The following is a 72089-nucleotide window of genomic DNA, read 5'->3' on the forward strand; positions in this document are numbered from 1 at the left end:
TGCGGTCCACGCACGCCAGTCTCGCTCACCCTCTGATACCCTCAATCCTATCAACAGCACTAGCGATTAAAATAATTATCGAGAATTTCCGATCACTGGAACTAGATGCCGAAAACGAGACGAGGAGGAAAGAAGCACCGTGCGCGACGCCTGCTTCAAAACCTTTCCAAGTTTCTTTACGAAACACCAAGCGCCGATATTTCCTCATATTACGGTGTCGAACCTTGCTATATCGATCCTGAATACGAAGAACTATTTCAGACACGTGTACCGTCCGAAAGCATACAGCCGCGTTGCGATAATAATAATAATCCCGCTGTAGCGCGACCCGCAAAACCGTGAGTGGTTAGTAATTCCGCGTGCACCTACCGAGTGAGTATAATTAGGACCGTAAATAACAGCAAAGGAGAAGAGGACACGTGGTCGACGAGGTTAACCCCGATCTCGCACAAAGTACGATATCCGCTGTGCCAAGACATCCCCGAGGACGACCCTCGACGAAACCATTACAATAGACTGGCGCAAGAAAGCAAGGTGCAGAGCTGGATCGAGAACAATCAGGAGCATTCTAGTAAGTAAAATTACTGTCGCAGCATGATTTCATTCCTACTAGAATTATATATATATTTGTCGTTTTAATACCAAAATATTATTTTTGTTATTCTTTTTACTCCATTTTAGTATTAGAATATTATTAACCGATCATTACAAAGTGAGAAGAATCATAATTACCTATCGTCACAATCAATTTAGTGGATTGTTAATAGAATTGTTTGTCGAAATCCATAAGCGAAAGGGACCATAGGAGAACATCGTGCAATGTGCCGTGGAATTATACGACAAAACGGTTCCACCCAGCTCGTGAACCCAGTTGTCGAATATCAACGTCGAACTGCAGTTGTCTCGTGCGTGAAATACACCGCGTATTTGCTTGATTTCAGTCGAATCCTAATTTGCGAAAGGTGCCTCAATAATTTCAGCGAAATCCCTTACCCTGAGGGACAATATTTCACGCGTATTTCGAAACACGACTTGTACGTCGGATTTAACCGTCACGTCCCTACGTGTGAATTGTGTCGCACGAATCTCGCAACATACGCCCCGTTTTACACTTGCGACAATTGCTCGGACAACTATCTCGAACTCATTGAACAACTACGGGATACCGGTGAGAGCGGGATACCGATTTACGAACTACCTGACCCAACTGTGATTCGTTTTCAAGGTGATTACATGGGTAGGACCTCACCCTCGACCGACCAGTAGACGCGTCTTCCTCGCGAATAACCTTGATCGCGGGTATCCCCGGGTAGAGTTTCGCGACTCCGCGACCCGTAATAGCGATCGTGTCCCGTCTACGGCCAGACTCGCCCTTTCGTGGCACTGACCCGGCGTGACGTAACAACGCAAGTCAGGTGGTCAGTGAACGTTTGGGCGGGTATTCTCGGTGACCACATCATTGGACCTTATTTCATTGACGGTAGGATCGATGGTGACGGATACCAAAGATTTCTCAACAATGAACTTGTTGCCTTGTTGGATAATGTGCCGCTGGAATTACGTGTCAATATGTGGTTCCAGCAAGATGGCCATCCTGCACATACTGCCAAGGCAACGAGGGATTTGTTAAATGAGAACTTCGATAACCGTTGGATCGATCTTCATGGTCCCCGCGAATGGCCACCACGTTCACCTGACTTCCACCATTAGACTTTTTTCTATGGGGTCATCTAAAGCAGCAGGTTTATGCAATGCGACCTGTCAGCGTTGAAGATCTGAAGGACAGAATTGTACATGCTTGCCGTGCAATAAGTCCTTAGATCTTGCGCCGGGTGCGTAGCTCGCTCTTGGATAGGGCCACATTTTGTGAGCAGATGGAAGGGGGCCACTTTGAGCACCTGTGAAAATAACAATGCTACATTGATGACATGTTGCGCACGGCCACACGCTGATGTTTTTCGCCTGCGTGTGCCCTTACGCAATATGACTTTAATATATCTGTTTGAGCTGTACTGGAAAATTGGTCTTAAAACAGTGTGGTATAGTATGGCCCCAGGCGAAGGTCCACGTTAAAAAAACCGAATATGCCATTGGTGGTACTTCAATAGTGGTGCGGAAATCCACCGTTATTATTTTGTACTCTTTAAAATTATTATAATATTTTTATATCTTTAAAGTATATGCAACACACTTATAAACAAATAAATCGTTATTTATAAAAAAAATAACTCATTAGTTATTTAAAAAATCATATAAAAGGATAAAAAGATTCATGCGATAAATGATGTTAGATATACTTGAAAAGTATGCATGCGTAGCACATACATCATTTGACGCCTAATCTTTTACATACCTGAACATTACCACACGCACGATCGGTCCAAGCGGCTGACATCTATGGATCGATCGATTCATTACTGCTGCGGTCGGTAACCCATCTTTCATGGTAAAACGTTGTCGCAGGAATTAAGATTCACCCTGTATAGGTATATATAAAACTATAAAATAAAAAAATAAAAAATGAGCTACAAAACTTTCTATGTCCATGCAATTAGCTGTGGATAACGCCAAAGAAAGTTTTATACATGCATGTAACTGTTATTATTCATTTAGGCTTATTTAAGTTGGCAGCACTGTTCCTATGTAAAATTTCGATAATCTGATCTTAAAATCGTGATTAGCGATATCAAAAACCCTTAGAAACACTAAGATTTAAAATTTGAAAATTTTGAATATTTGCCAAACCGTTCGAGGCCGGACTGGCCCATATATGGGCCAGGTACGAACTTGGGAACTTTACGGAACCTATAGGTTGCATATATGCATAAATTTTACGTTAAAAAATTTCAAATTTCAATGGACAAATCCCGGTCCTCTAAGGGTTAATAAATGCTCGGTTGAGACGATTGAATAACCGTGGACTGCCTATTTCTCCATTGATGCAACTTTTAATAACACTGCGTTTTTATGCAACGAGTAGCTTTCAGATTTGCATATTTTGTTCTAACATTGTCGTAAATAAATATAGATAATTCATTTATATTTTATTTGTATTTTAATTGCAGATTGTTAATGAAGACTTGCGAGGATACAGCCAAGCATCGATATCGAGAATTGTTGCAAGAGTTTCCAAAGTTTTATCATCATACTTGAGTGTATACATTAATTTTTCCACCGAACAACAGCGTCGGATTAATAAAAATACATTTTATGACTTATCCAACTTTCCATCGATAATAGGGTGCATTGATTGTACCAACATACGCATTGCAAATCCCGGAGGGAATAATGGAGTGTTACGTCCCGGACCGTCTCGTTTTTCTTTTGTGGAAATAACGGATATGGCAGGGGCTGGCCGTTATTATCAGATTTTTTACGCCCGATGGATACCCCACGACCTAGGATTGTCTTTCTGGTTGGTCACGCGAAATCGGGAATTCGGTGTGGCGATGCAGCGACATTGCAATTATGGTGTAATTACGACTAGTTATTATATTACGAAGCTCGTTAGTAGTGCGCCCGAGCAAGAAATGTGTTAATGTATCTGAACATATGTCACACGATCCTTCGCGAATTTTCTTATAGAAACCCAACAATTTGGAACACCCGGCGCATTCAAGGTGTGGAGGGGCGCAATTTGGGTTTAATAATATACAATGTCGGCTAACAACATTAAAATCTGTGAAGTTTAATACGGTATCCGATGCAATACAATCGCTGCAAGAAATAGTTCTATTTTATTTCAATTCAAAATAATATTCCTGCAAACACCAAGCCTCGTAACGGAGGGTATTTATAATTAAACTTCGTTCGAATGGATTCATTGAGGAATTATCACCGATATGCCCACCGTACGATCCAGCTGCACGATTTGACCTGACTGGGATTCGTTAACAGATAGCGGTAAAGGAGTCCTGCTACACTCGTAACATTCGTAAACTAGTCGAGTGACGCTAAGTGCACAATTGCAATTTCCACAGATAATATTGCAAGGAAAGGTGCGAATGCTCAATAAATGATTATAAATGAAATAATAAATCTCGTGTTCTCCACTATTAATTATGCAAAGAGCACACAAATAATTACGATTCAAAATATCGCGGTAAGCGTAAACTTCCCGGCAATAAATACCGCTCAATAGTTGGGTTAAAGGTCGTATTCTAATATAATCCATAACTTATCATCATCATTCTAATTTGTAAATGTCAATACAATGTAGTAAGCAACAATCTTTTAAATTCGTCTTTATTCTATTCGATCCACAAAATATATGTGTTTAAATATTTTCGCTTTTCGACTTCTCAATCTCGTTACTTTTAAACTGTAAAAGTGAAAAAGGAAACTCAGAGTGAAAGTGACCCTTTTGATACCCGAGACTTTCCAGACCCACCGGAGGTCATAAACTTTCCAACTCGTAAACCTCCTCGACCCTTGAAGAAAAAGGGTCGAACCCTTACGCAGGTACCAATTTTCTGTTATCTTTCCAACGTTGAAGCAAAGTAGTCACTACGAAATATTCGTGTCGAATAAAACTATTTTATAATTTTACCAAATTGTACTAACTATTATTTACTCTTTATTTTAAATATTTAACTTCCTTAACATAATTTAAATCAAAATGATTATTATCAACTTAACTTTAAATCTGTAATCAATGCTATCAAAATAATTTACCTTCATAAAATAATTTTATTAACATTAAAATTCTTTACTTGACTTTCATAACTAAATATAATCAATAATAATATCGTTCGTTAATGGATGTTATTAAGTTTATTCGTTCACTTTCGTAAATACTGGTAATGAAATTGTTAATTAGTTTTCAATAATAAGTATTGTTAATAATAAAATCATTCACCTACCTTTCTCAGCCACTGGTTGTCCGGTTAGACCCCAGGATTCTCCGGTTGTCAGCAAACAGCTCGTTCGCCTGATGCAATCTTCGGGTGGCTCGTTCCGATACTCACTCGAATAGTTATATTTATATCGCGCACTACTGATTTGTGTAATAATAAATCGAGGGGTTCTAGGATCTCGTGAATAATCACAAAATTATAATTAAAAATAAATATAATTGGTAATTCAAACAGTTATGATGAATACAAAGATTATAGACACTATTGTTGTATTGTTGTTGTATTGTATTTTATTGTTCCCCTTGGGGTTACAACGCTTCCTTACATCTCAATCTCTTAACCTAACTTTCATACTAACTTACATCCACTTACTTCTAACTTATCCACTAACCTAACATTGTCGAGCGCGACTGTGGTAGATCCCAGCCTATGCTCCCACCACACCCGCGCTCCCACACACACACGCTTCGCCTCGCTGGACTTCCGCTTCCTCTTGCTTTCTATTTGCTTCTATTTGCACTAAAAGACTCTCACCATTTTTTCCTCTCTCCAAATCCTCCCATAACTCTCTCTCTCCCCCCCTCTCTCTCTCTCTCTCTCTTACTCACTCCCTCCCTCACTCGCTCACTCCCCCTCCCCTTCTACCCTCATGAAACTCTCTCTCCCCTTCCAGCTCTCTTAACCAAACCTCCCCTTCACCTCCCTCCCCCAGCACCCATCCCACTGCCTCCTGCCAACTCTCCTCTCTTTCCTTTGACCATCTACACCTTTCCCAAATATGCTCCCATGTCTCCAGTTCCATTCCGCACAATCTGCACTTCCTTTCTTCATCTATCTCCCAATATCTTCCTCCCCTCATTTCGTTCCCCAATCTAAATCTAGCTACCCTTCTCCACCTGCTCTCTCCCCACCCCTTCTTCAAATATCCTGGAATTCCTTCACACTTCACTCTTTTGTACCATGCATTATATCTTGATTCTCCTATTTTTTCCCCTCTCTTTTCTTTGAATTTCCTTTTCTCTCTTTAATACTTTTCTCCAAACCAATTTTCCTCCTCTTCTCTCTTCCTTTCCATATCCTCTATTTTCCATCCTTTTATCTCATAAAAATTTGCCCTTTCCCTCTCCCAATCTGATCCTACCCGTCCCTGCTTGCTTCTTTCCCTCATCTCCTCCCAGCACCTCCTAGCTATCTCACTACCTCTCCCCTCGCTTATTCTCTTCTCGAAACTCCATGCTCTTTTTCCCGCTCCAATTCTTAATTTCTCTCTTTTCAGCTCCTCCCTCACCATATACCCCGGAGTTTTGTTTTCTACCCCTAGTACCCATCTCAAATACCTTTCTTGTACCTGTTCTATGCCCTCCCTCTCTCTCCAGCCCCATATCTCCGCTCCATACCCTATCACTGTCCACACTAGTTTATCAAAAAGCCAAATCCTTCTTCCCCAGTCCCTTCCGAATCTTCTCTTCCCTATCCCCCAAACCTGCGTCATTATTGCTGCTGCTCTTTTGACCCTCTCCTTTACCTGCGCATCTTGCTTTCCGTTCCTTTGAAGAACATATCCTAAATATTTGAATTCCCTAACTTCTTCTATCCTCTTTCCCTTCCACCTCCACTCTTTCTTACTTGTCCTCCCTCTTCCCTTCCTAAACCTCATGATCTTTGTTTTCCCTACATTCAATTCCAATCTCTTATTGTCTAAATACTTCTCCAGTCTTTCAATCATGCTCCTCATCTCCTCTTCCTCCTCCGCCAGTAATGCTACGTCGTCCGCATATGCTAAAGTATACACCTTTTCCCCTTGAATCCTAACTCCTCCCCACTTCACCCTTCCCATCTCTTCCTCCAAGTCTGCCGTCACTATGTTAAAAAGTAAGGGGCTAAATGGACAACCCTGCCTGACCCCTCTCGCCGTCCAAAATACCTCCCCTGTCTGCCCCCTGCTCTTACTCTGTTCTTCGTTTCCTTTAACAACTCCTCTATCCTGCTAACCAGTAGTCCCTCTCTAATCCCCCTTTTTCTCATCATTTCTACTACCACATTCCTATCAACCGAATCAAACGCTGCCCTCAGGTCTACAAACAATGCCACCATCTTTCCTCTCTTCTTCTCTAACTGCCTATTTATCAGGTAATTTATCACATAAATGTTATCTAATGTCCCCATTCCCTTCCTGAATCCGGATTGATTTTGCGGAATACTTCCCTTCTCCTCCATCTCCTCTCTTAACCTCTTCGTCAGAACCGCCGCGTAAATTTTATAAATCGTGGGCATTAATGTGACCCCTCTATACTCCTCCACTTTTTCTCCTTCCCCCTTTTTCCTTATCGGGACTATCACCCCTTCCTTCCACCCTTCTGGCCATCCCTCCCCCCTCCATACCTTGTTACAATAATTCCAAACCCATGTTTCTACCTCTTCCCCCCATACTTCCACACCTCCCCTGATATTTCGTCGATGAATCATCGATTTCCATTGCCTTTCCTTCCTTTATGTTCTTTAATATCTTCCTTATTTCTTCCTTACTAATATCCTTCTCTCTCCCTTCCTCCCTCCCTCCTCCCTGTCCTCTTATCACCTTACTTTCTATTCCTCCTAATAACCTCATAAAGTACTCCTTCCATTCCTCCATTCCTATATCCTCGCTCATTCCCTTCCTTTCCTTCCTTTCTTTATTTATGATCTCCCATACCTCTCCCTCTCTTTTTGCTTCTACTACTCTTTTTTCCCATCTATCGCTCTCCTCTTTTTTCTTCCTTTCGTATAATTCCCTATATACCCGTCTCCTCCTTCTATATTCCTTTCCCTCTCCTCCTCTCTCTCTCCATCTCCTTAATTCTCTGCTCACCTCCTTCTTTGCACTCCTGCACTCCTCATCCCACCATCCTATTTTCTCTTTCCTTCCTATTCCTGCATCTCTCTCCGTAACCTTCAAAGCTTCCTTCACTCTATTTTCAAGCTCTCCCCATTCTTTATCCAATTCCCTATCACCTAACTCCACTCTTCCTAGCCTCTCCCTAAACCTTTTACCTCCCTCCTCATCCCATGCCCCTCTCCATGCCTTTGCCTTTCCCTTTCCCTTGCCCTTGCCTCTTTTTCTTCTTTCTTCCTCTCCTTTTATCGTTACCTCCATTGCTTGATGGTCTGATTCATTTCTGTCTCCTACCCCCATTTTTTCAATTCTACTTCTCACATCCAAATCCCCCATCACATAATCTATGACTGTGTATCCCCTACCTCCTGTAAATTCCCCGTCTTCATCTCCCTTTATGTTTCCATTAAATAAACTCCATCTCCTGTCCTCTAAAAAGTTTATCATTACCCTTCCTTCTTTGTTCACTTTTTTATCCTTTGATCGCCTTCCTCCTCCCTCCTCTTCCTCCTCCTCCTCACTCTCTTCTTCTATCCCTACTCCTTCCCTTCCCGTTCTTGCGTTAAAATCCCCCCCCCCCTATTAAAGTCCTTACTCTTTCCTCTCTGTCTTCCATCCAATGCTCTAAATTCCGTAGCGCCGTAAATTCGTCGACTGAAATGCTGTTCAGAACCGCCGTCACATTCGCTTGAATCGAGGCCACATCCTCAAAACGATTTCCTTTGAGGGCGAATTTGAGTTTAGGGAAGAGCATGAAGTCCGCTGGGGCCAAATCAGGCGAATATAGGGGGTGTTCGAGGACTGCGACCCCTTTTTGGGCCAAACTGATGCACAAAAACGCTGGTGTGGGCCGGCGCATTGTCGTGCAGAAGACACCATTCACCGGACTCGTAAACTTCGGGTCGGACACGACGAATTCTCGCGAGCAAGCGTTTGAGGACTTCCACATAGAATGCCCCAGTCACAGTCTGTCCAGGGGGGACGTACTCCTGATGAACAATTCCTCTAGAATCGAAAAATGTGATGAGCATGGTCTTCACCTTGGATTTTGACGCGCGCACTTTCGTCGGAACCCTCTTCAGGGGACCGCCACTCGGCCGATTGTCTCTTTGTTTTACCGCTTTTAAAACAAAACTTGATTGCAGCACGTTGCTCCATTTTGTCAACAATGACAACGCATAAAAACGCACTGACGCAGATCTCGTGTACACGAGGCAGACTGCCGCCTACCGCTACAAAACAAAATACGGGTAGTAGAGGAAGCTTCAGTCTACATAGTTTCGTAGTTGTCCGAGCGATAGAGCCACTTGTTCCTCGTACAAAAATTCAGTCCCGGAACTTATTGAACCGACTGTGTATATACGTCTATATATACGACGTCTATATATACGTCGTCTATACAGGATGATTCAGAATAACCACTTGTCCTTAAAGGAGCATATTCCTGATGGTATTCTGAGACGACTTTTCCTTTGGCAAAAGTTTCTCCGAAGCTTAATTTTTAAGTTATAAGGAGAAATAGTTAGCGTATGACGGGTCGCGTAGAGAAGATGAGCAGGGATGGCGCAACGTAATGTTAGACGCGGATGCTTACGTGAGGCGCCCGCTGCGATCAGCTGATGCACGCATACGTAGGACAGGTATACATTGAAATTCACACAACACACCACACACACACCACACACACACATACACACACACACACACTTAAATATTAATCTTAGGTTAAAAGTAGCATATTTAAAATACGTGTGCGAGAGAGAGAGGAAGAGGAAGAGGGGGAAAGAGAGAGAGGGAACATGTTCCAACATGTTCCAACATGTTTAAACGGGTACACGCACGTACCATCGTGTGTAGCGATCAGCTGTTGTTCCCACAATGAGAAGGATCCATCCAGTAATTATGGTCCAGTAATTAAGTAGAATTTTTCCTCTTTTCTTCTTCATTGTTTGACGTTTCAACACACTGACACATTCTATTCACTCACTTGATCGATAGAATGAGGAATGTATTAACGAATCGATCAGTTAATCACTATAAATCACTATCGATCACTACTAATCATTCGGCGCGTGACAATTATTTGAAGAAAGAAACACGTGTTTTCGCAACGAACACACAACACATATTTACGCGACGATAGCGAGCAGTCGACTGATTTTATTGTTCATTGTGTGGTAACACTGTTGAATGCGTAATTGGTTGAAGCCTCAGAAATCAAAACGCGGGAATTCGACACAGTCACGAAAACAAATAAAACGTATAATGTCGCACGAAATCGGTCCTTTACAAAACATATTAATATTACTTGCACGTTTCGCCTTTTCTTTTACCATGGAGATATTGAAGAAAAGTGTTTTCTAAAAAATTAATCCTCTCCAGAGCAATCATTTTAATAATGTGCAGATATTTTATTTTAATATCTATTGATAACCACACGATAACGATATGTGATGATTTTCCAATGGCAAAGTGGAGTGAGATTGTTAAAGATTTGACTTGAAATTCTTTTAAATACTAAGAATATTGATTAATATGATTAATAGTAATATTAATATATTATAATATAATATTAATAGTAATATTATTTAATCTAATTTATTGAAAATATTGCAAATGCAAATTTTTCGTTTCTCATTGCAAATCGTAGGAAACAAATTAATTTCCTTAAATATTTTATTTACTTTCGATTACTTTTAATAATTTGCGAACTTCGAGAGAATGTACGACGACATAAAATATTTGGTTGCCCTGTAAAGGGCAAATTATTTTCCCGTTTTCTTTCTTCACAGAAGATGTTCGAAGTGGCCACCGTCCATCCTGACGCAAGCTCTCATGCGTCTCAGTAAATTTCGCTGAGTCTTCTCCATCAAATCACTGTCGATAGCCCAAATGGCATGATGCAGTTTATCATTGAGATGGTCGATATCCTCAGGAGGCTTTCTATAAATAATTTCCTTGCAATATCCCCACAGGAAAAAATCCAATGGATTAAGGTCCAGGGATCTTGCGGGCCAAGGTATTGGACCATACCGCCCATCCATCGTCCGGGAAATTGCTCGTTCAGATAATTTGTAACCACTCTGGCATTGTGTGGTCCAGCACCGTCTTGTTGGAATATAATTTAATTCCTTTGTGCTAATGGTACTTCTTCCAAAATATCTGGAATATTTCCTTCCAAAAATTCCAACTACGATGCACCATTTATAATATTCGGCAGAATAACTGGACCTAGTATGTTCGTACCCATGATCCCTGCCCAGACGTTCATTTTCCAGCGAACTTGAAAATTTCTCAGTTAAATAACTCGAGGATTCTCGTTGCCCCACATATCCATATTATGGGAGTTAAAACTTCCTTCTCGTGTGAACAGCGATTCATCGCTGAATATCACACGAGAAGGAAATTCTGGATCCTCGTCTACTCTCCTCAGGAAATTTTCATAAAATCTCTTCTTCCGAAGATAGTCTTCCTCTCGCAACTGCTGCACGGGGGTGTAATGATAGGCGTGCAACTTTTCTTCCTTGAGGATTCTCTGTACTGTGGAGTACGATAAATCGTGCTCTCGAGCAATGGCCCGAATACTGGTTTCAGGCTCTTGTTCAACAGCACGAAGGACTGTCTCCACATTCCGCAAATTTCTTCTTTCGCGTGTCGCGGACCGCGAAGAAAAGAAGAAAAACTTCTACTTAATTACTGGATGGATCTTTCTCATTGTGGGAACAACAGCTGATCGTTACACACGATAGTACGTGCGTGTACCCGTTTAAACATGTATATGTGTATATATATATATATATATATATACAGCGTGATTCAGAATAACCACTTATCCTTAAAGGAGCATATTCCTGATGGTATTCTGAGACGACTTTTCCTTTGGCAAAAGTTTCTCCGAAGCTTAATTTTTAAGTTATAAGGAGAAATAGTTAGCGTATGACGGGTCGCGTAGAGAAGATGAGCAGGGATGGCGCAACGTAATGTTAGACGCGGATGCTTACGTGAGGCGCCCGCTGCGATCAGCTGATGCACGCATACGTAGGACAGGTATACATTGAAATTCACACAACACACCACACACACACCACACACACACACACACACACACACACACACACACACACTTAAATATTAATCTTAGGTTAAAAGTAGCATATTTAAAATACGTGTGCGAGAGAGAGAGGAAGAGGAAGAGGGGGAGAGAGAGAGAGGGAACATGTTCCAACATGTTCCAACATGTTTAAACGGGTACACGCACGTACTATCGTGTGTAACGATCAGCTGTTGTTCCCACAATGAGAAAGATCCATCCAGTAATTAAGTAGAAGTTTTTCTTCTTTTCTTCGCGGTCCGCGACACGCGAAAGAAGAAATTTGCGGAATGTGGAGACAGTCCTTCGTGCTGTTGAACAAGAGCCTGAAACCAGTATTCGGGCCATTGCTCGAGAGCACGATTTATCGTACTCCACAGTACAGAGAATCCTCAAGGAAGAAAAGTTGCACGCCTATCATTACACCCCCGTGCAGCAGTTGCGAGAGGAATATCAACAAAGATATTGAGTGTTTTTATTACACCTGCGATTAGCTTACTTAAAATGGCTCACCCTGTATATATATATATATATGTGTGTATATATATATATATATATATATACAGGGTAAGCCATTTTAAGTAAGCTAATCGCAGGTGTAATAAAAACACTCAATATCTTTGTTTCTGTTTAACAGTACTTGTTTTTTCATAACTAAGAGTCAGGCTACTGGAATAGGTTTCACTATCAGCCATTTGTTTATTGCTTATTTAAAACAAATAATGCGTTATATAGGAAAACGCTGTTATGATTTTTCCCACAGAATTTACATCAGTAATCAGTTCTTGTAAACAATGATATTTTCAAATCGTTTAAACAATACTGTCACATAAACAAATTATTCTTTAACTATTTTGTTCACTAAAAATTCATATTGTTCCCTTATAATGATAACCGCTTTGATCCGAAAGTGATATCTTTGCTGGTCTGACCTCAGGCTTTGAAGGGTTGAAACGACGAAAATGTCCATTTTTTTACATTTTGCCTGAGGAAATATTTGTTCAGTGACCCAAAAGGTACAACATATTTCAAATTCAGCCATTTTCACCGGGGCCCAATTTCACGGGGTTTGGTGCGAGGTCCTTTAAAGTAATGGATAGAGCATTTGTTATAAGAAAACAATTTCCTATATGTCTAAGTTATGGTATGACTATTCATAAAAGTCAAGGATTGAGTTTAAAGCATGCTATTGTGGAAGCTGGAAATTCTATATTCAGTTGTGGACAAATATATGTCGCTCTTTCACGAATGACTACGTTGAGTGGATTGCACCTTATAAATTTTGATCCCTCTTCTGTAAAAGCAAATGAGTTAGCTATAATAGAATATAACAGATTACGACTACAATACAGGCCAGATCTTGTTCATATTAATATTTTGAAACAACGTGTTCAGAAGGTTCATGATAGAATTTGGGCAATATCAAAAAATGTCTTGGAATGTCAAATTGATGATAAGGATATTAATGATTATTCTTTATGGCATATAAGAGGACTTCCAAATGTTGATAATATATCTTGCTATGCTAATGTTTCAATTCAATGTATACTTCATTCTTCTATTCTCAGAAAATTTTTGCTTCTTCTTGAGCATACGAATATTATAAGAAAATTTATTGATTGTTACGTATCAAACGATAAAACTATTAATATAATGGCAATACGGCAATTGACAGGACATCAATATCTCGAAAAAATTCAACAGGATGTTAGTGAATTTATTATACATCTTATTAATAAAATAGATAATATAAAGAGTGTAATTGAGCACCAATTAAACATTACTTTACGATGTAAAGTATACAATTATACAAAAACAAAAATTTATACAAATTATATATTATTGCTCCACTTACCCGAAAATTTAAAAAAATCATACACTTTACAAGAACTAATACAATATAGTTTTTCACGCTGGAATAATGTTGAAAAAATATGTACTAATTGTGGTGCTACTTCTACACTTGTACAGACTGATATAATAATAACAGGAAGTGTTATTATCTTATTGTTATTAAAAATTAGTGATACAAAAATTATTAAAATAACAGATTTAAAAATTAAAGCTGTACCTACGGAAAAGATCTCTATTGGTGCGAATATATATAAAATTATTAGTGGAATTTTTCACGATGGTGAAAGTACAATTGATGGACATTATACAAACATAGTACGTGCTAAAGGTACCAAATGGCAATTAATAAATTATTCGAAAGTACAAAAGTTGGCCTCGAAATGTTAAAAATGCATACATATTTTTTGCAGAAAAATATAAATAAAACATTTTTACAAAAAGCAATGAGATCGTACTAAAATAAACCTTATAAAGGTGAAAAAAGTACGCCAAGTACATAAAAAATCCCAAGTTGTACGCAACAAAAAGTTTAAAAAACTTATTTATAAAAATCAAAACTAAATATGAAATCAATAGTTAATTAGCCAAGTATCTCGAAGCAATTATTTAGTGTCAGTATGTTATCCATACAAACTTATGTTTTTAAAAAAAGGGTATAAAAAGGGCGCCGAGTACACGCGCTTCTTGGTTATGGATATTTACAAAAATTGATATCAGAAAGTTGCGCCAATACAAGAAAAGAATATTTTATTATAGTATTATTGTATAGTATATTCTACAAAAATTGTGATATCAGAAAGTAGCGCCAATACAATATAAGAAATTTTACTATAGTATATTATTGTATAGTATAATATATAAATTTATATTATATACTATGTATAGTAAATAAAAATTAAATAAAAAAAGTTTCGATAACAGATAATTTTTAAAATATAAAATTTTTTAAAGAACAAACTTGGCGCTGCTAGATTAACTAAGAATATAAAGTTATACGAACCGAAAGTATAGTATATATATATCATTATGTATCTCATATAATATAATATGATATTGCAATAATATTATAAAATTATGTTAGTTATATTAATATTTACGTTTTATCCTAAGTAAGGAATTGACATTGTTATTTCATTTTGAAATTCAGTAGCGCCAAGTTTTTTTCTTTCAAATTTTTATATTTTAAAAGTATCTGTTATCGAAACTTTTTTTTATTTAATTTTTATTTACTATACATAGTATACAGGGTGAGTCAGAACAACCTTTTATCATTAAAGCCACATATTCTTGAGTGAATTGTGAATCACTTTTTCCTCTTGCAAAACTTTATCGGAAGCTTACTTTTCAAGATATAAATGAAAATAATGAGCGTACCACAGGTCGGGTACAGGAGGCAGGCAGGGGCGGCGCCACTCCACCAACGACGCGGGCGCTGACTTGGAGTGCAATCGGCTAGTCGCTGCACTACGCAAGCTGTTTTCCAATAATCATTGTCAGTAGTGAAAATGTAGTTTATGCTACAGAACACAAACTGGCAATAATTGTGGAAAACAGCTACACAATGGTACGCGCACGCACATGCGAAGCATGTTTTGCCAATCTTTCTCTTTCACACTTATTCACATCATTCTCCTTTTTATTCACACTTCACTTTACTTCGCTTCACTTTACTTTTATTTTACTTTATTTAACACTCACGCACTTGAAACGCACGTGAAACTTTATTTGTAAACAAACGGAATCACGGTGCAACACAAGACATACACCGGTATCGTCATTGAGTGTAGAAGTGCGCGCCATCTCTGAACGCCCGACGCGTATCTTTCCGGAATCGATTCCGATACTCGGCTTAAAGCTAAGATCGCGGCAGCGTGCGTCAACGAATCAGGCAACTTGCGGCAGGCTTCTAATTGGTTGACGCACGCGTTGCCGCAGCTAATTTTACGCGCGAAATTCTTGCTTCTTCTCTGCATATTTATTAGTATCACTGTAATAAATGTTGCAAACCTAAGAAATATTCCACGTAAGAAAATATTTGGTTGCCCTGAAAAGGGCAGATGTTGTTAGTTTTGGAAGATTTATAATAAATGTTTGAAACGGCCACCGTCCATAGCAACGCAAGCTCTCATACGTCTCAGTAGATTTATCGGAATCTGCTCCATAATTGTATCTTCGATATTCCAAATGGCATTGTGGAGTTTGTTGTTTAATTCTTCTACGCTGTCGGAAAGCTTTTTGTAGATGATTATCTACAAAAAGCTTTCCGACAACGTAGAAGAATTAAACGATAAACTCCACAATGCCATTACTTTTTTCAGCTTGATAAGGTTTTTTTAGTGCGTCAATTACTTCCAAATTTTCAGCATATATTTATTCACATTTAAGGTATAGCAAAAAATTTTGTTTTATTATTTTTATGAAGAATTCCACCTGCTGACCCTCCTCGACCATGACGCCGCGCGAAATTCCGCGGTCGCTGGTGTGCACGATTTCTCCATTTCCGGTAATCTGAATAAAAAAAATCAAATGGCATTTTACTTCATACATATGTAGCTATTGTTTGACGAATAAAAAAAATAAATAAAAAATATTTGACGAAATGGTCACTTGTCAAACTCAAATCATCGATTTAATACAAAAAATTGACCGAATATTTTGGTATAAAAAAATATATATAACGTATTGCTTTTTCCGTTCATCAAACGATAAAAGAATATGTACTTTGCATGCTGTACAAATTTGAAGTCGATCTGTCCAATAGTTTTATAGATATCGTGCACACCATTCGCGAAAACGGTGTTTCGAGAAAAATGCGGTTAAAATTTCGAGTACAGTTTACGGAGGCATATCGAATACTTACAGGGTTTGTCTGCTAATTTGCTATACCAGGGCCATAAAGTATCCCTTCCTCCTCTTCGAAAAAGTCATTGAGGTGCATTTGCTCGCTTCTACGCGCTGTCCGAGCCTCTTTTGTGGCCTGAAGGCTTCGTCTCGACGATCTTTCTAGACGGTGTTCGTTCTTCGCATTGGCGAATATTCTTGCTTGCTCGCCAATAACGATTCCTATCGTTGTCATCGTTTTAAGGACGGCAGAGAAGCCTTCATTAAAAATGCCGGTTGCTAAATAAGCCGCAATTTCGATCGTTTTTGAGCCACAGTGAAGATGTTTAGGCGCTAGTCGCCAGACAGTGGAATTAAAACTTCCCTTGTCGTTTTTTACCTGACCCAACCGTTAAACTAGACCTTTTGGATGCCATTGACTATCCCTTTGTATTTACAAACAGCAGAGCACGACCGGAGCAACTGCCGCGCGCTCCAAAATTTTATATTTGCATACCGAGTCGGTATATTACCGCCCGTTTATGGACTATAACTTGGCAAATTTTGCGAATTTCGTTTTAAAATTTGTTACACATATTCTTAAGGTCTTAAAGAATAAAACAACGTTACAAAAAAATCGATTTTTTAACAAGAAAAACCGGAATCCCCCCTTAAGAAGTGTTATTTACTTATACACATCTTATCCAATTTGGTTCTCAAAAGATCTAATTGCTCTTGTAAAATCTAAAAAACATACGCATTGTAAATATAAGAAATCGAATTTATATGCCGATTACCTGTTTTTCTCTAAACTGAGAGAAGACTGTAAGACTCTGTCGCAGCACTGTTGGAATGATTATGTAATAAAAACGGGGGCTGCTTTACCATCGGATTCAAAGATGTTCTGGAAAAAATAATATTCGTGTATCTGGGTCTAAACCTACACACATCAGATATAATGATGAACATCTTGAGGGCGATGTTTCTATAGCAGATTGCTTTGCTACATATTTTGAACCGTTTATGTGGATAGTAGTGATTTTGGCTCCAGTGACATATTACCAAATAATCTGGATATTTCATCGCTGAATGTTTCCGAAGTAGACATTTATAGGGCTATAAATTCTCTGTCTCAGGATTGTGGCGCTGGACCTGATGGGATTCCTCCTGTACTCTTGAAATCGTGTAACTGCATCATCTCTCATATTTTATATGTAATATTCAATAAATCCTTGAGTGATGGTGTATTTCCAACTCAGTGGAAGCAATGCTTGGTCACACCTATATTAAAAAATGGTGATGCGGCGTTGGTTACGAACTATAGACTGATTTGTAAGCAAAATATTATACCAAAGATTCTCGATAGGATTGTTGCACATAAACTGAGCTCTTTATGTAAAAACGTAATTATAGACGAGCAACACGGCTTTATGGTGGAGTGTTCAACTGCGACGAATCTTGTAATATTTAATGACTTCTTGACATCAAGCGTTGAGTCTGGGTATCAGGTTGATGTTATATACACGGACTTTAGCAAGGCTTTTGACACGGTGGACTACTCGGTTTTGTTGAGTAAGTTGCGGTTACTTGGGGTGGGTGGCGCTCTCATCCAATGGTTTCGTAGTTTTCTTACAGGTAGAATTCAGATCGTTAAATATGGTGAAGGTCTGTCGAGGGCCATAAGAGTGACATCGGGTGTCCCACAGGGATCTCACCTTGGTCCTCTGCTATTTATTTTATTCATTAATGACATTATAACAATTTTTACCAACAGCAGATTTTTACTGTATGCACATGATCTGAAGATTTTTCGTGGGATTGTAGGTCCGAATGATGCAGCGCTATTGCAGCACGACCTGTTGAGATTGGATGCTTGGTGTCATGAGAACCGTGTAACGATACACCCCCCTGCATCGTTTGACCGGCCGACTAACCGCCGATGCCGTCCGCTCGAACATCCGGCGGACGAGGACAAGGCGCGGTGCGCCCAATAAATTAACCGCCGGGGTAAGGCCCGGGAGGTGGCCTAGCGTCGGGGTATTTTTCCGACCGCCGCCCCGACGCTGTCGCCCCCGGGTCCCCACTTGCTCGGTATATAAGGGCTGCGATCCGAGAACTCGACACTTCTCTTTCCGATCCGATCCGATCAGTACGACCAGACTCCGCATCCGAAATCCGAATCCAGACCAGCGACACAAGTAAACACAGGGGGGTAAAGTGTACTTTACCTCCGCCAAGCGTTCTTGGCTAAGCCGATTCACATCCCGTACTTATCTGGTCTGAAACGGGGTCAAGCGTTCTTGGCCTCCGCTGAGTGTTCTCGCCAAACGACCGACCATCCGTCTACACCGTTCTCCGCCGAACCGTCACCGGGGTGAAGCGTACTTCGCCTCCGCCGAGCGTTCTCAGCAACGGGGACCAGGAGGACTCCCACTCGCCGTCTCGTAACCGATCCGTGCTCGGGGCGAAGTGTTCTTCGCCTCCGTCGAGCGTACTCGGCCACACGACTCGGTCAGGCGACGGGATCAACGATCCACCATCGATACGGGCCGCGGTTTCCGCGGGACCGTCCGCCCGCCCACCGGGCCGCGTACGCAACGTAATAAGTAGGGGGGCAGGTGTTCCTCGCGCCGAATACACAGGCCGACATGGTTTTTGCTGTTTGAATATAAGATATCATTTTCGATGTATTTTTTCACGCTGAACACGAATCCGGCCGCGAAATTGCTCTATGACGTCAGGTTTTTGAGAAAAATGAGGTTAAAAGTGTCAAAAGTGACGTTTTTTGCCATTTTTATGATTTTTTCGCTGGTAAAATAAATTTTATTTTTTACTTTCGTTTTCACCATCTTAAAGTGCCAACTTTTATCTTTAAACTCGACTTTTCGAAACTCCGTAGGATTGTTTTTCGCCGAGTTAACCACTCCGCTGTCAGACGAACATTTCGTGCCAAAAATTTACTTGGAGAACAAAACTTCAGAACCGGATAATAATGATTTTAATATGAAGGTTTTTGAGGTCGCTGAATCCAATTCTGAAATAAGATTTTAAAAATTAAAACTGGCCGATCCAATATGGCGGACCAAAATTTGTAAAACTATTAGAATTTCAATAAAATTTGGTATATACTGTTTTTTTTACTTCTGGGTGGGTTACATTTCGCTTCCCCAAATGAGATTCTGGCATTTTAAATCTTCTGTGTATAATGTACTTTACACGAGCAAAAATTACCTATACCTTACTGATGCAAACACAGTATCCTGCACCATGTTCTTTGTTCGTAGACCGTTTAGCCGTAGTAGGAGCGATTTTACAAACCTTCTACGTTTACCAGAGTGCACCACGTGGAGGCAGCCTACATCACACTCTTTTGATTTTTTAAAAATGTTTTTAGCTTTATTGTTTTTAAATTGTTTTATCATTCTTTATAATTTCATTTTTTTATTTTTAAATTATTAAAAAGATATTATATAAGTACATAGGCACATATAAACTTAATAACTTAATATCATAAATACTTAAAATCGAGTGCTACGGAGGCCGAAATGTTCGTCTGACAGCGGAGTGGTTAACTCGGCGAAAAAAATCCTACGGAGTTTCGAAAAATCAAGTTTAAAGATAAAAGTTGGCACTTTAAGATGACGTAAACGAAAGTAAAAAATAAAATTTATTTTACCAGCGAAAAATTCATAAAAATGGCAAAAAACTTCACTTTTAACCTAATTTTTCTCAAAAACCTGACGTCATAGAGCAATTTCGCGGCCGGATTCGTGTTCAGCGTGAAAAAATACATCGAAAATGATATTTTATAGTCAAACAGCAGACAAAAAGTCTAAAAATGTCGGCCTGTGATATCATCCGGCCCGCCCCACGGGGGGTACGTTGTTACGTCACGCCGGGTCAGTGCCACGAGAGGGCGAGTCTGGCCGTAGACGGGACACGATCGCTATTACGGGTCGCGGAGTCGCGAAACTCTACCCGGGGATACCCGCGATCAAGGTTATTCGCGAGGAAGACGCGTCTACTGGTCGGTCGAGGGTGAGGTCCTACCCATGTAATCACCTTGAAAACGAATCACAGTTGGGTCAGGTAGTTCGTAAATCGGTATCCCGCTCTCACCGGTATCCCGTAGTTGTTCAATGAGTTCGAGATAGTTGTCCGAGCAATTGTCGCAAGTGTAAAACGGGGCGTATGTTGCGAGATTCGTGCGACACAATTCACACGTAGGGACGTGACGGTTAAATCCGACGTACAAGTCGTGTTTCGAAATACGCGTGAAATATTGTCCCTCAGGGTAAGGGATTTCGCTGAAATTATTGAGGCACCTTTCGCAAATTAGGATTCGACTGAAATCAAGCAAATACGCGGTGTATTTCACGCACGAGACAACTGCAGTTCGACGTTGATATTCGACAACTGGGTTCACGAGCTGGGTGGAACCGTTTTGTCGTATAATTCCACGGCACATTGCACGATGTTCTCCTATGGTCCCTTTCGCTTATGGATTTCGACAAACAATTCTATTAACAATCCACTAAATTGATTGTGACGATAGGTAATTATGATTCTTCTCACTTTGTAATGATCGGTTAATAATATTCTAATACTAAAATGGAGTAAAAAGAATAACAAAAATAATATTTTGGTATTAAAACGACAAATATATATATAATTCTAGTAGGAATGAAATCATGCTGCGACAGTAATTTTACTTACTAGAATGCTCCTGAATGTTCTCGATCCAGCTCTGCACCTTGCTTTCTTGCGCCAGTCTATTGTAATGGTTTCGTCGAGGGTCGTCCTCGGGGATGTCTTGGCACAGCGGATATCGTACTTTGTGCGAGATCGGGGTTAACCTCGTCGACCACGTGTCCTCTTCTCCTTTGCTGTTATTTACGGTCCTAATTATACTCACTCGGTAGGTGCACGCGGAATTACTAACCACTCACGGTTTTGCGGGTCGCGCTACAGCGGGATTATTATTATTATCGCAACGCGGCTGTATGCTTTCGGACGGTACACGTGTCTGAAATAGTTCTTCGTATTCAGGATCGATATAGCAAGGTTCGACACCGTAATATGAGGAAATATCGGCGCTTGGTGTTTCGTAAAGAAACTTGGAAAGGTTTTGAAGCAGGCGTCGCGCACGGTGCTTCTTTCCTCCTCGTCTCGTTTTCGGCATCTAGTTCCAGTGATCGGAAATTCTCGATAATTATTTTAATCGCTAGTGCTGTTGATAGGATTGAGGGTATCAGAGGGTGAGCGAGACTGGCGTGCGTGGACCGCACTGGCAGTTCACTTATGTAAGGGATCACGTTTAACAATGTCCACGTGCGAGGACCGCACTGTCGAGATCGTAGAACGTGTCGGAGAAGGAACGTCACTAGAGTTATCCACACTGTGCGTTGGTTGGTCGGGATTGCACTAGTTACGATTATACTTACGGTTTAGTTTACGCGTAGGGATCGGTTGGTTGAAAGGTATGCGCTAATAAGACGCTGAGTTAACACACAAAAGGTATATTCTAATAATAAAAGGTTTATAATTACAACGTAGAATAACTTCTAGAAATAAACTAAAACTGACTAAGACGATATTGAAATAAACTAAGTTTGAATAGGACGATGTAGAAATAAACTAAGTTCAATGAGACGATAAAAATAAACTAAGTTTAGAGTGGCAAGATATAGAATTAGACTAAGTTCGAATTAGAATTAGAAGCAGAGGTTCGAGACTCTGAGGGAACTGACTCGTCCGGAGTCGTAGTTAAGAGTGTGACGGGAAGTAGTGCTGCACTGAGGTCCCTCGATTCGGCGGTCTGCCGTTTGGTGGTGGGGCGTGAGTTTTCCTCTTTCCCTGGTACGGCCGGTTGGTGGTGGGGCCTTCGGGTCCTCCCCTTCTGCGGATTGGGATGACTGTCTTAGCGATCAGGGTGGGAGTCAGGCCGACAAAATGGCGTATCGGCTGCGATTGCCGATGGCGAGAGACGTCGCGCGTGTAACTCGGCACATTAAAGTTCTATTTGCGAGGAAAAATGATAGCCGGATTTTCGCGGGACGTCACACACGCCACCGAGGGAGTCTACGCAGCGGCCGTGATGGTGGCACACAACGCCGCTGCACTGACTGCGAAGACGCGCGAGACGACGGGATTCCTCAACCGTCTCGGCGCGTCAGTGGACGAGGCACATGTTGCCGAGATGCTGCAGGTCCTGTAAGTACACACAAACCTACGTAAACCTAATGACCCGACATATAACCAAGTGTACATGATCTGCCAGGCGCGATGTGAGAACGTGTCTGCAGAACATCGACGTGGTGCTGCAGCACAGGGCGGAATTTTTTTATGCGATCCACCTGATCGTCTGCAGAGGAATCGGGCTGCAGTATGTGCGCGCCTACACGCCGCCACGTGAGTAAGTAGTGCTACACCATACGTTTCTGCGGTGTTTACACACACGCTACACCGATACCGGTGTTAACATATGTGTACTCTCTTTTGTAGGAGACCCTCCGCAGAGCAGCAAGAGGAGCAGCAAGAGGAGTAGGAAGAGGAGCAACACGCGCGCTCACAAACACACAAACATACATACACACACATACACACTGTATATAAACTATAATGTATAGGATATAAGTATAGAGTAATGTGTAAGAAGCGATAATGTATAGGATATAAGTATAGAGTAATGTATAATAAGCGATAAACACATACATATATATATATTTTAATAATGTAAACCAGTAGTGTATAATACATATAAATATAGAAATACATATATATAGTGCTTATAAGAAATCACTACTTATTTATTCCATATCCCACGCGAGACGGTCCACCCATCCACCATGCGTGCAGCGTCAGCACGTTCTTTAACGCGCAGACCCCGCTGTGCGCGCTGCAGCGGTACGTTCCGCGATCAGGGCCCACCAACTCGCTTAGGCGCGCAATGTCCTCGAAGCTGTCGTCGATGGACCTGACGTTGACGCGGCGTTCGCCCACGAGATCGCCGAGGATACCCTCCAGCCACCGCCTCTTCTCCGCGCCCTTTACGTAGACGAGCATGTCGTCACCTCCTCCTCCTCCTCCTCCCACGACGGATACCGCTCTACTGATACTCCGTAGGGCACGTTACCGTCCGTCCAGCGGAGTCTATGGTGGCTGGCCGATAACCAGACGGCCTGAGACCTCTCGTCCCTCATCATGCGACTCCATGCCACAGGTGGGCGGAAGACATGATGCGTAGCACTCGGTCCCTCGTACGCAGTACGGCAACCTCCTTCACCGCGAAGCCGCCCTGGACGATGAAGCCCTGCAGATCGGCGAGTATCGGCTCGGCAGCCATGGGTGCTATCAAACGACGCGACGTACCACGCTAGTCAGCGGGATGTACTCGACTACGCGATCGTGGAGTATCAGACAGTACGCCGTGGTCTCGGGCGGGACGTTACGCCTGCAGTCGAACTCTATGCCGACGTCGACGGTGGCGCTCTTCACGGTCTCGTTCTGCCTGGAACAGTCCAGCACCACGAACGGTCCACAGTGCAGGAACTTGTTCATCGTGAGCACCGCTCCATCGTCGTTCCGATCGAGCGCGTAGTACGCTCTGCGGAATCTGGCATACATGTCGTACAGTAACGCGTAGCGATTCTTCGCAAAGTCCAGATGCATGTTGTCGTAGGGATAGAACGTCGAATTGAGAAACAGCTTCACGTTGGAGAGGTCGCAGGCGTCGAACAGTGACGCGTCCTTCGTCGCGGCGTTCTTTCGACCGGTCTACAACGCGAAGATGACTTAGCGCGGTTTCTCCAGCTGCGTGGCCGCTTTGACGGCCCAGGAGTGCGCGGTCGTGCTCTGCAGAAGGGGGAACTCGTACAGGTCCCACGAGTGGAACGCCATACTGAGAAATCGACCGCTCTCCAGGGTGCGCAGCAACCGTAGTTTATTGATCTCGTTTAGGTAGACGTGCGGCATGCGCCACTGCACCTTGTGCAGGTCTATCCGCGCCCCGTGTCGGTCGCCCGACAGCACGATGCAATTGTTGTTGCGCGCACGAATCAGAACGAGCTCGTGCCGTGCGTTGATCACCACGCGTCTGTAGTCCTCGCAGAATCCCAACAGCATCCCGAGAGGGACGCAGAGGTTGAAATCACTCGGCCCGAAGTGCCCGTCAGACTCCATCCAGCGCTCAGTAGGATATTACTGCGCGCGTGGGTCAGGAAAACGTAGTTCTTGAGCGTATTCGTCACGCCGACGTTTCGGCTCCTGTCTATCTCCACGCCGTTGAGCTCGTAACGAAGCTCGTTGAACAGGAAGGCCGCGCAGTTGTTTACCAGGTGCGTCTGATAATCGGGCGCCGCTTGAACATCCCCCTCAGCTGCCGCCCCATCGACCGAGAACGTTCCCTCGATGTAGAGATAGCTCTCGCAGGGCAACGTGTACAAATCCTGCTGTTGCATCGGAATCCGTATCTCATCGCTGTGCCCGAACGTGGTGTTGGCGTACGGGTTGTACGTGTGGGTCTCGAGCCCGACGATGCGCTCGTCGAAGACCGATTCATCGCCGATGTCGAGTAGGTCGGCCATCGTAGCCGTTCCGAATGACGGTGTATCCCAACGAACGAAGGAAGGCCGCGGTCTCCGTGTTCAGCGTCGTACCGTTACCGCTCCCGCGCACCTCCCCCTCCTCCTCGGGACGCTCTCGCGTCTGAGTAGTACCTCTTCTTCCCCGTCCTCCACCACCTCGCAGTACGAGCATTCCCTACGGCTCTCCGCAGCGCGTCGTCGTCGTCGCAAGTGCAGACGCACCGTTATCTCCTCGCCGCGAAAGTCGATCGGCCGACCGTTCTGATCCACGACACGCACCGTGATGTCGGTGAAGCTCCGCGCGATGACTGGGAGGTAAATGATCTGCCCCGGGCCTCTCCGACAGTTTATATCCCGGTGGCACGTTGGGCGCGAACTCGTGTATCGTGTGCACGGGCCTGTTTTTGCTATACGCCCCAGCCGTGACGTTGCACTCCACGTGGATGACGTTCACGCCCATGATGTTCACCGGTTTGTTGGACGCGTACCACCTGTTGGGCCGTAGTACGCGCGGCGAGAACCCCAGGAGCGGCCCGATGGTGCCGGGCTTGGCGAAGCTCACCCTATAGGCGCACTTCATCTCACTGCGCATGGTGTTGTCGTTGGCGCGTAGAGCGAGCACGTCCTCCCCCGTGCTCTCCTCACCGTCGTACATGTCGTACGTTCCGACGGAGTCGTCGATGGCGTCGTCGTCGTCGTCGTCGTCACCCACGGCGTCACGTCGACGGAGCACGGCGTTCCTCAGGAACCGACTTATGGCACGGAGCTCGTAGGATCCTTCTGGAATCGTTATCAACGTGTCCCTCTCGCCGAAGTAGAATCGGTTGTTGGTCGCGTTGACGTTAGGTATCGAGTTGTACGTCTCGAAATCCGCGAGACCGAGCTCGTAGAAACCGTCGCTCAGATCGATGGGCGGGAAGTAACACACCGTCAGAACGCTGCTTCTACCGGTCAGCGTGAGCGTTAGCGACATGATGAACCGTCGTCCTCCCCCCCCCCCACTCGATGTCGCGGAGAAAACGCAGACACAACTGCCCACAGATCTGCTCATCGTACGTCTGATATCGGTGGCGATTGTACGCGATCGACGCGGCGCCACCCAGATAGCGCTCGAGTGCGCGCGATGGGCGCAGGTTGCTGAAACCGTCAAAGTAGACGACCCTCTCGCCTTTCTTAGTGTACGCGACCCAATGGGTCCCCGGACTCGCGGAGGCGTCGAGGTTCACGATGCCGCACTCGTTGCGACGCGCACACGAGTGGGTAACGCGTCGCGCATAAACACCCCTCTGAAGAATGGCACGCGAAGACGCGCGGCCGTTGCCGCTAGTTGCGCGCCCGTCGTCGCGCCGGGTGGCAATCCTAGCGCTGACGGGGACGTTTTTTTTCTTCTTCGTACCGCGACCGCGCGCGTGCGGCGCGAGATAAAGACCACACCCTTCCATCGCACGATTGTGACGTTGCAGCTCCTCCAGCTGACGACACTTAGCCTTGCTGTCGGTCACCACCTTTGCGACGCGGGCCGCACCACTGATCAGCGACCTGAGCGCGCCCAGGACCGGCAGGAGCGGCAGGAAGCCACCGCGTTTCGCTATCGGGAGCGTCCTCGCCGGTCTCTTGGCCACAGTGGTTGCCCTCTTCCTCCTGCCCGTCGTCCTCTTTATACCAGGCGCCGATCGCCTCTTGCTCCTTAGACCCATTCCGAGTTTCGTCTTCGCCTTCATGGCCGCCCATACGGCCGCCGCGGCGGCCCTCTTACCCAGGCTCGAGTCGCTCGCCGAGATGCGCTCGCGCTCTCTGTCCGCGAGCACCCGGTCGGCCGCGTGCCGTTCGACCACCTCCCGGCTCCGCGAGTAGGCGATGTCGTGCTCACGACAGGCGGCGTCCAACGGGTTCACGCCGCGATCGCCTCGCGCGAGTCGTTTCGTGAGTCTCGTACCGGGCCCGCAGAACTGGTAGCCGGGAATGTGCAGCTCGAAGGGTAGCGCGTCTATGGCACGATTGAGCAGACCCGCGCGGTGAGCGGTTAGACGCATTCGTCGCACGTCGGAGTAACCGTAGACGCGCACAGCAGCAGCAGCAGCCTCGAGGTCGCGACTGATCGAACAGGTGGGTTCGTTCCGCGTATAAATAGTGGGGGGCGCCTCGACGCGCGAGCGAGTTCGCGTGACATGCGCTACGTTAGGCAGCCCGTACGGATACGAGTGTCGAACGTGGATGACAGGATCGGGAGTGGAGAGGCGAGAGTGAGCAGGCACGGGTCTCTGCTACCGACTACCATGCGCGCCCTGGTGTGCGGACCGTTTGGATGTGGCTAGACGAATGTCGTGATCAGCCTGCTCGAGAGTGCGCACGGCGTGCGCTTCGAGAACGTGTACGTGTACTCGAAGTCGTTGCAACAGCCGAAGTATCGCTATCTGGAGCGCCTACTCGGGTCGATGGACGGGATCGGTTATCACGCGTTCCACGATAGCGGTGACGTCGTACCGCCACACGAGGCCTTGCCGCAGTCGATATTCGTGTTCGACGACGTCGCGTGAGACACGCAGGACGCCATGAGGGAGCACTTCTTGATGGGACGGCACTCGCTCGTCGACTGCTTCTATCTGTGTCAGACGTACGCTCGGATACCGAAACACCTGATGCGCGATAACGCGAATCTGCTGATCCTCTTTCGACAGGACGGTACGAATCTGCGGCACGTGTGCAACGTTCACGTGAACACCGACATGACTTTCGAGGAGTTCGTCGCGCTGTGCCGCGACTGTTGGCGCCGGCGGTACGGCTTTTTCGTGATAGACAAGGACAGCGCGCTTCGCAACGGTAGATACAGGCGCGGATTCACCGAGTACGCCTTGTCGTAGGCGGGGAGTCAGGGAGCGGGCAGTCGTCGCGGGCATGTCGAGTGGTGCAGCCGCGCGTACGTTGCAGAAGCGCGAGGCGATCGCGGAGAAGATCGCCCGCGCGCGCGAGTCCATCCGCAGGAAACACCGGAGTCTGAGAACTGACAGAATGGACGACGAGCGGGCCCTAGAGACCCACTTCAAGCCCATCGTCGAACCGTTGAAACGACTGGTCGAGCACACCGTCGGCGACGACGACGACGACGTGTATCGCGTGAAGAGGAAATGCGAGTACGAGGACACCGACGCCTCGTAATCCGCGATAGTGACACCGCAGAAGCGGCGGATAGTCGTTCGTGTCGAAGCGTGCGATATCGTGCCTCATGTCCGCGTACGCGTCCTCGCACCCGATGCGGTATATCAGACTGTTCGTGTCCGTGTACATGATCCGACACTTGTCACCGTACAGCGGGGCCGTGTAGTCGTAGTGGAACTCGTAGAGGCGCGTCTTCGAGATGTCCAAAATGCACATGCCCACGTATATCGGTCGGTTGAACGTGGCCTTCAGCCTGCGAAGCTTCACGGCGAGGAGATTCTCCCTGAACACGGCTCGGCTGTGAAAGTTAGGACGCGAGATAAGAGCCTCGGCACCGTATCTCCCCTCCCAGCGCGTCACGAGTTTCACGTCGACGCGATTTCGAACGTTCTCCATCGTCTTACCGAAGACGGCGTTGTTCATAAGCTTGTACAGGTTTTTCTCGAAATCGTTCGTCGCGCGCGTCCTAAACGCCGTGTTCAGCTCGATGTAGTCCCGGAGCCACGCGGACTGCGCGAACTCCAGCACGCGGTGAATCCTCGCCATGCGAAGGCCGTGGCTTGTGCATTGCTGCAGCGTGCGGTAGTGTATCACGTACCGCTGCTTATCGCACAGAGTCGCGAGGAGCTTTTCCTGCCGCTTGTCGGGCGGTGCCTCGCGCGTCGGACAGAACGGCAGGTCCGCGTGCGCGTCGTGTAGATGTCGCGGATACTCCAGGTCGACCTCGAGGATGTACCCTGTAGGCGAGTCCGGGGTGATCGCGTGCACGTCGAGCGTCGAGACGTCCTCGACCCAGCGAAACTCCCCACGAGGCAACGGCTGATACATGGCCCATCCTTAGAGATTATTCACGTCGTAGTACATGAGATACGACGACGGCTCGGACGGATCGTATGACGGTGCGTATCTGTTGTTGACTCGCGCGTATCTGTGCGAGCATTGACTCAGCCCACCGCGCACGCCGCGCTCCACGAACAGCACCATATCCACGTCCGTAAGCATCTCGAACTCGATGCCCGTGTGCAGCAGCATCGCGTCCCACGTGTAGCCCGGTAGTGTGTAGTAGTGCGCTGGATCCAGGCCGTAGCTCCGTATGCACGTGTCGCGAAAATTTTCAAACACATCCGCCAGGAGAAGAACGTCCGTTTTTAGGTACATGTCGCTGTACTGTCCGAGGTTCTCGATAGCGAACCTGTCCCACACGGTTGTCGCGTGCGCATAGTCGTCACCTGACACCGTATCGCCGGTCAGCGAACTGTGGAAGGACTCGCGCGGTAGTAAGCAAGTCTCGAGCAGTCTCTCGACGCTATTGACGTACTCGTATGGAAATACGCCTTTCCGCGTGAGGAGCTAGAAATCCTCCTCGGAGAGATGCCGAAACTCCGCACGTAGAATGCGCATGTGGCTCCGGTCGAGATAGGACGCTAGTTTGTCGAGACTTGTGCTGAGAAATTTGTACGAGTCTATGAACCGCAGTTTCACGCACGCTCTGGCTCCGTACCTGTTCGCGGTGTTCGCGACGTTCTTCGTGAACGCGATGTACCGCTCCTTCGTCAACGGCAGTAACTCCACACTGCCCTCGAAGGCGTTCGCCATGTCCTCGATAATGAAGTGCGCGTCGTAGCCGGAGAGATTGTGGAATATCACGGGGATAACGTGCGAGTCCTTATAGTTTAGGTTGCACGCCGAGTGCGCCGGGCCTCTGTAGCGGCCGCTCAGGTGGCAGTGATCGCGCACCCGGGTGTCACCCGCCGCGAACGGTTTACCGCACATGTGGCACCGCGCTGCATCGCGAAGTTCCTCGCACTGTTCCGGGGTGAGGTCCTTCATGGGCACGTTGGACGCGAGGATCGTCTTGACGCGCCACGCCAGTTCGCCGAGCTCTTCGACGAACCACGACACGCAGTCCTCCCCGCGATGCGTTCTGTACGCGGACAACGACTCGTCGTACGCGCAACGCACGTAGTTCCCACGCTGAACGCCCTGTGCCGTTGATACGCGCCAGCCGCCGCCGCATCCTTCGCCTGCTCATTCTTCTCCAACGTGCACTCGAGATCCGCGTACACGACGAACGGTGCGCGTTCCTTCCTCTTGTAGTTTCGGAAGGCTAGCAGCTTATCGTCCTCGCTGGGCAGGACTATCGCGCAGTCGTTGATACTCTCGCAGTCGATGATATGTGCTGCCAGCCGCTTCTCGGTTGGGAAGTAGTGTAGGCACCTGCGTAAACGTTATGATTAGTTTTGTGATAAGATGTAGGATATTGTTTCTACGACATCTTACCGATCACAGATGTACTTCCGGTGCTGCTTCCTGCTGCATTGGGCGCTAACCAGGCGCGATAGATCCCTGATCCACGCGAAGTGTCCCGGCTGTTCTACGTGGCTGTCGGGCACGTACAGCAGGTTTACGTGTCTGTCGCGCTTGCGGTCGGTTAGCCGCAGCGGAACAATAACCCCTCGCCTGTTATCGTCATCCTCGGCGAATAAGTTTATCGATATGTCGTTCCCGCGCTCAAACCTGCCGATCTGGTCGAGCGTCATGGGAAATTCTATACCGCCTACGTCTAATACTGTTGTGTAGTCGGGGTAATGTACCGTTCTATCCGCGTGTGTGGCGCTTGGATATAGAGCGGCGACTACCGCCCACGCGAAGCACGCGTTGTCCTTTGCTCGCACGTTCACCACCGCTCGTTTCACCTGTATCGCGCGCGGTATATCGATGACACACCCCGCGCGCATGGGGTTGTACCTGTTCACGTTGACCGTTAAGTTCAGTATCTTGGACAACGCCCACCCACTGTCCCGCTCTTGGAATTCGTCGAGAGACGCCAGAGTGATCTCCATCACGTGCTTGTCGTACCACTCGCGAAGGTCGGAGGTGGGTAACAGTCCGTGGTTTTGCGTGGCGATCGTCTTCACCACCGTCTTCTCGCCTGCTACAAACTCGGCATTGAACGCGGTGTTCACCTTCACACCGTTCAACGTAGCGAGGCTACCGCGCACGCGCTCGATCACCACGTCCCTGGCATCCTCGAGAAATCGGCGCGGTTCGACGTGGCTGTCGTTGACCATCGCACCGGTGAGCACGCGGTTCCTGAACGCCGTCTCCACCTCCGTCCAGGAGAGTTCACTCTGCTCGCCGAGTCCCGCACCCACGTACTCGAATCGCCGTCTCAGATGGCTCCTCACACCCTCCAGGCGCGCGATTTTAGCGATCGCGGAGACTACTCGTCCGGTTACCGACCGCGCGCTTCCTACCCGACGACACTCTTCCCGCAATGTTCGCAGGTACTCCTCGCACTTAAGTTCCCACTCGAAGTACGCGCATAGCGTCTCGACGCGCCCGGCGAGCGCGGTGAGCTCGCGCTCATCCATCGTCTTGGTGCAGGGTCGGGTTTTTTTACGGTTCAGTGCACTTGCATGTCACCTGATAGCACAGTGTGCAATGTCCTACTATATTTCGAACATTGTGGTAAATCGTCATCAACACGCAATAGTTGAGCGGTACACCCTCGTAATTTTTACTCTCCTCCTCATATTCCGTGATTGGTAATGGTGGAGGGTCATATATATTAATATAGTAAAAACCCTCCATCACTATCAGTTCGCAGTACCGTCCGTTGCCTCCGGGAATCGACGCGTTGTCACGTCCGGGGAAGTGAGAATGTAGACGATCAGGTACCTGCCCCAAATCTATCCCTCAGGTGATTTGATTTCAGGTGCTCCCTTTTGATTATGGGTCAATCTGCATACATCGACTTTACCCGGGAATGGAGAGAGCTTGCGATTAACTCTTACGGTGATGAAATCGTGATTGTCAAAAATATAGTAATATTGTAAGTCAATTATAACAAAATTACCTTCTCCAAATGACGTTAAATAAATTACATGAATACTTCAAGTTTCAATATTCTCAATTTAATTTTCATATTGGCGATAAAGTATATTCCTTAATTTGCCGTTAAAAAGAGGGCGTGTTCTACGCTCTCGATTAATTCTACCGGATGGTTTATATTGTTACAAGAGCGTTTTAATGCTCCTCTAATGAAACAGCAGGTTATGTCATTCAGGATTTAAATTATGGCAAGTATATGCCCGTGTGTTCGAGATTCACTGACGACGCCCAGCGCTGAGCGCGAGAATCGTGCACTCGAGGCTCGGAAGTCTTCGATAAGGATTTGACGGCAGGATTAGACACAACACACCAAAGAAAGTAAAGGTTGCGATTCAGTGAAATTGAATCTGTATTTGTCGTCTCAGTTTAATAGTGGCTAACGCAGAGAACCCGATTTAGTAAAACCAGGCGTCGAATGGTCGTTCGAACGAGACTCGGTTACACGGCACTCGTGAGGTGAACCGAACAAAGAGAAAATTACGAGCTAGAGAAGAAGACTTTCTTCGACTAGAATCGTGAGACAACTGATTCGGTTTTTGCCGCAGTATTTTCTTCATTTGGTCTTCCAAACTATCTTGTTATTCGCCCGAGTTGCTCGAACGACGATTCGACATGCCCATATATGGCAACGCGAGCCGCTTCGACCGATGTTTGCCGAACATTAGAGAAAAATATTTTCCCCTGCTCAGACAAATACCGGATGTACTGAGTCCTTGCGAAGAACTGAGATTATTTCGTGAGAAATTAGGATTTTACTAAAATTCTCTTCAAAACTATATTCATTCCGCTCATCCTCAAACACCGTGAATTACTTAGAAGGTTAAAAAGGGAAATTAAAAGGGAATGGAACTTCTTAAATGGTCAATTATGTCATATAATTTATAAATAATCAATTTAAATTCAATAAAATTATATAATAGGAATGGTTGTTTGTCAAATAAAATAATAAGCACCTTTTGATTAGTATAACATAATCAATGTCATTTATTATTCAAATTCTGACTCCATTTCGTCTGGAAATTCGTGTGTTACACTCGTGTATGTGGTGCTGTCTGTTAGTGTAATTCTAACAAGTTGCTCTATCTTCATAAAATATGCATTAATTATAGGATCACAAGGAGGTTTAGAAATAACTTAAATTTCTTCGATAAATTCAATATCTGAATCACCCGTTGAATCAACTGGCTGATTTTCTTTTACAAAAGCTTTCACCGTAGATGCGTCAGATTCTGCTGGGGAAGATGTACATTCGGTAACTTGCGGCGGGGACTCGCTGCAATGTGATGGTGACTGAGATGAAGAGGTTTCCCGAGTTGACGTTGAAGGATCTGGCGTAGCGGTTTCTTCGCTCTGCCGTTTGTCAGGGCTTACAGATCGACTAGGCGGTTGGTCGCCCAGGTTGCGCAGGAAGTCGGAAAATTGAGCTCGACGCAACTGCAGCAGATACTCAATTCTCTCCCTTTTACGGCGGCCCGCTCTATGTTTATTCCTTCTAACCATCTACATGCGAAAATAATAATAATAATAAATTAGTACTCTGAGCGGGTTTTCGCTCAATAAAGCGGACTATCGCTTGAGTACTTACTTCTATAATGATTGAGTTCCCCGTTTGATTGTAACTTGGTATCTCTCTATTATCTAACAAATGAAAAATAAATTAAAATTATTATCTCTTTAATTCTTCAACAAAATTACGGTATAAAAATAGGAAAATATTGAAAAGGAAATCGTAGCGTAATGTCGCTGTGTAGTGTACGGAAGTAGTATAATATGGAAATAAGGGCGTCACTTCGCTCTTACTAATTATTAATCAAATGGAAAACGGAAAGGCTGAGCAATAATAATGCTCATATGCAAAGGATTGAATAAAATAAAATATCTCAAAAGAAAAGTAGGCAGGTTACTATGCCTTCTTTTATAATAAGTGGAATGTAACACAAGGTAAGGAGTCGAGCACTACTATGCTCATTGACGGTGATGGAGTTGAAGAATAAAATAGTGATTTAAAACAAATTAATATTGATTCTAATTCGTTATTAACGGTTATTCATAATTTCATAATGCTTTATTTGTTAATTAAATAAAATATACCTCCTGTGACTAAATTGAATGTATCAGGTAGAATATATAATGAATTGGTCAGACGTAGTATACATAAGGAATTGGTCAGACGAATGAATCTATGTTCGTGCTTAACAATACAATAAACGAAAATTATGTAATTTATTAAACCTAAATCTTGTTACTGATATACTGTAACCATAATTAAAGTTATTAATTCACCATGCACTGCTTTATGGTAAATCAGTAATCTCTTAATATTGTCACTAGCGTAAGTCGGATCTTTACCACGATCACTTGATTTAAGTACATAAATGTAATAAACTTGTAATGCAATTGTTAAATTAATGTTTATAATCGAGTTATCCTTCAAATAATGGTATGATTTGATCTTAATTCACTTTAATATAAAATGTGACTTAATTGTGTAATGAGGCATATATGCTCTTATACCGCGGGCTAAGGCATGAGAAAATGGCGGCTATACACGCCGTAGTATATGATAGGTATGGAAAGCGAATGTTCGCCCTCGAATGTTTTCAAAGGATGAAGCACAGCGAATGAAGTCGCTGTTTATGGTATTCAAAGGGAAAAAACGAATTAACGCTTTCAATATAAATGAAATAAATGGGTATGCCTCGCACAAATAAATTGAAAGAATTAATGCATTCATACACTATATATTCGATATAGGATGACGCTTCGCTGCGAATTTACGCTGGCGAGCGATTCTGAACGAAAGTTAAAGTTGAAATATAATTGTTTGCAACTGTTGTACCACTAACATTATTCTCAATGATTAATACAATAATATTTGAAGGGTATATTTAATGAACAACCAAATTAATCAAAAGTTTATTACTGAAATCAAGTGTAGTATAGAACTTGGTTACAATATGAGTGTATGTGTCACTCGAAATAATTTTATTCGCAAATGTCATATAAATCTGAACCCTCAGGCCAGTAATTGTTTTACAAATAATTATAAATCAAAAATATTAAGTAACTGTAAGTGTAATAATGTATTGAAACTTTATAAATCTGTCAAAATGTATAGTGTGTGTATGGAGTACAAGTATAACGTTCCCTAAGAGCAGCGAGTATAAAATAATGAAACAAATCTCCTCACAAGTGTTCGCACAGATTTAACCCTCAGGTCAGGAAGCACTTGATGATGTAGCAGCAAAAGAATAAGTCAATCAGACTTCGGTAATAACTCGAACTTCACTGGCTCTACGTTATATTTTACGCCTAGTTAGCGAATTTACGCTAGCTAGCAACTCCAAGTTGGTCTGGTATTAAGAGTATATGTCGTCTAATCCATATTGAGAAGCTTTAGAACAAGAACAAGAACAAGAACAACCGTTCTCTTGCTGCTGCACCACGTTATATACTCGAAAATTATGACGCGTGGAGACAGGGTCCCTGTAGCTCGAGAAGGGATTACAATAAGTGGGGACGCTACAGTTAAGGCAAAAACTAAAATAGTAGGGAGGCTCTGCCCACTTAACTCATTGGATCTTCGTTTCCGAAGCTTCTTATGGTGGGATCGAAAATTTAAGTGGTGGGATTGGTCTCACGGTGCGTCTAGTGGGGACGATGAGCTCAACGCTTACAAAAGATAAACGTATTTTGACGCGTAAGTTTAACATAAAATTCTCAGTACAGAATTATCGCTCATCTGTTATACCTTTTAATCAACCGGAGTTTCTCCGAATCAAATGGCAGCTGCAACTTCCTGCCGATATATCTTGCTCGAGATATCTATTCAACCTTTGATTAAGACAGCGGTCTTGGATTATTATTTCAATCAGGTGCCGACAAGTCACCGTCTTTTACAATTAGTCATCATGAAATAATATTCCTTTGTGAATTTAAATCTTTATTCCTTTGTTTCTTAACGCTGTGTTCACTGTCTTATTTAAATTAATATTTAAATAATTCTGTACTGCTCACAAATTTAATTCTTAAAATTATAACGCTTGACATATGCATTTTATATGCTCCTAGTCTTATGCATGAATTATTATAAGACCTTGCATACGTCTACTTAATAATATAACGCACTCAGCTGAACAATAATCATTATAAATTATTGTAAAATCAATTATTGGTATCATGAGCCTTTAATAATATAATTAAATCATCTAAAATTATTATTTCAATATGCCATTCTAATAAACTTATAAAATCTCACTCAACCAATAATTGTCTTAACTTATAGGGATACCTATATATAGATATACACGTGTATGTACTTGCACGTCTATTCTTTGGTTATTATAAAATTATTAATAAAGCAACTATTGGTGTGCCGGGTTTAATATTATATTTAAACCGTATAAAATTATTATTCCAATACAATGTTAGTCTTAATTAATTCATAAAATCTTGAATAACCAATAATTGTTTTATGGGTTATACGCACATATATAAAAGTGTGTTCGTATATGGTATGGTTAATATACTTAATTATCAACGGATTAAATCCGTAATAATTATATACCTAAATTAATGCTCAGTAACATAAAATATTCCTTTAAATAAATTCAATAATCCTTACTATGTATGTAATACCATGTGTAATATACTTTTATTCATAATTAATTAACGATTTATTCTTTTCTTAATATTTTTGGGTTAAACAACTTATTTCCTTTTATATTAAATTGTTCACTAACTGATTTTGACTTTAATTGTTTTTAACTTTGTAACTTCTAAACTATTAATATTTCATTAAAACTTTCTACACTATAAATATTGAAAAATAACGCTGATTTCTTTAACGAATAGTGACTTTGCAATTTTTGCGGTTTCTCAATGATCCCGTGGTGCGATAAGGAAAATTTCATCAAAGGTACCATCAGCCTAGCTAAAAATGATGATTCCCAAAAGTTGTTGGTCACTTCCGTAAAAATGATTATTTTCAAAATCTGAGGTCCCTATTAATTTCCTCTTATGACCTAGATGCTTCAATATAATTATAACAAATTATTTCCTTACGGTTCAAATTTTAGACCCAAAAAAATTGGTGAAATTTTATTGCAATTTCGTAACTTTAAATATGTACTTCTTCTTGACTAAGAATGTAGATAAATATTCAATATTCTTTTACTTATAAAATGTTTCTCCTTTTATGTTATAAAAATAATCTTTATTTTCCTATACGATAAATTACTTCAAATGTGGTAATACAATTTACTATACTCACAAAAACTATTTCATTGTATAATAAAATCAATTCCAAAATTTACTCCTTTACTTGTTATTAATGACAACTTATAACCTTATACAACAATCAACACCAAATGTCTCCATAAATTATAATAACTGTCAAAGCTACACTGTCACTTAATAAAACTCAATTCCGCCGTCATTAATTTTACTCTTGTCTTAAATAACAAATTGATTTTTCTCGTTTTTATATAATAACCGACCCTATTGGTTTTAACGAAAATTACCTACTTGCAAAGGACTTTACTATAATATAATAAAATCTATTTCAAATCCATTTGTTTCTTTGTTATAAAAAATAATTAAATATTTTATCCTATCAATAACCCAAATGTATTAAGCCAAATTGTAATACTTATCAATGGCTATATAACCATATAATAAGATATGTTTTCAAACGAATTCTTTCAATTATTACAACTAACATTAATACTTTTTATATAATAAACAATATTAAATATCTCAATGGTTTTGCTATACCTACAAAAACCTTCATGGTATTACAATTCAAACGATCTTAAATATTACCAATCTCGTAATATTATATTATAAACCTATCAAATTATTAATGATAAATGTTTCAAAATTATTTTATTTAACTGCTAGAACATATAAAACTGTTTTTATATATTTTACTGATTTTATGTATGTTTTTGTGTTTTTATGTTTTAGACAATATATATATACGTGACTAAATTAATTAAATAAATCTATCATAAAGCATAATAACTAAGTTATACATATATATTGTTTTTGTGGTTTTAATATTTTCTTCTCCCTTTATATATGTTAATATTATTAACATTACTTTATATATTTTTATATTAAAACTATTATCAAGCTAAAGCCTTTAACATAATAAATGTGTCGGTTAAGTTGCTAAGTAAATAATATTCTTGGTTAGGTCAATAACAGACTACTGTACGTAAGCCTGTGGTTAATAATATGTAGTCCTTGATATCCCATATATCCCTCACGTAGAAATTTATCTTGCTAACTATATCCCTCACGTGAATACGGTAGTCATCCGTGCATGAATAACTATCTTTGTCTTCGATCTTACATTCTTCCAGCATCTGCCTGTACACTGTCCATCTTACGTGATAAGGTGTCTTATCGATAGTCCCCTTCTGAATTACAACATCTTGTTTTACGGGACATTCACAGGTTCGACGTATACCGGCCTCGCGATCGCGCAAAAACTTCGCTATCGGAACTCGGTGAACGTCCCTGATTATTGTTTCTTGTGCGCGATCGTCCGCGAGAACATCTTCGACATCTAACTCTAAGCTGTCCTTAACGTGGAGATCATAACACCAATAGGAATCATACTCTTCCATCGCCGCGATGTTGCACTATGTAACTGAACATGTTCGTGCGGGTCCAATCGTATAAGCGTATATAAAGGTAGTGCTGATGTTGCACTATGTAACAATACCGCAGCCGCCATTTGCGCTACTGCGCAGTTTCGGGGCACGTTCCGAGAAAAAACGATGACACGTCACCTGACCTTGAACATGTTCGTGCAGGTCCAAGCGTATATAAAATTGTGCTGATGATGCAATAGGTAACAATAGCACTGTACCACATGTAACATTATACGACCCCCCTTGCTGATTCAGCCCTCTGATGTGAACATGATACCCCTGCTGACTCAGCCTGACCTTGAACATGTTCGTCCAGGTCTATGACAACCCCCCCTGCTGACTCAGCCTCATCGCTGTACCACATGTAACAATATACAACCCCTCCCTGCTGATTCAGCTCTCCGATGTGAACATGATACCTCAGACATGTAACAATATAACCCACTCCCTGCTTGATTCAGCCCTCCGATGTGAACATGATACCCCTGCTGACTCAGCCTGACCTTGAACATGTTCGTCCAGGTCTACGACGATCCCCCCCGCTCACTCAGCCCCCTCCCCCTCACCTCCCTTCGTTTGCCCCTGGGTTAGAACCGGCCCTCTATATCTACTTCCGACGCGCGATAAGCCGCCGGGCAAGCGGCAGGACAAGTTGGTCGCAACGTTATATGATAAGGAACGTTACGTGATACACTATCGCAACCTGCAGCAGTGTACGCGTCACGGTTTGTGGATAACAAAAATTCATCGCGTATTACAATTCGGGCAATCCGCATGGCTTCGTAGGTACATTGAACTCAATACACAATTTCGAATGCGCGCGACCAATGATTTCGAAAAAATTTATACAAATTGATGAACAACGCGGTATTTGGAAAAACTATGGAAAATGTACGCAATCATATGGATGTAAAGCTTGTAACGAAATGGAACGGAAGGTACGGTGCGGAGGCACTGATCGCTAAACCAAATTTCCATAGCCGGAGCGTCTTTTCGAAAAACCTAGTCGCGATTGAACTGCGCAAACTCCAAGTGAAATTCAACAAACCAATCTACGTGGGTATGTGCATACTCGACATATCCAAGACGTGTTTGTACGAATTTCATCACGAGTATATGGTACCTCTTTATCGCGAAAAATGCAAGATCATGTACACGGATACGAATAGTTTAATTTACCATATCGAGTGCGACGACGTGTACGAGCAAATGAAACATGATGTTGCGAGATTCGATACGAGCGATTACGAGGTCGATAATGCGTATGAAATGCTACTCGCAAATAAAAAGGTACCCGGTTTGATGAAGGACGAAAACAACGGCGTGATAATGACAGAGTTTGTCGGGCTTAAAGCGAAGATGTACGCTGTGAGAGTGGTCGGTAGGAAAGACACCAAAAAAGCGAAAGGTGTCAAGAGTAATGTCGTATCGAAAGCGATAACATTTGAAAACTACACACGGTGTCTGAAAGATCATACGGAAGTGACGCGACGCCAATCATGCATAAGATCAAAATTGCATGAGGTGTACACTGTGTCAGAGCCGAAAATCGCTCTAAGTCCGTACGACGATAAGCGTTATGGTATAGCCAGTTCTAATGACACGTTACCATGGGGACAGTACAGTACAGACGTCGGTCGAGGTCGGACGTGTTTTCTTCTTACTCTGACAAACAGCTCTCACATATCCGTTCTGGCCTGGTAGCTGTCATTTGGTTATTACAAATTATGGAAGGAAGGAAATTGTGTAAAGGGTGCGGCACAGCTGTAGCTAAACCTATTACGTGCTTTAAATGTGGCACAGTGACTCATCTGGGGTGCATTACCCGAACGGGGCATCCAAATTAAGGGGGAAAATTCTTGGACTGTGCTGTTGGAGAGAAACCTCGTCTCTCAGACATTGATAGCCTGCCTTTCCATGATAAAATGCGGGATTTGATTTGATCAGAGATTGCAAATTTCCGTAGAGAGATTATTGAGTCCCTAAGTGCTGACATTGGTAAGATTAATAATGATATACTAAAGTTGTCGGAGAGAATTGACGAACTGGAGTGCAAGGAGTGGAGTCCTAGTGGCGTGATGACTATGTCCGAGGAAGACTTGTTGGCGGAAATTGCAGAGAGGGAGAGTAGACTGGCGAATGTTATCATGTTTTCACTGAATGAGCCGAAGCATTCGGATGGATCTCATGTTTCTGACAAAGATCTTGCTAGAGACATTTTACAAGTTATTTTTCCTAATGGAGTGCCGAATTTTTGAGTCATGAGATTTAGCGCGAAAAAGCAGGGAGTCGCGTGTCGCGGACCCCCGAGTTGCGTGTTGCGGGTGTCGGCGATTCGTCCGCGGAGGCGCGGAGGGGGCATCGACCCCCCGCGAGGATCGTATAAATGGGATGAAGCGATCGATACTGCAATCAATAATCCCTCGATTATTAGAAGTACAGGAGACATGGCAGCATACACGAACGAAGAGTACTACGACATGCTAATGGCACTCGGAGAGTGCCACGGCGTAGTTGCCGTTGCTGCTAGAAGATATGCTAAGTTGTATCCCAACCGAGCAAGACATCCACCGGCCCCCGTAATACTTGCGGCACCTCAAAGGCTGTACGAAACTGGCAGTGTCTTACCGAAGAAAAAAGACACTGGTAGAAATCGTAATGCCAGAAATTTACGAAATGTCGAGACAATTCTTCGTGCTGTTGAGGAAGAACCCGAAACAAGTATTCGGGTAATGGCACGAGAACACGATTTGTCTTATTCTACTGTAAGGAGAATCCTCAAAGTCGAAAAATTGCACGCCTATCACTACACCCGCGTACAAGATTTACGAGAGGAAGACTACCAGAAAAGAAAACGATTTTGCGAATATTTCTTGACGAGAGCAAATGAGGATCCCGAATTTCCTTACCGTGTAATATTCAGCGATGAATCGCTATTTACACGGGAAGGCGTTTATAATTCCCACAATATGCATCTGTGGAACGACGAGAATCCTTCAGCTACATGCGTCAGAAATTTTCAAACACGATGGAAACAAAATGTCTGGACTGGGATAATGGGCACGAAAATCCTAGGTCCCATTATTCTTCCAGATACTTTAACCGGCGCATCGTATTTAGAAATGTTGGCAGACAATCTGCCAGAATTTCTAGAAGACATACCATTGGCGGAGAGACAGAAGATCATATTTCAACAGGACGGTGCTGGTCCACACAACGCAAGAATAGTCACCGATTATTTGAATCAGCGATTTCCTGGGCGTTGGATGGGCCGATATGGCCCGATACGTTGGCCCGCGAGATCTCCGGATTTGAATCCGTTATATTTTTTCTTGTGGGGATACTGCAAAGAAATTATCTACAAAAAGCTTTCTGACAACGTAGAAGAATTAAACGACAAACTCCACAATGCCATTTGGAATATCGAAGATACAATTATGGAGCAGATTTCGATAAATCTACTGAGATGTATGAGAGCTTGCGTTGCTATGGACGGTGGCCATTTCGAACATTTATTATAAATCTTCCAAAACTAGCAACATCTGCCCTTTTCAGGGCAACCAAATATTTTCTTACGTGGAACATTTCTTAGGTTTGCAACATTTATTACAGTGATACTAATAAATATGCAGAGAAGAAGCAAGAATTTCGCGCGTAAAATTAGCTGCGGTAACGCGTGCGTCAACCACTTAGAAGCCTGCCGCAAGTTGCCTGATTCGTTGACGCACGCTGCCGCGATCTTAGCTTTACTGCCGAGTATCGGAATCGGTTCCGGAAAGATACGCGTCGGGCGTTCAGAGATGGCGCGCACTTCTACATTCAATGACGATACCGGTGCATGTCTTGTGTTGCACCGTGATTCCGTTTGTTTACAAATAAAGTTTCACGTGCGTTTCAAGTGCGTGAGTGTTAAATAAAGTAAAATAAAAGTAAAGTGAAGCGAAGTAAAGTGAAGTGTGAATAAAAAGGAGAATGATGTGAATAAGTGTGAAAGAGAAAGATTGGCAAACCATGCTTCGCATGTGTGTGCGCGTACCATTGTGTAGCTGTTTTCCACAATTATTGCCAGTTTGTGTTCTGTAGCATAAACTACATTTTCACTACTGACAATGATTATTGGAAAACAGCTTGCGTAGTGCAGCGACTAGCCGATTGCACTCCAAGTCAGCGCCCGTGTCGTTGGTGAGTGGCGCCGCCCTTGCCTGCCTCCTGTACCCGACCTGTGGTACGCTCATTATTTTTATTTATATCTTGAAAAGTAAGCTTCCGATAAAGTTTTGCAAGAGGAAAAAGTGATTCACAATTCACTCAAGATTATGTGGTTTTAATGATAAAAGGTTGTTCTGACTCACCCTGTATATGTTTTTATACACTATTGTTTCATGAATAAAATATATATTATACCCTATACACTTATGGTATTCTCTATGTATATATCTATTTGTACCGTGTGTGTGTGTGTGTGTGTACGTTGCTCCTCTCACATCTCCTCTTCCTGCTCCTCTTCCTACTCCTCTTCCTGCTCTGCGGAGGGTCTGCTACAAAAGAGAGTACACATATGTTAACACCGGTATCGGTGTAGCGTGTGTGTAGACGCCGCAGAAACGTATGGTGTAGCACTACTTACTCACGTGGCGGCGTGTTGGCGCGCACATACTGCAGTCCGATGCCTCTGCAGACGATTGGGTGGACCGCATCGAAAAATTCCACCCTGTGCTCCAACACCACGTCGATGTTCTGCAGACACGTTCTCACATCGCGCCTGGCAGATCATGTACACTTGGTTATATGTCGGGTCATTAGGTTTACGTAGGTTTGTGTGTACTTACAGGACCTGCAGCATCTCGGCAACATGTGCCTCGTCCACTCCCGCGCCGAGAATGTTGAGGTAGCCTGTCGTCTCGCGCGTCTTCGCTACCAGTACAGTGGCGTTGTGTACCACCATCACTGCCGCTGCGTATACTCCCTCGGTGGCGTCAAGTACGGTCTCCATAGTTTAATTACCAGTTGTCACAACACAACAGATGTCGGGTTGTCAGTTACAATAGGAATGACAGTGTGTTGCATGATGCGTTATCTTTATAGAGCGTATGATATGAAGGGTTTGCTCTTTTCGCGCGGTGTCAGCGTGATGAAGCGCGTCTTCACAATCGCGCTATGGATAGCCGGGTCACTTTATCTCGCTCCGTATATGCGAAAAAAGGAATTGAATCCCGAAGAAGGATTGTGGGAAACTCCCCGTATGATAGACGGGCTGCGGGACGCGTGCCATAGTCAGCAGGTACGCTGGCCTGTGGGACGCTGACACAGCGAAGATGTGACCGACTCGCGTTACACTATATGCTGCAATTACATACTCGCCCCTTATCGGTCCGCTGGACACGTATGCATGTGCCGTACCGCTCAGGGGTAAATGCGGAAGCTGGACAGCTGACTCGTGTGCAGAGATATTTCGAACGGTCGGAAGATGTCCGACCATTTGAGGAACCGCGTTCGAATAGTTGACCCCAGCACGACCACGCATTCCCCTCTACGTAACGTGCTTATACAAGGCAGCATGCGGGTATATAAACTGCGTCCCGCTGAGGATACGTCAGTTAGGCGTTCATATTCTGAGTGTAGAGGACCTGCCCACTGCGCAATGTACCACGTCACGTTACCTCTCGAGCAGATGGAGACCGCAGCTCCTCGACCTGTGGAGGACGGGGGTGCGCTGAAGAAGCGTCGTCGCGAGTAAGTTACGCGCGCGCTGGTCGCAGGGTCACGATTCGGCATCAACATCATCGTTTTCTCAACTCACAGGTGGAGAGACGTCGCCGCGACGCCTAACGTAGACGTGTGACGCATGCGGATACTGGGCCGCCGATACAACCTGACCAGGACCGGCTACAAGTTTCTGGAGATAGAACTAGGATATCCCTCCGACCGCGGATGCGGTGGTCGTGCACATCGTGCTGGGGGACACTGCCGGCAAGGAGATACTGCTGATTCCCGAAATGTGGAAGGGACTGATGGACAGTAGAGCCATAATCTGCGACAACCTCGCGCGGGCTAACGGCGAGCACGGTCGCCTCCGCCCATGCAGCTGGGTGACCTGACTGTGCGCTTCGCTACCATCAACAGCCAGCCAACGATACGTCTGGACACTCCGTCCGGACGGTTGACCCTGTCCGCACCGACGGTGCGCTTCCTATACGGATTGCGGCACTGCGTCCAGCGCGTGATCGCCACGATGACCGGCGTCGTCGGACGCGCCGAGGCTAAACTTCGCGCCTTCAGACACATCGCCGCGGGTGTGGAGGATCCTTCCAGCGCTTTCAGGGCCATAAGCGGCAGCGCGGACTTCGACCGGAACGATCTGCTCGATTGCGAACTGCTGGTTATGGTTTTTGGTAATTTTTGAGTTACACGCCGCATACCAGCAGTCTCCACGCGCAGATTATCTATTATATTATGTTATACATTATATATATATATATGTTCTGTACGTAAACACATTTTTCACGTTAATTAAAGTATTTGTTCCGATCAGATTGCGTCTTTTTATCGCGTTGAACCTCCTCACCTCCCCTACCTGTACCTATCTGCATAACATCTATGTAGTATTAGTGGCTAGCATTATAGAGAGTAATACGTTAGACGTCGCGTCCATACGACATTGCACAGGACATGCAACCGTGAACGCGTCCGTGCAGGTCCACAAAACACGATCACCTGATCTAGCACGTGTTCGTGCAGGTCCAAGTGTATATAAACATAGGGATGATGCAATATGTAACAATAGCGCAGCCGCCATTTGAGCTACTGCGCAGTTTCGGGGCGCGTTCCGAGAAAACATAATAATAGTGATGATGCAATAGGTAACAATAGCGCTGTACCACATGTAACAATTGTAACAATATACACCCCCCCCCCCATGCTGATTCAGCCCTCCGATGTGAACATGATACCCCTGCTGAGTCAGCCCCCCCTGCTGACTCATCCCCCCCGTGACCTTGAACATGTTCGTGCAGGTCCAAGTGTATATGAAATTGTGCTGATGTTGCACTATGTAACAATAAGAGATTCTCGGTCTAACGAGCGGATACCATCGCTAATTTTGCGGACGTGTGCGAAACTGCGCAGTACGTGATGCATATATAAAACGGGAAGTGCGTCCGATCGAACAAATGCGTCGATGTTCCTGTTGCTGCCGGAAGACAGAGAGATCTGCCGTTTGACGAGCGAGCAGTTGCAGTATGTTCCGAAGATCATTCTCCTGGAACGATACGGCGACTACGTGGAAGGGTTGTGGAACAGGTTACCGGAACACCTGCGACACGATCCCGAGATGCAACGGTACCGCAAGTGCTACGCGCACCACAACCAGCCCGGGCAGCGTGATCACATAGACGGACCGCCGCCGCGGATCATCGAATGTCACAAGTGTCAAGCGATCGAGGCGCGAGGGTTGTACGGATCGGTCTGTGACAAGGGTACGCAGACGTAGACGCGTGACCGGCGATCTCCGCTGTTCCGACGCGCGAAGATGCGAGATTGGGTCTTCAACGAACGCATGAGTCCTCTCGAGGAGGACGTCAACGAAGTTCTCGGAGACGTTCACGACGTTCTCGGGGACGATACTCCAGAAGAGACCAGGCCCGGGAGCGTTCAGCGAATCCCGGTAGCGCGTTTTCTGCGCGACCGCGAGATCGATGTACGTCGAACCGGCGAACGTTCCACGAGGCAGGGAGTCGTGATTCAAAAGAGGAGCGTCGTGGACTGGCCGTATCACGTGCGAAGGGCACTGTACACGCGGATGCTGCGAGAATGCAAGGACGCGGCAAACAGGGACGTGAAGATCATGGAACTAGCGGTACTACACGGAGGACATCGCCTACAACGTCGAGGACAGGGAGGTAGCGCTGTGCGTTATAATTCCCGCCGGTCTCGGGCAGTTGTGCGAACTGACGGTGATGGACGGCCTATACCGAACGACCTATACCTATATAATCGACCTACATAATCGATTGCGAGGAGTGAATCATGAAATGTCGATCGCGGAAAGACAATATTATAACGAACGGGCAAAGCGGAAGGAGGAACGGACACAGTTACAAAGTGAACTGGCGAAGTACGAGGGTGTCCCGTTCTATGCAGAGCGCTTGAAGGCGATGAACGAGGACGTTAACAACGTAGAACGTCATTGCTCGACGTGCGAGCGACGGACGTGCGCGTGCTCCGAGGTGTAAGAACGCTCTCCGTCGCGCGAGGACGATGTCTTCATGTGCACGCGCACATTATCTAGTATATTATGTTATACAGTTTATATATATATGTTCTCTATGTAAACACATTAATCACGTTAATTAAAGTATTTTTTCCGATCAAATTGCGTCTTTTTATCGCGTTGAACCTCCTCACCTCCCCTCCCTGTACCTATCTGTTTAACATCTATGTAGTATCAGTGGCTAGCATTACAGAGAGTAATACGTTAGACGACACGTCCGCAAAATTAGCGATGGTATCGCCTGACCTTGAACATGTTTGTGCAGGTCCAAGCGTATATAAAAGTAGTGCTGATGTTGCACTATGTAATGTGCTGCTGTTGCACTATGAGTTTTGGGGCGCGTTCCGAGAAAAAACGATGACGTCACCCGACCTTGAACATGTTCTTGCAGGTCCAAGCGTTTATAAAAGTAGTGCTGATGATGCAATAGATAACAAATGCGCTGTACCACATGTAACAATATACGACCCCCCTCCTGCTGATTCATCCCTCCGATGTGAACATGATACCCCTGCTGAGTCAACACCCCCTCCTCCCTGCTGACTCAGCCCCCCTCCCCCTCACCCCCCTCGTTGCCCCATGGGTCAGAACCCGCCCTATATATCTACTGCTATTCTTTATAGAAATCTGCTTTATTTTGTCAAGTATTAATGTTATAATTTAATGTAATTTACAATCAGTTTTGAATTAAAAAGTTTTAATTATAATACAATTTTAAATAAAAACAATCGTATCGATCGTTGTTGTCAACAGATGGTGTTCTTCCTAGAGCATACGGTCTTCCTAAAATACATAAAAATGGTTTTCCCCTTAGAATTATAGTCTCATATACAAACAGTCCACTTTACGCATTATCTTCGTTTTTACACGACATTATTTACAATAATGTTATTTTTCTAAAAAGTCATGTGAGTAATAGTTTTCAATTAGTTAATATCTTGAGAGATTCTATTGTTGATTCTAATTGCCAGTTTGCGTCGTTATATGTTGTTTCGTTATTTACGAACGTTCCTACAGATTTGACAATACAAAGTATTTAAAAAAGGTGGGACTGTATTTCAGGGGGTACTTCCATTCCGTTAAATGAATTTTTGATTGGTATCAATTTTGTCCTTGCGTCAACTTATTTCTCATTTAAGGGTGTCACATACAAACAGATTTTGGTACTCCAATGGGAGCCTCTATCTCTCCGATTATTGCAGATCTGGTTTTGCAGGACAGTGAGGTTCAAGCTTTCAACCCTTTGAATTTTAATTTACCTATATATTTTAGATATGTGGGCGATATTTTATTTGCATCGCATCCTTCTTTATTTAGTGATATTCTTAATATTTTTAATTCTTTTCATAATATTAAATTGTTCATTAAGTTCTGCGGTTTTCTCGATAGATAGCGTTTGTCCATTGAAAAAGATAGCATGCATCGCCTGAACCGCGGATTGCCGCATACTCCGTGACAGGTTAGACAACGCTTGACATTTCGCCAGAGTCTTTGTTGTGTTTTGACGTGTTGTGTGTACGCGCTATTCATTGAAATTGGAGGATCAAAAGGTGCATTTTCGACACATTTTGCTATTTTTCTTCCGCAAAGTAGTAAAAGCGACGGACGCACAACGTGAGATATGTGGCGTGTACGGAGACTCGGCCATAAGCGCTGACACTTGTCAGCGTTGGTTTGCGCGCTTTCGTTCCGGAGATGTGAACGTCTCCGATGCTGCTCACTCCGGTCGTCTATCCACCACTGACGACGACCAAATCGTGGCCGCAATCAAAGCAGACCGACACCTGACGACGCGGGAGATCGCGGAGCGCTTCGACATCGCCCATACAACGGTTGCGCAGCGATTAAAACGGTTCGGGATGTCGAAAAAAGCAGATGTTTGGGTCCCTCACGAGCTCAGCGAAAAGAACATTTTGGACCGCGTCATGATCTGTGAATCCCTGCTGAAATGGAACTCGCTGGAGGCCTTTCTCAAACGGGTGGTCACGGGAGATGACAAATGGGTGGAATATAACAACATTCGACGCAAGCGGTCATGGTGCAGTCCGGGTGAGTCGTCACAATCAGTTGCCAAAGCGGATTTGCATCTGAAGAAAGTGATGATGAGTGTGTGATGGGATTGGCGAGGCGTCCTGTACTTCGAACTGCTTCCGCGCGGTCAGATGTGACATCCTGCGATGTCCAATAACCTTAAAAATTTTATTTTTGCTTATTCAACGCATTTATGAATTAATCGCTAGAATTATGGTATAAACTACCAACATATTGTTAATATTATGACTTACCATTGACATTTATCGTCAACCAAAGTACATCATAAGTTGTTACCGACAATGTATAACCATATAAGACAGGTTACCGGCAAACGCATATTCACTACTTAACCAATTACCGACCTTCGATAGGTACCAACTATTATATTGAACATATTACTATTTTATTTTATTAATCATCATTAATGTTGCTAATCAATAGTTAAGAAGGAAAAAGGAAAAATCCAAAAAACACATAAACGAGTAAAACCAATACAATATACTAACTTTAGAATCATAGTTATTACATAAGTTACGTAGTAGCCTTTTATGAACGGGAAGAGATACTTATATATATATAAAAGAATGAAAAAACCATAAAAACATGCATAAAAATGAAAATCCACTGAAAAGCCATTATAATACGTTTTAATACTGTAATTGTAGTAATTTTTGGATATTTTATAACGTTAGCTATTAGACATACTATATACATATAAATAATTTAGGGCGTCCTTATAACAATATATTTTATGTACACTGTTACATTAAGGAGATCAATTAAATATAGGAGTAAATTAAATTTTTTGAATATAATAAAATTTTGTTATAGACAAACAAATTTTATAATAACAATCGCATTCATGATATATTTAATTATACGATTATATAGTCATCTGCGAGTATAACAAAAATGCATAGAACATTTGAGTGCATTTGTTATGAAAAAACCATAGGTTATTGTTTATAATAATTGAAGGAATAAGGTTAGATGAATAAAAAGTATATAACAATGGTCCATGGACCATATCGAAGGACCGTAGGAATTTGGAATTTTTAAATTGTCAAAATTTTTATTTGTTAACTAAGCAATGAAAATCTTAACCGTTGGGAAATAATTTTTTATAATTATATAGCGTTATTGTGGGTAATAAGAGGAACTCAACGGTACCATCAAATTTATGAAAAACTCATTAATTTAGAAATGACCAACAACTTTCGTTGAGCACCATTTTTCGCCAGTCTAATGGTACCTGTGGAAAAATTTTCGTTTTAACATTATTACTTTACGAGATATTGCAAAAATTGAAAAGTCACTATTCCTTAAACAAATATACATTATTTTTTAATACGTTTGGTGTAGAAGATTTTAATAAATTATCAGTAGTTTAGAAGTTATATGGATTTAAATAAATTAAGTTAAAATCAATTAATTAATTAATAATTAGTTATGAATAACGAAACACCAATTGCGAAAAACATATAGATCAATTAATATAAGCATTTGATTATTACATTATTAGTTATTAGCTCGCTGTGGCATTATGGTTCATTATTCATTTAATAAGAGTAATTATTTAACTATACCATCATTAAAATTCATATAACATTTAGTTAATCAGTTAAAATATATGAATGATTATTAATCGTAGAATAAAGAACATTATAATGATGCGTTAACTTGTAAACTTAGGCATTTAGTTATATTATATGGACCACATAGCGTTTACAACATTTCGTACGCTTTGTAATGTTTCAAACACTTTAAAGTGGTTAAGGGACTTCATGCGCTTTGTAACATTAAGTTGCTAATTTGTGAAGTAAGAAACAATTATAATGCATTAAATTGCAATGCTATTAATTGTTTTAATATTACTTGTATTGAATTATTAATTCATTATTTTATTTAATGGAAGATATTATAATGACTAGCATTAATATAACAACTAATCAATAGGTTAAGGTATATGAATAATTATTATTAATAAGAAACGTTACAGTAGTGCATTAAAGTATAATACACAAGGTTACTCTAATATTAATTAACTGAATGCATTAAATTATTATCCAGAGGTACAAGGGACCTTATAAATAATTAATGCATAAGGTTGTAGAAATTTAGGTTAAATTAATAATTTTAATATTTCATTTGGTGGGATTGAATAATACAGTGGACAAGGTGTTAATTGAAGATTATTTCATTAACAGAAAATATCACTTATAAGTTAGTATCATTATTGGTTGATTCGTACTACTACCATGTAAGGTTACCTTTATATTTTTTCATATCTTAATATTAATAAATCATGCAATATTCGCATTTTAAATTAGATATATTGTCTTTATAGGTTTATTAAAGATTTTTAATATTAAAATAAAAAAAAAATAAATAATTAACGGGACGCGAACCATGAAATATTAATTCTTAAGGCGGCGATTTACTGACGCCAGATTAAAGTAATAATCGGTGTCCACTGTCTTAATCAAAAGACATAACAGTCTCTTCGATAAATTTAATCGTTAAATTTTAGTTGACTGAAAGTCATATACCGGATGTTCTGATTATTTAGTACGGAGAAATTTCTGTTGACCATAAGTCCCAACAGCTCATGCGATAAATTCGTACTGAGAATTTTATGTTGAACATTGGGAGAAAAATAATTTTATCTAACCAAAGCACTGAGCTCATCGTCCCCATCAGACTTTTCAAGGTCTCGATTCCACCATTAATAATTTTAAGAGCGGGGAACCAATCAGCGATCAAGGCGTAGCCTCCCTACTATTGTAACTTTGCATTTAATTATAAGGTCCCCACTTTTTGTAACCCCTTCTCTAGCGACAGGGACTCAGCCCTAAAATTTTAGTATAAGACTTGGTGCAGCAGCAAGAGGGCGTCACTACTACTACTACGACTACTCTTTGGAAGACTCTTGACTTATTATTTGATCATTACTTTCGTCACTTCGCTTTATAGCAATACGTCGCTAATAAAGTGCCTACCTAACTCAGTACTTGTCAGTCACTTATTATTTGCTTCTTGAAGTCACTTCGCTTTATAGCGTTACGTCGAATATAAAGCGTCTTCCTAACTCAGTACTTGTCAGTCATTTATAATTTGCTATTACTTGATTTCCATTATAGCGTTGAGTCGCTAATAGGGCATCAACCTAATTTAGAATCAGTGGAGTTTGCTCAACAATTATTTCTCGCTGCTGCTTGTTAAGTGCTTCCTGACCTGAGGGTTAAATCTGTGCGAACACTTGTGAGGAGATATGTTTCATTATTTTATACTCGCTGCTCTTAGGGAACGTTATACTTGTACTCCATACACACACTATACATTTTGACAGATTTATAAAGTTTCAATACATTATTACACTTACAGTTACTTAATATTTTTGATTTATAATTATTTGTGAAACAATTACTGGCCTGAGGGTTCAGATTTATATGACATTTGCGAATAAAATTATTTCGAGTGACACATACACTCATATTGTAACCAAGTTCTATACTACACTTGATTTCAGTAATAAACTTTTGATTAATTTGTTTGTTCATTAAATATACCCTTCAAATATTATTGTATTAATCATTGAGAATAACGTTAGTGGTACAACAGTTGCAAACAATTATATTTCAACTTTAACTTTCGTTCAGAATCGCTCGCCAGCGTAAATTCGCAGCGAAGCGTCATCCTATATCGAATATATAGTGTATGAATGCATTAATTCTTTCAATTTATTTGTGCGAGGCATACCCATTTATTTCATTTATATTGAAAGCGTTAATTCGTTTTTTCCCTTTGAATACCATAAACAGCGACTTCATTCGCTGTGCTTCATCCTTTGAAAACATTCGAGGGCGAACATTCGCTTTCCATACCTATCATATACTACGGCGTGTATAGCCGCCATTTTCTCATGCCTTAGCCCGCGGTATAAGAGCATATATGCCTCATTACACAATTAAGTCACATTTTATATTAAAGTGAATTAAGATCAAATCATACCATTATTTGAAGGATAACTCGATTATAAACATTAATTTAACAATTGCATTACAAGTTTATTACATTTATGTACTTAAATCAAGTGATCGTGGTAAAGATCCGACTTACGCTAGTGACAATATTAAGAGATTACTGATTTACCATAAAGCAGTGCATGGTGAATTAATAACTTTAATTATGGTTACAGTATATCAGTAACAAGATTTAGGTTTAATAAATTACATAATTTTCGTTTATTGTATTGTTAAGCACGAACATAGATTCATTCGTCTGACCAATTCCTTATGTATACTACGTCTGTCCAATTCATTATATATTCTACCTGATACATTCAATTTAGTCACAGGAGGTATATTTTATTTAATTAACAAATAAAGCATTATGAAATTATGAATAACCGTTAATAACGAATTAGAATCAATATTAATTTGTTTTAAATCACTATTTTATTCTTCAACTCCATCACCGTCAATGAGCATAGTAGTGCTCGACTCCTTACCTTGTGTTACATTCCACTTATTATAAAAGAAGGCATAGTAACCTGCCTACTTTTCTTTTGAGATATTTTATTTTATTCAATCCTTTGCATATGAGCATTATTATTGCTCAGCCTTTCCGTTTTCCATTTGATTAATAATTAGTAAGAGCGAAGTGACGCCCTTATTTCCATATTATACTACTTCCGTACACTACACAGCGACATTACGCTACGATTTCCTTTTCAATATTTTCCTATTTTTATACCGTAATTTTGTTGAAGAATTAAAGAGATAATAATTTTAATTTATTTTTCATTTGTTAGATAATAGAGAGATACCAAGTTACAATCAAACGGGGAACTCAATCATTATAGAAGTAAGTACTCAAGCGATAGTCCGCTTTATTGAGCGAAAACCCGCTCAGAGTACTAATTTATTATTATTATTATTTTCGCATGTAGATGGTTAGAAGGAATAAACATAGAGCGGGCCGCCGTAAAAGGGAGAGAATTGAGTATCTGCTGCAGTTGCGTCGAGCTCAATTTTCCGACTTCCTGCGCAACCTGGGCGACCAACCGCCTAGTCGATCTGTAAGCCCTGACAAACGGCAGAGCGAAGAAACCGCTACGCCAGATCCTTCAACGTCAACTCGGGAAACCTCTTCATCTCAGTCACCATCACATTGCAGCGAGTTCCCGCCGCAAGTTACCGAATGTACATCTTCCCCAGCAGAATCTGACGCATCTACGGTGAAAGCTTTTGTAAAAGAAAATCAGCCAGTTGATTCAACGGGTGATTCAGATATTGAATTTATCGAAGAAATTTAAGTTATTTCTAAACCTCCTTGTGATCCTATAATTAATGCATATTTTATGAAGATAGAGCAACTTGTTAGAATTACACTAACAGACAGCACCACATACACGAGTGTAACACACGAATTTCCAGACGAAATGGAGTCAGAATTTGAATAATAAATGACATTGATTATGTTATACTAATCAAAAGGTGCTTATTATTTTATTTGACAAACAACCATTCCTATTATATAATTTTATTGAATTTAAATTGATTATTTATAAATTATATGACATAATTGACCATTTAATAAGTTCCATTCCCTTTTAATTTCCCTTTTTAACCTTCTAAGTAATTCACGGGCATATACTTGCCATAATTTAAATCTTGAATGACATAACCTGCTGTTTCATTAGAGGAGCATTAAAACGCTCTTGTAACAATATAAACCATCCGGTAGAATTAATCGAGAGCGTAGAACACGCCCTCTTTTTAACGGCAAATTAAGGAAGATACTTTATCGCCAATATGAAAATTAAATTGAGAATATTGAAACTTGAAGTATTCATGTAATTTATTTAACGTCATTTGGAGAAGGTAATTTTGTTATAATTGACTTACAATATTACTATATTTTTGACAATCACGATTTCATCACCGTAAGAGTTAATCGCAAGCTCTCTCCATTCCCGGGTAAAGTCGATGTATGCAGATTGACCCATAATCAAAAGAGAGTATCTGATGTTAATTACCGAGGGCTAGGTTAGCACAGAAACCAGGTTAGCAACGTTCTCACTTTCCCGGACGTGACATCGTGTAGGTCCAAGCGTATATAATATTGTGCTGATGATGCAATGGGTAACAATAGCGCTGTACCACATGTAACATTATACGACCCTCCCCTGCTGATTCAGCCCTCTGATGTGAACATGATACCCCTGAGTCAGCACCCCCTCCCCTGTGTCCTTGAACATGTTCGTGCAGATCTACGCCGACCCCCCCCCCCCCTGCTGATTCATCTCTCCGATGTGAATATGATACTCCTGCTGAGTCAGCACCCTCTCCAGCCTGCTGACTCACCCCCCCCCCCCGTGACCTTGAACATGCCCCTCCTGCTGACTCATCCCCCTCCCCCTCACCCCCCCCTCGTTGCCCATGGGTTAGAACCGGCCCTCTATATCTACTCGGATCGGCCGGAAGCCGCCATTAACAGACTAACCTTTATATATATACACACACACACACACACGATAATACTTTGATAATATACTATTACAGTGTGTTACGAATGGATATAGGCAAAGGTCAGGTGATAATGATGCAAGAAAAGAAAAATTTTGTTTTCGCATATTTATACTGTCAAAAGTGTATGAAGTGTTATTTATATACAATTTATAAATGTGTATAATATGAAATAAAGTATAAATAAATGTATGTGTATATATTACAAAAATATGTATATCCATATATATATATATATTACAAATGTATATATTACAAGAATGAATAAACCTTCTAATGTGAAAAATACAAATGATCCAGCAAACTCAAAATACCAGTTGCATTATTGTTCAGTATAATGTCGCAGTCAGGTAGATAAATGCAATATACATTTACCTGTGTTATGTAGCAACTGCAATGTAAAGTGAGAAAGTATAAATATGTTGCTGTTACTTATTATTATGTGTTAAGTATTATATCCTTGTGTTTGTAGTTGATGCATCCATAATTCTATACGAGTTGTCTGTTTTACCTAAAAGAAAACAATACACAATGTAAAAGAAACATTATTATGCTATATGATGAATGTAATAATAATAAGTGAAAACATAGTCAATATAACATGTTATATAACTTCTGTGGAAGTGTTGGGGATAGTACCAAGAAAATCAAGCAAATGTAAAAAATGCCAATTTCATATTAACAACAAAAATGATAAGTATACAAGTACGGTTTACAATAACAAAAATATAAACTAAGTTTTATGTTCCTACAATAGTATAAAAACAGAATATGCAATAAATAAACATAACATAAAATTCCCAACTGTCATTAACATCACAAGTATTGCACATTCTACACATTTCTGTGTTGAACACATTACATATTATTAAAAGTAATACAAGTCAGTCTTATAACAAAAATAGAAAGAATATTATTCAATATTATGCATAGCCATTGTTTTGCTTCCAAAATACTGTCTACATTTTTGAGAGCGAATCTGTCTTGGATTTATTTTTAACCGAAATGTTATAAATCGTTTAATAATAATATCTTTTAAATTATGACACGGCGGCACAAAGAAGGAAATGTCATAACATTTTGAAACCAAGAAGTTTCTCTTCTTCGTAATTGTACAATTTTTAATATACGAACGAAATATTTTCTCCATTTCAATAAAAAAATTAAAAGTGCGATCATTAACAAAAAACAGTGTCTCAGCTTTATAACATCTTAAGGATGTTAGAACATTATAAGTACGTAATTTATATTTTAAACTACCTACAGATAATATGCATTGATTACATGTTTTTACTGATTTTCTAATACTAGAAATAACGTAACTACTGAATTTGATCGCACTGAAAGTGTGAAACGTGCAAAGATTTCAAGCACCACGGCACAAATTGCGGAAGTTGGTCTGTTAATGGCGGCACCAATCAGAAAAGGGAATACGATCCACTCCACTCTTTCTAGATTCTCTCTGGTCGCTGTTAGAGACCCTAGAAGTAAGAGACTGACATAAGTGGGCTTATTTGTGATTGACTGGATACAAAATGGCGTAGTCAATCAGTGATAACGAAACACGCGGAAAAAGTGAGAACAGAAATTGGAGAAGAAAGTAAATATCCATTTTACAACATTATAGCTTTATTCCAGAAATGTAAAAGTTACAGTAATTGTAAATGTAATAGCCATAAACAAGCAGCATAAACATAAAAGTAATAAAATATAGAAACATAACATAAACATATATATTATAAGCTAAACTATGGCAAAATAAGAATAACAAAGAATAAGTTAAACACGACTATGCATTTATTAAGTGAAATATTATTTAATTAATGAATGCATTGCCATGGTTTTGCTGCTAAAACGTTTTTTCTAGTCGTTTTAAACAACTCGTTTTAATTTTAAACTGAATGAAACGAATTTTAATTTTATTAACCAAATCATGGCAACTTTTTAATGAGCTGCACTCAATATCCTTCATTTTTTCCATAAAAAACCGCGAAGAATATCACAATTCATACCCTTTATGTAAGGCAAATATTTTGTAATAATAACATAGATGTGAAGAAAATACTGGAATGTTTTATCATTTACAAAAAATAACGTTTTGTCGATAACACTTCAAACTAGGTTCTATTAGATTATTTATTATAATGAAATTAAGGTTATAACACTGACTTTATTCTTATACCTTACTGATAATTGTTTTTCCTTTTAAAAATATTCAATTGTACAGGAACAACATTTCACGGAACAGTTCACTGCTCTTACAGAAGAAGCCTGACTTAAGTTAGTGTAAGACTTAGGTCCGCCATTTTCTATCCAACTATAACTTATGCCAGTCTCTTACTTCTAGGGTCTCTAGTCGCTGTAATGAGAGCTAGTGAAAAAATAGTTCACTAGCAACTCCAGGATCGCCTTAAAGATCTTACATTTTTAGAACCTCCATCCTCCATTCGTCTTAAAGATATAATCAATACGATACCTAGATATGATGGACATAAAATGTCTGTTTTACGGTTTAGCAAACTTTGTGAACGTGCTCTTAAATTAATACCACCCGAGCAAGAATTGTATTTGTTATAGTTGATTATTAATAAACTTCAAGGCCATGTATATATATAGCTATAGAGGGCATGAATTTTTCGTATTTAACTACTTTAATAGAACATTTAAAGAAAATATTCGGACCAAATAAATCTTTGAATCAGTATCGCGGAGAACTTGAAAATCTTTATATGTTGCCTAATGAAGATATTTTCAGTCAGAATGAATTAAAGAATTCAACTCCACAATAATTGATGGAGAATCTAATATGCATGGACCCGTTCGCCATATGGTAAAGGTAAAATTGATCACGAATGTCTTGAAGCATTTATAAATGGATTCCATCTGACTTATTAATACGTGTAAAATTGGAAGGCAAAACATATGATTTAGACCAGAGCTTAACCAGTTTTAGACAGTGCTATAGCAAAAACAATTCAATTAACTAAAACATTGGAGGCTGCATTACGACGTAAAAAACCTATGAACAATGCAAGTGTTACGGGAACAGTCAATGTTACCGACATCGATTCGGCGACTTAGGGCGGTCGATAATGAATCGATCGCGCTAGAGTTTCAGGCGAGAGGGGGCGCTCTGCTAGGCCGGTTTTCCGGGTGCGCCGCGCGAATTTTCTTTTGTTCTTCATTCTCTGTTTGGTACGGCGTCAGTTGCTGAAAAAAAAAGTGTGTTCTCTGCGAGCGAAGGGCGAAGGGATTTAGAGAGGACAGTGAGTCCTGCGAATATCTCCTGACCATGTCAGCGAGACCCCTCCTTCGATTGCGATCCCTCAGTGCGAGGATTTTCTTGGTTAACCCTCAGTGCGAGGCGAGGTTACACGGGTGAGCTTTGCGGACCAACGGAAGTAAGTACAGTGAGTACTTTTCGGCCTTGATTAAGCCGAAGCCCTCTTCAGGGTGATAGTGTCTCAGGTAGACACTTTTTCCACGCCCCGAGCGGCCTGCGTCAGCGAGACGCACGGTTACAAGGTCAGTGAGACACTTACATTTCTTTAATTTGGGTCGTGTCAGCGGGACACGTTTTGCACATACTACATTGCTCGTGTCAGCGAGACACTCTTTCTTTCATTACGATAACGTCAGTGAGGCGTTTTTGGTTCTTTACTATTGCAATTTCAGCTGTGTTAGTGCGACACTCAAACATTCTATTATTTATTCGATATTAATTTTCACTACGATAACGTCAGTGAGGCGTTTTGGTTCTTTACTATTGCGATTTCAGCAGTGTTAGTGCGACACTCAAACATTCTATTATTTACTCGCTATTATTTCCAACGATTTTACTTACAGCAATTTTATTTACAGCAATATTATTTTCACCGATATTTATTTTCAATGATATTTAGTTGCGTCTTATATTGTAAACATTGTTATTTGATTTATGTTCGGTACTTTGTCACGGCGTAACACACCAGTTTTGTTATCAAATAAGAGGCATTTTTTACAAAATAAACAGCAAGGGTTAATGTTTCTTCAAGAGTAGACTTTTCGCCACGATATAATGTTGTTGGACCTCAAGTCTTAAATTCGCAACCGTCTCATGATACACTGCGGGCTCCACACAAAGTTAATCATCGTCCCAATCTACCTTTTTATAAGGCAGGTCCATTTATTAAATCTTTAACACCTAGTCCAAATTCATTGGCAATTAAAATATGTCGTTATTGCAAATCGCCTGGACACCTCATTGATGAATGCCGGAAGTTAGTTTACAAGAAATCTTTTCAATCTACTCCGAGAAATGTAAATGCGAATGAAACTGTTGATAATTCAGGAAATGCCGAGGTTGTTCCGGGAACAAGCGGTGTCCCCCCGAGCATAATTACATCAGGACACCAAATCCTTTCGCGAACAATTCAATTCCAAGAACTAGCGAGCCAATAGCTCTTCAAGCTATAAGAAACACTAAAATTTTTAAAGCCAATCAATCACCGGTTGTAACACTTTCGTCTCCGAAATTAATTTGTAATTGTACCTTTATGACTGATTCAGGCTCCGATATTAATTTGATGAAAAAGAAATATGCTGCAGAAATTAATAAATACGACACTTTTACGCTACAGGGAATCAGTCCCAATTCAGTATCTACCTTAGGGTCTGTTTCTGTTCCCTTGGTTGGGCAGTTAACAGAATTTCACATAGTACCAGATGTTACCTTGTTACGTCACGATAAAACCGCATTTTTACGCCTGCAGGGTTTCCAAACGAGTAGGTTAGGGGGGCTGATTCTAACCCAGGGATCTGAGGAGGGGCTGAGTCAGCGGGGGGAGGGAGGTTTGACGTCGTACGGCGAGGGGGTATGATGTCACGCGGGGGAGGGGGAAGGACCGTGACGGTATATGCTGACCTAACCCACACGTGACAGTATTTGCTGGCCCAACCCGCGGAAGGGGGTTTTCGCGGACCTAACCCGCGGGAGGGGGGTGGGGGACCGTGACCACCTAACCTAACCAAGGGGGTTTTCGCGGACCCAACCCGCAGGGATCGTGACAGTTTGTTACTGACCTAACCCGCGGGAGGGGCGAGGGGGAGGATGCACGTGCGCCCACGTGCGCGACGTAACCGATACCCTCTTCGCTGTACACGTCGCGACGTGTTTCGCGGTGATAAAACGCGAACGCCGACATCCGGCTGCTATGACAAAAATGCGCTGATTGCGCAATTCGACGTCTCAGGTCCAAGTGGACTGCTATGGGTTAGGCTCGTAAGTGTGCACGAAGAGGGGAGAAGAGTGGGGGTTAAACAAAATGTATATTTAAAGAGAAGAGCGAATGTTACAAACATTAGTTGTTCAGTGGAACGAGCACGATTAGATCTGAAGAGAAGAGGTTAGAAGGAACAATGTGGAGCAAGAGACACATGGAGCAGAATCGCGATACAGCAGGGAGGAAGCGAAGCTAGTGTGACATCCAGTGATGTCAGACAACCTCAAAAATTTTATTTTTTGCTTATTTAACCCATTTATGAATTGATCGCTAGAATTACGAAATAAATTACCAACATATTGCTAATATTATAACTTACCATTGACACTTACTATCAACCAAAGTATGTCATAAGTTCGTTACCGACAGATGTATAACCACATAAGATAGGTTACCGGCAGTCACACATTTACTTATACCTAACCAATTACCGACTTTCGTTAAGTACTACCTATTTACACTATATCAAACATCTTACCATTTTTATTTTATTAATCATTACCTTTTATTAATCAATAATCAAGATGGAAAATGGAAAATCCAAAAAACACACATAAAGGAGTAAAAACATTAAAAATATATTAACGCATTAGAATCATATAGCTATACACATATTGCGAATAAAGTAGATATACACTACTCACAAAAATTAGAGGAACACCAAACTTTTCTTCAAAAATAGGCAAACTTCAAGCAGCTGTAACTTTGTTAAAAATGAATGAAATTTAAATTAAAAAAAAGGATTTTAAAGCTTGAAATTTCTACTTTCGAACGGTGGCCATGAGTTTAAATTTCTGTGACGTTTGGTAATTTTTACATACAAAAAACTGCGAACTGGACAAAATAAGAAATTTTCTTTTCACTTTGAAGGTCTGTCACGTATCAAAAAAAATTCTGCGAACATTCTCGACTTTTTATTGTAACAGATTGAAGTTTTCCCTACAAAACGCTTTTTTTAAAATTTTTCTACGAGTTTTTGTTACTGAGCTATCGCCGATTAAATAAAAATTGGCATTGTTTACTTTGATTGCTCATAACTCCGGTAAAAGTCATCGCACAGCAATTTACAAAACAGATTCTTAAAGCTGAAACTTTGCTCTATTGAACGGTATACTTGCCCACATTTTTTCGAAAACATGTAACCATGCTGAAAATGGATGAATATAACGTAAAAATGAATGGTTTTTCACCTTGTCATTTTGACCTTAAAAACAATCGTACAGAATGACAAAAAAAATTTGTTCTTCACATTTTTTAATACTTTTCAATACCATGAATTTGACGAAAATTTGCGGAATAGCTATAAGATCTTTTTCATGGTGGCCACTGTGGTTTTATGGGACAAAACTAAGAAATTGCTAAATTTCAGTAAGATAAAATGGAAAATAATGTTAATTAATGTTAAAAAATTGATTTCTAGCGCACTACATTAATCTTTATTAAGTCGGCAATAACAAAGTACACACTTTTCTACCAAAAGTTGAAAACATTTGTGAACCGCCGGCGTTAGTTTTATCCAAAGCGTACCACGTGGAGGTCGCACGGTCGGATTTACGCTTCGTTTTGTGTGTGTGTTCGTGTGTGTGTGTTCGTGTTCGTGTGTGTGTGTGTTTGTGTGTGCGCGCGCGCGCGCGTGCGTACGTGCGTGTGTGTGTGCGTGTGTGCGTGTGTGTGCGTATGTAGTATGTGGAGTCTATCAGTGATTAATGCAAGATGGAGTGATTAACGCTAAAAAGAATTTAATAACGTGTATTTCCGCCTCTATTCAAAATGACTGCTCGCAGTCGATTTCGCGTATTGATGCAACGACGTATTGCTCTTTAAGGGATTCGCTGCCAAGTTCGGCAAAGAACTGTGACAAGCGAAGCCAAATCGACGATGTTGGGATAGTTTTCGCGTACTTGGCGCTCTAACATATCCCAAACATGCTCGATTGGATTTAAATCGGGACTCATTGGCGGATGCAATAATGTACCGATTTTATGGTTTCTCAGAAACTGTTGGGTGTAACGAGTAGTGTGCGGTCGTACGTTGTCATGCACTAGGCGAAACCGTTGACCAATTCGATTTCTAATTGGTAGAACATATGGCTCTAGTATTTCATGAACATATCGTCTAGAAGTTAATCCTGGTGGAGGGATAATTACAAGAGGTGTTCGTGAAAATCGAGATATTCCTGCCCATACCATTACAGAACCACCATGAAAAGCTCGAACCGGTCTGTTGCAGTTTTCGGAATAGCGTTCTCTTTGACGTCGCTAAACTCGGGCTCGTCTGTCATTGCCAAAAAGGCAAAATCTAGACTCATCCTTAAACAGTACAGAATTCCATTGCCTAGGTCGCCTACTGATTAAAGAATGAGCATAATGTAATCGTAGGCGACGATGACGATGGGTAAGGTATGGAACTTGCACTGGTCGACGAGCGTGCAATCCCGCTTCTCTCAAACGATTTCTTATCGTTGAAGCCGAGATCGGATGCTGTCGACCATAATTAATATCGCCGGCAATTCTACGTGCGCATACAAAGCGATTCTGTGTAACTTGCCGGACGATCATTCGATCTTCCCAAGCGCTTGTTTCACGAGAACGGCCCTGACCCGGCCGTTTGTGGTATAAGCCAGTCTCTCGAAACCGGGAATAAATCCGATTAATGACGGACGGACTTACTCCAAACTGGTTGGCAACGTACCGTTGACTGTGATTCTCCCGTAGGAGAGTCACAATACAAGCACATTCTGTCTCAGATAAATGACGCATAGGCATCGTAAAAGAACAACGAGCAGAAAACGGAAGTAGAAGAAAACAGAATAGATAAAAGAAAAGAAGAAATGTAAAAATAAGTAAAGGAATAAGTAAAAACCTTAACTAGTGATGTATCAGACAGTATCAAAAATCGCAAATAGAATAACTCCGAACAGCTCAGTACACGTATGCGTATGTAAGCATAAGCACATGTGAGTACGAATGCGCGATCTTAAGTAATGTAGCTGTACTCTTTCACTTACGAGAAACGTCTTACGTCTTGTCGCCGCCTAGCGGCAAGACGTTCCACTATTTGCGTGCAATCCGTGAGCGCTCACATACACGCGCGCGCACACACACACACACACACCAAACGAAGCATAAATCCGACCGTGCGATCTCCGCGTGGAACGCTTTGGATAAAACTAACGTCAGCGGTTCACAAATTTTTTCAACTTTTGGTAGAAAAGTATGTATTTTGTTATTGCTGACTTAATAAAGATTAATGTAGTGCGCTAGAAATCAATTTTTTAACATTAATTAACATTATTTTCCATTTTATCTTACTGAAATTTAGCAATTTCTTAGTTTTGTACCATAAAACCACTGTGGCCACCATGAAAAAAATCTTATAGCTATTCGGCAAAGTTTTGTCAAATTCATAGTATTGAAAAGTATTAAAAAATGTGAAGAACAAATTTTTTTTGTCATTCTGTACGATTGTTTTTAAGGTCAAAATGACAAAGTGAAAAATCATTCATTTTTACATTATATTCATCCATTTTCAGCATTGTTACATGTTTTCGAAAACATTTGGGCAAGTATACCATTCAATAGAGCAAAGTTTCAGCTTTAAGAATCCGTTTTTTAAATTGCTGTGCGATGATTTTTACCGGAGTTATGATCAATCAAAGTAAACAATGCCAATTTTTATTTAATCGGCGATAGCTCAGTAACAAAAACTCGTAGAAAAATTTAAAAAAAGCGTTTTGTAGGGAAAACTTCAATCTGTTACAATAAAAAGTCGAGAATGTTCGCAGAATTTTTTTTGATACGTGACAGACCTTCAAAGTGAAAAGAAAATTTCTTATTTTGTCCAGTTCGCAGTTTTTTGTATGTAAAAATTACCAAACGTCACAGAAATTTAAACTCATGGCAACCGTTCGAAAGTAGAAGTTTCAAGCTTTAAACTTCTTTTTTTTAATTTAAATTTCGTTCATTTTTAACAAAGTTACAGCTGCTTGAAGTTTGCCTATTTTTGAAGAAAAGTTTGGTGTTCCTCTAATTTTTGTGAGTAGTGTATATATGTATATATGTATATATATAAAGAAAAAATGGGAAAAACATAAAACATACATAAAAATGAAAACGAGAAAAACTATTATAGCATATTTTAATACCTTAATCGTAATAGTTTTTGGGTATTTTATAAGGACAGCTATTAGACATACTATATACATTTAAATAATAAAGGATGTCCTTATAACAATATATTTTACGTACACCGTTGCATTAAGAAGATCAATTAGATATAGGAACATTTAAAATTTTGTTAATACAATAAAATTTCATTATAAACAAATGAATTTTATAACAACAATTACATTTATAATAAATTTAATCATACGATTATATAGTCATTTGCCTGTATAACAAAATGCATAGAAATATTTGAGGGCATTTGTTATGAAAAACCATAAGTCATTATTTATAACAGTTGAAGGAATGAAGTTAGATGAATAGAAAGTATATAATAATTGTTCATGAACCATATCAAGGGACCGTACGAATTTGAAATTTCAAAAGTGTCGATATTTTCATTTGTTAATTAAGCAATGAAAATCTTAACCGTTGAGGAATAATTTTTTGTAACTATATAGGCTTGGTATGGATGATGAAAGGAATTCAACGGTACCATCAAATTTAAGAAAAACCCAGTAATTTAGAAATTACCAACAACTTTCGTTGAGCACCATTTTTCGCCAGTCTGATGGTACCTGTGCAAAAATTTTTATTCTAGCATTATTAGTTTACGAGATATTGCAAAAATTGAAAAGTCACTATTCGGTAAACAAATTTACATCATTTTTGAATACGCTTAGTGTGAAAAATTTTAATAAATTATCAGTAGTTTAAAAGTTATATGGGTTTAAACAAATTAAGTCAAAATTCATTAATTAATAAATAATTAATCAAGAACAACAAAAAACCATTTGCGCAAAACGTATAAATTGTTTAATTTGGGCATTTAGTTATTACATTACTAGTTATTAGTTCGCTATTGAATTATTAGTTCATTATACTATTTATATGGGGAAGGCCATTTGACAAGCTCAGTGTAGAGGATAGCACCGATCTTGGGGATATAACTGGTGTGCACGCGCGAGAGTGAGAGCGCACATTTCGTGATGTTTATGAATGGTGATCCTATAAATTATTGTTAGAAAAATTAAGTATGGATTTTAGTAAATTAAAAATTGCTGAATTGAAGGAAGAATTGAAAAAGAGAGGAGCGCCTTTGAGAGGACGAAAGGCCGAACTTGTAGAAAGATAAGTGATGCAATACAATATTATTGTACCACTATCATGATTTTAATAAAAGGTGGCCGAAAGAAGAATTATGTCGATATCAAGACATCTATTTACTGTTGTTACGTTCCGAGTGTCCGTGATTATAACTGCAGGGATGTTTAAATACGAGGATACTTCCCGAGGATCGCGAAGCTAATTGTTTTCGGAGGCGAGGGAAAGAAATCCCGTCGACTCTTCTCGTGATCGAATTACTGTCGGGTCTGAAAGCTCAAAAATATCCTCTCCGGTTGAATTTAATTGAACGAGCAACTCTAAATATTCGTCGGAGCAGATTTCGCAATTGTAAAACGGCGCGTACCCAGCAAGGTCTCTATCGCAAATTACGCACGTAGGAACGTGCCGTCTCAACCCCACTATTAAATCGTGTTTTGATAGCAAAGTATAGTTTTGTTTTTGTGAAGGAAAAATTCTATTAACGAAGCAAATGGTACAAAATAGAGAACTGTCTATAGGTCGGAGATACGCCGTATATCTCATGCACGCCACCACGCCGGATCGCCGTTGATACTCTAGTACTAAATCGGTACGCCGGGAAGAGTTCGATATTCCGCGACACATCACACGTTTGGTTTACGGTTTTATTCCGTTGTGATTAGAACTTGTTTGTACATTAAAACTCTTGGATGGGTGGTAACACTGGATATGAACTCGGAATCTCGATTTCTTTACGGTTCAATCCGAACAACTCTCGTAATTTATAAACAACTCGACGAGGATCACCCTTACGGATGTTGCGGTAATCAGGATAATTGTGGTCCAAAGTGAGTTCGCGGGTTACGTACGGAATTTGCTTTGATAATGCTCGGTCGGCTTCTAGATTCGTTAATTTTTGGATGAGAGGAAACGGGTCCTGATTATTTGAGTAAGCAAGTCGGAGATGATAACGGAGCTTCTTTTCTTGGAATCTGCGCCCCTTTTTAGTAGGCATGGAAATGAATTGAATTATATTTATCCGCGGATTCCTGTAGGATTATGGTCGCAAATTAGGGCCACACTCTTCGGCAGCGCCAACTTGAACAACTAGGGCCACACTCTTCGGCAGCGCCAGTTGCAAATCCTCCAGGAAATCAGAATGAACAATTTGAACGAAAACAAGAAATATAGAGAAGAAGCTTCATTAATTTTCAGTAACTGTTCCTTTAAAGTAAAGTTATTTATTGATACTATATGAGTGTGATGATCGGGTTCGGAAACGCAGTGTCGCAAATAAATCTACCTTGTCGTGGCTCTGGAGTGAGAGCAGTCGCCACAGACTCGCTAACACTAGATGCTCGGAATTTATTCTTAAACGTAGAGATCAGACTCGACACCCAAGACTACGAAAACGCTTAATGAAATTGATTACTTATTGCTGCACTTATAACTGAGTTCCCTGACCTTCTGCAGGCCCTTTTATATTGTGGACGAAGAGGCGGGTGGTTGAAAATATCGATGGTGGGACTGATTTTCCACCAATAATGTTTAGGAAAATCGGGCCCGCGTCTTCGTCTCGACGGTTATCTCGGTTCTGTGGAGGGAGGCCCTTCGCGTAAACATCCCTGTACAGAACCTTAATACCTAAGTTAATTAATTACGTAGTTCGCCTTATGATTATAATATTTTCCTCTCGGTATTAATTTCCTGATTGCAAAATGGATCTTCTGGGATTTTGAATAGTTGTTGTATCTGTTTTTAATCCAAAGATATGTGTATTAAAAGAAATAATACTTATTTTGAAGGCTGTAATCGTATTAAATTCCGTCTGTATGATCATTTGCATTCAGGAAAATAATAATATAAAGTTTCCTAAATTATAAAATCGCTATATACAGGGTGTCCCGAATTTAAATGTCCAAACTTCGGGAGCGTGTAGGGGATGATAAATCAAAAATAAAAAGTCCTTTAGAGATATGCTCGTTTTTACTTTGTTTTGGAAAAATCGCAAAAAAGAAAACGTAGATTTCACACTTATTTATTCATGTTGTCACTTGCTTAATGTAAATGTAGATATTGTTCAAAATGTTGGAAATGTAAACAAAAAAGAAATGTAAACAAACAAAGGAAGTGCGAGAGTATGCGCGGCGCCGATTTTCAAACAGAAGAATTCCGGAACGACGAGTCATTGCTGCATGAAATCTACGTTTTCTTTTTTGCGATTTTTCCAAAACGAAGTAAAAACGAGCATATCTCTAAAGGACTTTTTATTTTTGATTTATCATCCCCTACACGCTCCCGAAGTTTGGACATTTAAATTCGGGACACCCTGTATATATATATATATATAATATGATATTATATATATATTTTAAGGTTTTAGAATGTGCTAGAAGGTTCTAGAAAGATGCTGGTATGCGCGGATGTTTATACTATTTAATTGCCGGGCTCGCGATAACGCTCGCTACGGCTAGCAGGCTTGCCTGCCGGAGCTTTCGAAGATCGTTCGAGAACCTTCCATCCGATGAAGGGTTACTGACGTAACACTGTCTTCAGTTTGCTGTGGATCTTAATAAACTACTTGAAAGTCATTAAGGTTTGAGATTAGAATAATGTTATTGGAAAAAATCAGAAAAAATCTCTCGGGAACCGATGCCCTCTCTTATTATTGCACCCATATGCCACACACATGCCCGGCATGTCAAAAATACCGAAATATTCACCTTTATGTACACAACTTCGTAAATATATATGCATACAGAACAGTCCGACGTATCCCCAAGCTCACTAGCGCTCCTAGCGGCTATAAGTGGCAGTCGCTTTCCCCATAGAGCTATTATTTGAATATATAATAATTAACATTTATATAACATTTACTCAATCAGTTAAGATATATGAATAATTATTAATTTATAGAATAAGGAACGTTATAATAGTGCGTTAAATTATAATACAAATAATTACGTTAATATTAATTAACTGAATGCATTAAATTATTATCCAAAGGTACAAGAGACCTTATAAATAATTAATGCATGAGGTTGTAGGAATTTAAGTTAAAGTAATAATTTTAATATTTTATTCATTCAGGTTTGAATAATACAGTGGACTAAGTGTTAATTAAAATTATCTTAGCGGAGAATTATTAAAAGAGGTATGAAAGGAAATTAAATGAATAATTATATTAATTCTTAAGGCGGCGACTTACTGACGCCAGATTAAAATAATAATCGGTGTCCACTGTCTTAATCAAAAGACATAACAGTCTCTTCGATAAATTTAATCGTTAAATTTTAGTTGACTGAAAGTCATACTGGATACTTTGATTATTCAGTACGGAGAAATTTCTGTTGACCATAAGTCCCAACAGCTCATGCGATAAATTCGTACTGAGAATTTTATGTTGAACGTTAAGAGAAAAATAATTTTATCTAACTAAAGCATTTGAGCTCATCGTCCCCATCAGACTGTTCAAGGTCTCAATCCCACCATTAATAATTTTAAGAGCAGGGATTCAATCATCGATCAAGGCGTAGCCTCCCTACTATTGTAACTTTGCATTTAATTGTAAGGTCCCCACTTTTTGTAACCCCTTCTTGAGCGACAGGGACTCAGTCTCTGCTCATTTTAAAATTTTAGTATAAGACTTGGCGCAGCAGCAAGAGAGCGTCACTCACTTATTACTTGATCATTAACTTTCAACTTCATTCGCTTTATAGCGTTAAGTCGCTAATAAAGCGTCAACCTAACTCAGTCACTTTTTACTTATTACTTCACTTTTTTGAATACTCTTATTACTCATTACTTTTACTTCATTCGCTTTATAGTGTTAAGTCGCTAATAAAGCGTCAACCTAACTCAGTTACTTTTGACTATTATTACTTTTTACTTAACATTTGGTTATTCAGTCGCTTTGTAGCGAAACGTCGCTAATGAAGCGTCAACCTAATAATTTAGAGTCAGTGGAGTTTGTTTAACAATTATTTCTCGCTGCTGCTTATAAAGTGCTTCCTGGCCTGAGGGTCCAGATTCCTGCGAACACTTGTGAGTAGATTTGTACCAAGTTTGAATTTTTACACACCCACTACTCTTAATTATTGTCAGACAATTTATACGATTATTTTATTTTCATTTAACATTTATATTTAACCATTGTGTAACCCAATTACATTATATCAGCGTTCAGTGACAGTGTTACTTATTAATTTTATCGGTTTGATTTATAATTTTGCAACCTTTGTACTTTCCTACCTTAATGTAGTCGCTTGTATAGCGTCTAAGTTGCTTATACAGTGTTATCAATCTTTAAGTATTTTAATTATTCATTTACATGCTCCTTACAATATTCTTTAAGAGAGTTATACTTATACTACTTGGCGTTTATCCGCTTGTGGTACGACTTCTTTTATTTTCATACTACTTATACTACTTACAGTTATACTACTTGGCGTTAATCCGCCTGTGGTATGACTTGTCATTGACTCATACTATTACTATTCTACTTATAGGTTATACTACTATGCGTTTAATTCGCTTGTAGTATGACTTTTTATTTAATTTATACTACTTATTTACTTGTACTACTTACGGTTATACTACTAGGCGTTAATCCGCTTGTAGTATGACTTCTTTTTAACTCACACTACCTAACCTATACTACCATTTATAGTTATACTACTTGGCCTTAATCCGCTTGTAGTACAACTCTTTATTAAATTCAAATCATTTATTTACTACTATACTTACAGTTATACTATTAGGCGTTTAATTCGCTTATGGTACAACTCCTTTATTGACTCATACTTACACCTATACTACTTACCTTTGGCTATATTACTAAGCGTCTAATTCGCTTGTGATACAACTCTTTTATTCTTATACTATTACTGCTAGGCTTTAATTCGCTTGTAAAATTACCTTTTATTATTTATACTACTTACTACTTATAATTATACTACTTGGCGTTTATTCGCTTGTGGCAGAACTCTTTTATTCATACTTATTTATTTATACTACTTTATTTTTATACTATTCATATTACTTATAATTATACTACTAAGTGTTTAATTCGGTTGTAGTACGACCTTTTTAATTTAATTCATACTACTTATTTACTTGTACTACTTACAGTTATACTTCTGGGCGTTTATCCGCTTGTAGTACGACTTGTTAATTTTTATACTATTAATATTACTTATAATTATATTGCTGGGCGTTTAATCCGCTTGTGATACTATTCTTTTATTGACTTACTTATATTATTTGGAGTTAATTCGCCTATGGTACGATTTTTATTGATTTATACCACTTATTTTACTGCTATTTACGGTTAATCCAACAACAAAGAATATAAGTTTTCGAATTTTGAATTTTGAAGTGTGAAATAAATATTTTTAGTAAACGCCTATATACCTATACTATTTATATTAACTCCAAGATACAATCACAGCGACATCCGTTGTAATCCATTCCATTAATTCACTCAGAGCAAGAAATCGCTCTAGGTCTATTTTTAAACACACCATTGAGGAAATAAAATTTCCTAATAAATTTAAGTAAGTAATTATTATTAACAATCCTTTCTTTCCACCTCATAGATAAAAAAAGGGAAGAATATTTGAAGGTTTATCAAGGACCAGTATTTGCCAGTATTGCGCAATTTAAGAATTTGTCAATTTGTCAGGGATATGGAAAATTAATCCGGAATTAAAGTAAGTACTTAAGCGATTACCCGCTTTAAAGAGCGAAAGCCGTTCTAAGTACATTAAGCATTTTGTTATTGGTTATGTAGATGGTAAAGAAAAGGCGCCATAGGGCTGGACGCCGCAAAAGAAAGAGGATTGAATATCTTCAAAAGTTACGCCGAGAACAATATTCGGAATTTCTGGAGAATTTTAATAGATCAGATCATCGTCTCAAACAAAACACTAACCAGGTTCCTTCGACATCATCAGAAG

The sequence above is a fragment of the Ooceraea biroi genome, chromosome 14 (assembly GCF_003672135.1).
Source record: "Ooceraea biroi isolate clonal line C1 chromosome 14, Obir_v5.4, whole genome shotgun sequence".
NCBI classification, from domain to species: Eukaryota; Metazoa; Arthropoda; class Insecta; order Hymenoptera; family Formicidae; genus Ooceraea; species Ooceraea biroi.